General features: G+C 43.8%; 2 protein-coding genes across 5 annotated transcripts in view; both read right to left on the bottom strand.

Annotated features, from left to right (window-relative positions):
* Window positions 1–15,816: 15,816 nt before the first annotated feature.
* On the bottom strand, window positions 15,817–43,588 carry LOC306918676 (uncharacterized protein). Of its 4 annotated transcripts, none has more exons than XM_079531560.1 (6): window positions 43,358–43,588; window positions 39,002–39,061; window positions 24,328–24,430; window positions 17,800–17,935; window positions 16,343–16,602; window positions 15,817–15,834 (listed from the first exon to the last, which is right to left on the bottom strand). In XM_079531560.1, exons 1-5 carry the CDS (start codon window positions 43,571–43,573, stop codon window positions 16,377–16,379), a joined length of 741 nt encoding a protein of 246 aa, XP_079387686.1. In that variant the 5' UTR covers window positions 43,574–43,588; the 3' UTR covers window positions 15,817–15,834; window positions 16,343–16,376. The 4 variants fall into 4 exon arrangements, 2 of the variants coding, with proteins under 2 accessions (XP_079387686.1, XP_079387685.1); XM_079531559.1 differs by lacking the exon at window positions 15,817–15,834 and adding an exon at window positions 16,087–16,185; XR_013789370.1 differs by lacking the exon at window positions 15,817–15,834 and adding an exon at window positions 16,136–16,185 and having other exon boundaries at window positions 16,279–16,602.
* A 16,820-nt stretch (window positions 43,589–60,408) lies between these two features.
* Window positions 60,409–72,089, bottom strand: part of LOC306918675 (E3 ubiquitin-protein ligase BRE1A-like) — a gene marked incomplete at its 5' end in the record, with an annotated part of 33,104 nt that continues 21,423 nt past the window's right edge. The window contains one exon of the mRNA XM_079531558.1: window positions 60,409–62,317. Within this exon, the coding sequence (XP_079387684.1) occupies window positions 62,141–62,317 (177 nt within the window). The 3' untranslated portion in view covers window positions 60,409–62,140. The remainder of the gene's footprint in view (window positions 62,318–72,089) is intronic.

The raw sequence follows: 72,089 nt of genomic DNA on the forward strand, positions 1-72,089 counted from the left end.
AGTGGTAGGGGTAGTAGTAGGGGTAGTAGTAGTAGTAGGGGTAGTAGTAGTAGGGGTAGTAGTAGTAGTGGTAGTAGTAGGGGTAGTAGTAGTAGTAGTAGGGGTAGTAGTAGTAGGGGTAGTAGTAGGGGTAGTAGTAGTAGGGGTAGTAGTAGTAGTGGTAGGGGTAGTAGTAGTGGTAGTAGTAGTAGGGGTAGTAGTAGTAGTAGGGGTAGTAGTAGTAGTGGTAGTAGTAGGGGTAGTAGTAGTAGTGGTAGGGGTAGTAGTAGTAGTGGTAGTAGTAGGGGTAGGGGTAGTAGTAGTAGTAGTGGTAGTAGGGGTAGTAGTAGGGGTAGTAGTAGTAGTAGTGGTAGGGGTAGTAGTAGTAGTGGTAGTAGTAGGGGTAGTGGTAGTAGTAGTAGTGGTAGTAGTAGTAGTGGTAGTAGTAGTAGGGGTAGTAGTAGTAGGGGTAGTAGTAGTAGTAGTAGTAGTAGGGGTAGTAGTAGTAGGGGTAGTAGTAGTAGGGGTAGTAGTAGTAGTAGGGGTAGTAGTAGTAGTGGTAGGGGTAGTAGTAGTGGTAGTAGTAGTAGAGGTAGTAGTAGGGGTAGTAGTAGTAGTGGTAGTAGTAGGGGTAGTAGTAGTAGTAGTGGTAGGGGTAGTAGTAGTAGTGGTAGTAGTAGGGGTAGTAGTAGTAGTGGTAGTAGTAGTAGTGGTAGTAGTAGGGGTAGGGGTAGTAGTAGTAGTAGTAGTAGTGGTAGTAGGGGTAGTAGTAGGGGTAGTGGTAGTAGTAGTAGTAGTAGTAGTAGTAGTGGTAGTAGTAGGGGTAGTGGTAGTAGTAGTAGTGGTAGTAGTAGGGGTAGTGGTAGTAGTAGTAGTAGTAGTAGTGGTAGTAGTAGGGGTAGTAGTAGTAGGGGTAGTAGTAGTAGTGGTAGTAGTAGGGGTAGTGGTAGTAGTAGTAGTGGTAGTAGTAGTAGTGGTAGTAGTAGGGGTAGTGGTAGTAGTAGTAGTAGTAGTAGTGGTAGTAGTAGGGGTAGTAGTAGGGGTAGTAGTAGTAGGGGTAGTGGTAGTAGTAGTAGTAGTAGTAGGGGTAGTAGTAGTAGTAGTAGTAGGGGTAGTAGTAGTAGTAGGGGTAGTAGTAGTAGTAGGGGTAGTAGTAGTAGTAGTAGTAGTAGTAGTAGGGGTAGTAGTAGTAGTAGGGGTAGTAGTAGTAGTAGTAGGGGTAGTAGTAGTAGTGGTAGTAGTAGGGGTAGTAGTAGTAGGGGTAGTAGTAGTAGGGGTAGGGGTAGTAGTAGTAGGGGTAGGGGTAGTAGTAGGGGTAGTGGTAGTAGTAGGGGTAGTAGTAGTAGGGGTAGTAGTAGTAGGGGTAGTAGTAGGGGTAGTAGTAGTAGGGGTAGTAGTAGGGGTAGGGGTAGTAGTAGGGGTAGTAGTAGTGGTAGTAGTAGGGGTAGGGGTAGTAGTAGGGGTAGTGGAGTATATTTCCTAGACTATATCATTATTTACTTGGACCAAACAAACTATCGTTCAACAGCAGGGTTGTGGAGTAGTGGAGTAGTAGGGGTAGTAGTAGGGGTAGTAGTAGTAGTAGGGGTAGTAGTAGTAGGGGTAGTAGTAGGGGTAGGGGTAGTAGTAGGGGTGGTAGTAGTAGTAGTAGGGGTAGTGGTAGTAGTAGGGGTAGTGGTAGGGGTAGTAGTAGTAGTAGGGGTAGTAGTAGTAGTAGGGGTAGTAGTAGTAGTAGGGGTAGTGGTAGTAGTAGGGGTAGTAGTAGGGGTAGTAGTAGTAGTAGGGGTAGTAGTAGGGGTAGTGGTAGTAGTAGGGGTAGTAGTAGGGGTAGTAGTAGGGGTAGTGGTAGTAGTAGTAGTAGTAGTGGTAGTAGTAGTAGTAGGGGTAGTAGTAGTAGGGGTAGTAGTAGGGGTAGTAGTAGTAGTAGTAGTAGGGGTAGTGGTAGTAGTAGTAGTAGTAGTGGTAGTAGTAGTAGTAGGGGTAGTAGTAGGGGTAGTGGTAGTAGTAGGGGTAGTGGTAGTAGTAGGGGTAGTAGTAGGGGTAGTAGTAGTAGTAGGGGTAGTAGTAGGGGTAGTAGTAGGGGTAGTGGTAGTAGTAGTAGTAGTAGTGGTAGTAGTAGGGGTAGTAGTAGTAGTAGGGGTAGTAGTAGTAGGGGTAGTAGTAGGGGTAGTAGTAGTAGTAGTAGTAGGGGTAGTAGTAGTAGTAGGGGTAGTAGTAGTAGTAGTAGTAGGGGTAGTGGTAGTAGTAGGGGTAGTGGTAGTAGTAGGGGTAGTAGTAGTAGTAGTAGGGGTAGTAGTAGTAGTAGGGGTAGTAGTAGTAGTAGGGGTAGTGGTAGTAGTAGTAGTAGGGGTAGTAGTAGTAGTAGGGGTAGTAGGGGTAGTAGTAGTAGTAGGGGTAGTAGGGGTAGTAGTAGTAGTAGGGGTAGTAGTAGTAGTAGGGGTAGTAGGGGTAGTAGTAGTAGGGGTAGTAGAGTATATTTCCTAGACTATATCATTATTTTGGACCAAACAAACTATCGTTCTACAGCAGGGTTGTGGAGTAGTGGTAGTAGTAGGGGTAGTAGTAGTAGGGGTAGTGGTAGTAGTAGTAGGGGTAGTAGTAGTAGGGGTAGTAGTAGTAGGGGTAGTAGTAGGGGTAGTGGTAGTAGTAGTAGGGGTAGTAGTAGTAGGGGTAGTAGTAGTAGGGGTAGTAGTAGTAGTAGTAGTAGTAGTAGTAGGGGTAGTAGTAGTAGGGGTAGTAGTAGTAGGGGTAGTAGTAGTAGTAGGGGTAGTAGTAGGGGTAGTAGTAGTAGGGGTAGTAGTAGGGGTAGTAGTAGTAGTAGGGGTAGTAGTAGTAGGGGTAGTAGTAGGGGTAGTAGTAGTAGGGGTAGTGGTAGTAGTAGTAGGGGTAGTAGTAGTAGGGGTAGTAGTAGTAGGGGTAGTAGTAGGGGTAGTAGTAGTAGTAGTGGTAGTAGTAGGGGTAGTGGTAGTAGTAGTAGTGGTAGTAGTAGGGGTAGTGGTAGTAGTAGTAGTAGTAGTAGTGGTAGTAGTAGGGGTAGTAGTAGTAGGGGTAGTAGTAGTAGTGGTAGTAGTAGGGGTAGTGGTAGTAGTAGTAGTGGTAGTAGTAGTAGTGGTAGTAGTAGGGGTAGTGGTAGTAGTAGTAGTAGTAGTAGTGGTAGTAGTAGGGGTAGTAGTAGGGGTAGTAGTAGTAGGGGTAGTGGTAGTAGTAGTAGTAGTAGTAGGGGTAGTAGTAGTAGTAGTAGTAGTAGTAGGGGTAGTAGTAGTAGTAGGGGTAGTAGTAGTAGTAGTAGTAGTAGTAGTAGGGGTAGTAGTAGTAGTAGTAGGGGTAGTAGTAGTAGTAGTAGGGGTAGTAGTAGTAGTGGTAGTAGTAGGGGTAGTAGTAGTAGGGGTAGTAGTAGTAGGGGTAGGGGTAGTAGTAGTAGGGGTAGGGGTAGTAGTAGGGGTAGTGGTAGTAGTAGGGGTAGTAGTAGTAGGGGTAGTAGTAGTAGGGGTAGTAGTAGTAGGGGTAGTAGTAGGGGTAGTAGTAGTAGGGGTAGTAGTAGGGGTAGGGGTAGTAGTAGGGGTAGTAGTAGTGGTAGTAGTAGGGGTAGGGGTAGTAGTAGGGGTAGTGGAGTATATTTCCTAGACTATATCATTATTTACTTGGACCAAACAAACTATCGTTCAACAGCAGGGTTGTGGAGTAGTGGAGTAGTAGGGGTAGTAGTAGGGGTAGTAGTAGTAGTAGGGGTAGTAGTAGTAGGGGTAGTAGTAGGGGTAGGGGTAGTAGTAGGGGTGGTAGTAGTAGTAGTAGGGGTAGTGGTAGTAGTAGGGGTAGTGGTAGGGGTAGTAGTAGTAGTAGGGGTAGTAGTAGTAGTAGGGGTAGTAGTAGTAGTAGGGGTAGTGGTAGTAGTAGGGGTAGTAGTAGGGGTAGTAGTAGTAGTAGGGGTAGTAGTAGGGGTAGTGGTAGTAGTAGGGGTAGTAGTAGGGGTAGTAGTAGGGGTAGTGGTAGTAGTAGTAGTAGTAGTGGTAGTAGTAGGGGTAGTAGTAGTAGTAGGGGTAGTAGTAGGGGTAGTAGTAGTAGTAGTAGTAGGGGTAGTGGTAGTAGTAGTAGTGGCAGTAGTAGTAGTAGGGGTAGTAGTAGGGGTAGTGGTAGTAGTAGGGGTAGTAGTAGGGGTAGTGGTAGTAGTAGGGGTAGTAGTAGGGGTAGTAGTAGGGGTAGTAGTAGGGGTAGTAGTAGGGGTAGTGGTAGTAGTAGTAGTAGTAGTGGTAGTAGTAGGGGTAGTAGTAGTAGTAGGGGTAGTAGTAGTAGGGGTAGTAGTAGGGGTAGTAGTAGTAGTAGTAGTAGGGGTAGTAGTAGTAGTAGGGGTAGTAGTAGTAGTAGTAGTAGGGGTAGTGGTAGTAGTAGGGGTAGTGGTAGTAGTAGGGGTAGTAGTAGTAGTAGTAGGGGTAGTAGTAGTAGTAGGGGTAGTAGTAGTAGTAAGGGTAGTGGTAGTAGTAGTAGTAGGGGTAGTAGTAGTAGTAGGGGTAGTAGGGGTAGTAGTAGTAGTAGGGGTAGTAGGGGTAGTAGTAGTAGTAGGGGTAGTAGTAGTAGTAGGGGTAGTAGGGGTAGTAGTAGTAGGGGTAGTAGAGTATATTTCCTAGACTATATCATTATTTTGGACCAAACAAACTATCGTTCTACAGCAGGGTTGTGGAGTAGTGGTAGTAGTAGGGGTAGTAGTAGTAGGGGTAGTGGTAGTAGTAGTAGGGGTAGTAGTAGTAGGGGTAGTAGTAGTAGGGGTAGTAGTAGGGGTAGTGGTAGTAGTAGTAGGGGTAGTAGTAGTAGGGGTAGTAGTAGTAGTAGTAGTAGTAGGGGTAGTAGTAGTAGGGGTAGTAGTAGTAGGGGTAGTAGTAGTAGTAGGGGTAGTAGTAGTAGTAGGGGTAGTAGTAGTAGGGGTAGTAGTAGGGGTAGTAGTAGTAGTAGGGGTAGTAGTAGTAGGGGTAGTAGTAGGGGTAGTAGTAGTAGGGGTAGTGGTAGTAGTAGTAGGGGTAGTAGTAGTAGGGGTAGTAGTAGTAGGGGTAGTAGTAGGGGTAGTGGTAGTAGTAGTAGGGGTAGTAGTAGTAGGGGTAGTAGTAGTAGGGGTAGTAGTAGTAGTAGTAGTAGTAGTAGTAGGGGTAGTAGTAGTAGGGGTAGTAGTAGTAGGGGTAGTAGTAGTAGGGGTAGTAGTAGTAGTAGGGGTAGTAGTAGTAGTAGGGGTAGTAGTAGTAGGGGTAGTAGTAGGGGTAGTAGTAGTAGTAGGGGTAGTAGTAGTAGGGGTAGTAGTAGGGGTAGTAGTAGTAGGGGTAGTGGTAGTAGTAGGGGTAGTAGTAGTAGTAGGGGTAGTAGTAGTAGGGGTAGTAGTAGTAGGGGTAGTAGTAGTAGGGGTAGTAGTAGTAGTAGGGGTAGTAGTAGTAGGGGTAGTAGTAGGGGTAGTAGTAGGGGTAGTGGTAGTAGTAGTAGTAGGGGTAGTGGTAGTAGTAGGGGTAGTAGTAGGGGTAGTAGTAGGGGTAGTAGTAGTAGTAGGGGTAGTAGTAGTAGGGGTAGTAGTAGGGGTAGTAGTAGGGGTAGTAGTAGGGGTAGTAGTAGGGGTAGTAGTAGTAGTAGGGGTAGTAGTAGTAGGGGTAGTAGTAGGGGTAGTAGTAGGGGTAGTAGTAGGGGTAGTAGTAGGGGTAGTAGTAGTAGTAGTAGTAGTAGGGGTAGTAGTAGTAGTGGTAGTAGTAGGGGTAGTGGTAGTAGTAGGGGTAGTAGTAGTAGTGGTAGTAGTAGGGGTAGTAGTAGTAGTGGTAGTAGTAGTAGGGGTAGTGGTAGTAGTAGTAGTGGTAGTAGTAGGGGTAGTAGTAGTAGTGGTAGTAGTAGTAGGGGTAGTGGTAGTAGTAGTAGGGGTAGTGGTAGTAGTAGTAGGGGTAGTAGTAGTAGTAGGGGTAGTGGTAGTAGTAGTAGTAGGGGTAGTAGTAGTAGTAGTGGTAGTAGTAGGGGTAGTGGTAGTAGTAGGGGTAGTGGTAGTAGTAGTAGTAGGGGTAGTGGTAGTAGTGGTAGTGGTAGTAGTAGGGGTAGTAGTAGTAGTAGTAGGGGTAGTAGTAGTAGTAGTAGAGGTAGTGGTAGTAGTAGGGGTAGTGGTAGTAGGGGTAGTAGTAGTAGTAGTAGGGGTAGTAGTAGTAGTAGTAGAGGTAGTGGTAGTAGTAGGGGTAGTGGTAGTAGGGGTAGTAGTAGTAGTAGTAGGGGTAGTAGTAGTAGTAGTGGTAGTAGTAGTAGGGGTAGTAGTAGTAGTAGTAGAGGTAGTGGTAGTAGTAGGGGTAGTGGTAGTAGGGGTAGTAGTAGTAGTAGTAGAGGTAGTGGTAGTAGTAGTGGTAGTAGTAGTAGGGGTAGTAGTAGTAGTAGTAGAGGTAGTGGTAGTAGTAGGGGTAGTGGTAGTAGGGGTAGTGGTAGTAGGGGTAGTAGTAGTAGTAGTAGGGGTAGTAGTAGTAGTAGTGGTAGTAGTAGTAGGGGTAGTAGTAGTAGTAGTAGAGGTAGTGGTAGTAGTAGGGGTAGTGGTAGTAGGGGTAGTAGTAGTAGGGGTAGTAGTAGTAGTAGTAGAGGTAGTGGTAGTAGTAGTGGTAGTAGTAGTAGGGGTAGTAGTAGTAGTAGTAGAGGTAGTGGTAGTAGTAGGGGTAGTGGTAGTAGGGGTAGTAGTAGTAGTAGTAGGGGTAGTAGTAGTAGTAGTGGTAGTAGTAGTAGGGGTAGTAGTAGTAGTAGTAGAGGTAGTGGTAGTAGTAGGGGTAGTGGTAGTAGGGGTAGTAGTAGTAGGGGTAGTAGTAGTAGTAGTAGGGGTAGTAGTAGTAGTAGTGGTAGTAGTAGTAGGGGTAGTAGTAGTAGTAGTAGAGGTAGTGGTAGTAGTAGGGGTAGTGGTAGTAGGGGTAGTAGTAGTAGGGGTAGTAGTAGTAGGGGTAGTAGTAGTAGTAGGGGTAGTGGAGTATATTTCCTAGACTATATCATTATTTTGGACCAAACAAACTATCTACAAGCTCACAATGCGTAGCTTGTAGATCAGCCATTTTCAGCAAGTGTATAATCAGTCATTAGGACGGAATCAAGGCCGACCAAAATACATTTTAGTCGACTAAATAAACTAGATTTAGTCGACTAAAACTAAAAACATGTGACTAAAACTAAATGAACTATTCAAGAGACTATGAATGAAAGTAAAAATCTAAAATTGCTGCCCAAAACCATGGGAACGATGGTTCGTTTGTTTGTCCCCTTTTGGTGTTAGCGTTATGTTATGCTTTAGCTATTGAAAAATAGCAGACCTACAAGCTCGTAGCGCGCCACCGAGTGGCGCGCTATGAGCTTGTAGGTCTGCTATTTTTTGAAAAATCGAAGAACGACTGACATAGAAACATAGCTTTTTCAGAAAACTGTCAGGATTTAGAAGACATTTTTAGAATCTGATCACAGGTCAAAATGGGTTAAGTAGTTTCCTTCTCTATAAAAACGACAAAGATTGTTGTCCATTTTCCACCACAACAAACAACCAAAAGTCCTATAAAACACTATAAACAGATCAAACAAACAAACTCACCTTCCAGAAGCTCAGCCTCCAAACAAACAGCCTGCCGTGCTGTTACTGCGCATGCCCGTGCCTATTTAAATCTAAAGCCCCGCCCACTGGGTCCCGCGCTGCTTAACCACGTCACGTGAATGTCCGTTCGTCATTGGGTCAAATGTGGTCAGAGCTGAGAGAGAGAGAGAGAGAGAGAGCGAGAGAGAGAGAGAGAGGCGAGTGGTGGATCTTGGAAGTAGACCTGTATGCTGTACTCAAAAAGATTTATATTAAAATAAATTAATTATCATGAATACATTCTAAACGTTTTATTGATTAAAGAAACCCTAAAAGGAGCCTTTATTATAGTTAGAGACAGACAGACAGACAGACAGACAGACAGACAGACAGACAGACAGACAGACAGACAGACAGACAGACAGACTGCTTTGAGAAGCACTGATTTACAGCAGTCATAATATTCCGACGCATGCAGTGTCTGCTGGTGAACACTAGATGGAAGCAAAACGTTAGTTTTCCAGTCTGTGCATGATCAGACTCTGGCATATCTCTTCTAATGGGGGTCCCTGGCATATCTCTTCTAATGGGGGTCCCTGGCATATCTCTTCTAATGGGGGTCCCTGGCATATCTCTTCTAATGGGGGTCCCTGGCATATCTCTTCTAATGGGGGTCCCTGGCATATCTCTTCTAATGGGGTCCCTGGCATATCTCTTCTAATGGGGGTCCCTGGCATATCTCTTCTAATGGGGGTCCCTGGCATATCTCTTCTAATGGGGTCCCTGGCATATCTCTTCTAATGGGGGTCCCTGGCATATCTCTTCTAATGGGGGTCCCTGGCATATCTCTTCTAATGGGGGTCCCTGGCATATCTCTGCTAATGGGGGTCCCTGGCATATCTCTTCTAATGGGGGTCCCTGGCATATCTCTTCTAATGGGGGTCCCTGGCATATCTCTTCTAATGGGGGTCCCTGGCATATCTGTTCTAATGGGGGTCCCTGGCATATCTGTTCTAATGGGGGTCCCTGGCATATCTCTTCTAATGGGGGTCCCTGGCATATCTCTTCTAATGGGGGTCCCTGGCATATCTCTTCTAATGGGGGTCCCTGGCATAACTCTTCTAATGGGGTCCCTGGCATATCTCTTCTAATGGGGTCCCTGGCATATCTCTTCTAATGGGGGTCCCTGGCATATCTCTTCTAATGGGGGTCCCTGGCATATCTCTTCTAATGGGGGTCCCTGGCATATCTCTTCTAATGGGGGTCCCTGGCATAATCTCTTCTAATGGGGGTCCCTGGCATATCTCTTCTAATGGGGGTCCCTGGCATATCTCTTCTAATGGGGGTCCCTGGCATATCTCTTCTAATGGGGGTCCCTGGCATATCTCTTCTAATGGGGGTCCCTGGCATATCTCTTCTAATGGGGGTCCCTGGCATATCTCTTCTAATGGGGGTCCCTGGCATATCTCTTCTAATGGGGGTCCCTGGCATATCTCTTCTAATGGGGGTCCCTGGCATATCTCGTCTAATGGGGGTCCCTGGCATATCTCTTCTAATGGGGGTCCGCGGGGCAAATTTCTGTCCTTGACATGAAAAGGTTTGAGAACCACTGCTAACATGACAAAACAGCACGAGATACAGTCAGACATGTAAGGGTTAAAGGATAATACAAAAAATCAATCAATTTTCAATAGAAAAAAATCAATTAATCAAAAAACTTGCGTGTGTGCGTGCGTGTGCGAGCGCGTGTGTGTGTGTAGTTGCCAGGTCAGAGGAAGGCCAAAGACGTCGACATTTAGAAAATGTCTTCTAAATCCTGACAGTTTTCTGAAATACCTCATGTTTCTGTATCAGTGGTGCTCAATATTTCATGTCAAGGACCCCCAGAATTATCTGTATTTGGCCGCGGACCCCCATATGAAAATGTTTTTGATTTGAGTTAAAAACCCACCTGCCCCTGGCTTATACCTGCTGCCCCCTGGCTTATACCTGCTGCCCCCTGGCTTATACCTGCTGCCCCCTGGCTTATACCTGCTGCCCCCTGCCCCTGGTTTATAGCTGCTGCCCCCTGGTTTATATCTGCTGCCCCCTGCCCCTGGCTTATACCTGCTGCCCCCTGCCCCTGGTTTATAGCTGCTGCCCCCTGGTTTATATCTGCTGCCCCCTGCCCCTGGCTTATATCTGCTGCCCCCTGCCCCTGGCTTATACCTGCTGCCCCCTGCCCCTGGCTTGTATCTGCTGCCCCCTGGCTTATATCTGCTGCCCCCTGCCCCTGGCTTATATCTGCTGCCCCCTGCCCCTGGCTTATATCTGCTGCCCCCTGCCCCTGGCTTATATCTGCTGCCCCCTGCCCCTGGTTTATAGCTGCTGCCCCCTGGTTTATATCTGCTGCCCCCTGCCCCTGGCTTATATCTGCTGCCCCCTGCCCCTGGCTTATATCTGCTGCCCCCTGCCCCTGGTTTATAGCTGCTGCCCCCTGGTTTATATCTGCTGCCCCCTGCCCCTGGCTTATATCTGCTGCCCCCTGCCCCTGGCTTATATCTGCTGCCCCCTGCCCCTGGCTTATATCTGCTGCCCCCTGCCCCTGGCTTATATCTGCTGCCCCCTGGTTTATATCTGCTGTCCCTGCCCCTGGCTTATACCTGCTGCCCCCTGGCTTATATCTGCTGCCCCTTCCCCTGGCTTATATCTGCTGCCCCCTGCCCCTGGCTTATATCTGCTGCCCCCTGGTTTATATCTGCTGCCCCCTGCCCCTGGCTTATACCTGCTGCCCCCTGGCTTATATCTGCTGCCCCCTGCCCCTGGCTTATATCTGCTGCCCCCTGGTTTATATCTGCTGCCCCTGCCCCTGGCTTATACCTGCTGCCCCCTGGCTTATATCTGCTGTCCCTTCCCCTGGCTTATATCTGCTGCCCCCTGCCCCTGGCTTATATCTGCTGCCCCCTGCCCCTGGCTTATATCTGCTGCCCCTGCCCCTGGCTTATATCTGCTGCCCCTGCCCCTGGCTTATATCTGCTGCCCCCTGGTTTATATCTGCTGCCCCCTTCCCCTGGCTTATACCTGCTGTCCCCTGCCCCTGGTTTATATCTGCTGTCCCCTGCCCCTGGCTTATATCTGCTGTCCCCTGCCCCTGGCAGATATATAAACCCTTATACCTGCTGCCCCCTTAGAGTATATATGAATAGAGACGGCACCCGAGTTCTCCTCCCATCCACTTGCATTAAGTTGCTCAAAAGCGCATGAGGTGATTTCACTGTGCATTCTGGGTAGGAACAGAGTGCATTCTGGGATGGATTGGGCCCAAACACATGAACGCGCTGCCACTGACTATCATTGCAGGCATTCAGAGTTCACGTGTCATCGTGAACGTGCACAATGATAGTCAACGGACCAGCGCGTTCATGTGTTTGGGCCCACGCTGCAATATCAAATTCGGCCACTATGTCCATTTCACCTCAGGGTTTCATCCGGGTGCCGTCTCTATTCATATATACTCTCAGAGATGGGCAAAATACATTGAAAATGTATTTTGTTACAAAATACAAATACTGGGTCACAGAATGTATTTAAATACAAAATACAAATACTGGTCTGAGAAATGTATTTGAGATACAAATACGTAGCGGCCCGCATCCAGTTCAAAACCCTGGTGTTAGCCTATAGGGCAGTGAAAGGAACAGCTCCTTCCTACCTCCGGGCTATGGTCGATGCCTACACCCCTGCCCGACCACTTCGGTCTGCCACCTCGGGGCGACTGATTGCCTCGTCACTCAAGGGTCCTTCTGGCCGATCCACACGGTCACGACTCTTTTCTGTCCTGGCCCCACAGTGGTGGAATGAACTCCCCACTGATGTTAGGACAGCAGAGTCACTGCCCATATTTCGCCGCAGGTTGAAAACCCACCTCTTCAGGAAACACTACCCTTCCTCTCTGCCTGACCTACTTGTTGTTAACTAGTTGTACGAACGCTTGTTTTCTATTGTTGTATTGTTTATTGGATCTTGTTTAGTCGATACACGATTGTTTTAGCTCATGCTCATTTGATTTAGCTATTTTGTCTCATCTGTTTAAGGAAATAGGTAGCTGATATATTGCACTTTTACCTTAGCGCTAGGTATACTCTTGGTTGCTTGTTTTTGCAGAAAATGCACTAAAGACTTCTGGTGATTAGTAGTTTTTGTTCCCTACCTATGTTGAATACACTTATTGTAAGTCGCTTTGGATAAAAGCGTCTGCTAAATGACTGTAATGTAATGTAATGTAATGTAATGTATTTTGTATTTTGAAAATACATGAAAATACATTTTCATTAAAATGTATATAATGATAAGTAAATTCATAATTAATTGCCAAATATTAAATTAATGACCTGTCAGAATGTCTAATACATTGAAGGTTATTAAGAATGATACACTTTATATTTTAAGCAAATCAATGTGCTATAACTGTATCAAACAGGACCCACAAAGGAATGGATTGGCCATCTGATTCATCACTGTCACTCCTCTTTGACTTCTACCTCAAGAAAAATGTAGAAAGAGATTGATTGATTGATTGATTGATTGATTAGGCCTACCACCAATTTACATTTAAACCAACAATAAAAAACAAGATAAGTAAACAAGATACTAATGACTAAGATGAATAGATTATCAATTAAAGGAGCATTCAGTGATTTGGAAAACCCCCCGGTCTTCGCCGGTAACAAGATGTGCACATGCAGTGCCGATTCTGGCCTCCAAGGGGCCCTAAGCATGATTGTAGCAAGGGGGCCCCCCATGAAAAAATGGGGGGTTTTGAAACAGTTTAAAACAGTTTTAAGTAGACAAGCAGAGCAGAATAAGGTATAAACATTTATTGTCTGTCTGTCTGTCTGTCTGTCTGTCTGTCTGTCTGTCTGTCTGTGTATGACAGACTGACTGGTATAAACAGCACCCCCGGTGTAGAGGGATGGTATGACAGACTGGTATAAACAGCGCCCCCAGTGGGGAGGGATGGTATGACAGACTGGTATAAACAGCGCCCCCAGTGTAGAGGGATGGTATGACAGACTGGTATAAACAGCGCCCCCAGTGGGGAGGGATGGTATGACAGACTGGTATAAACAGCGCCCCCAGTGGGGAGGGATGGTATGACAGACTGGTATAAACAGTGCCCCCAGTGGGGAGGGATGGTATGACAGACTGACTGGTATAAACAGTGCCCCCAGTGGAGAGGGATGCTATGACAGAGAGACTGGTATAAACAGCGTCCCCAGTGGGGAGGGATGGTATAAACAGCACCCCCAGTGTAGAGGGATGGTATAAACAGCGCCCCCAGTGGGGAGAGATGGTATGACAGACTGACTGGTATACACAGTGCCCCCAAGGGGGCAGGCAGACTTTCCAACGTTGAAGCTCTGGGTCCTAGTGGTAGGAGGAGGGACTACAGGCGGACCCGTGGATTCATGACCGGGAAACCCCGTGCAGCTGGGCTTTAACGTTGAGCGCTCGGTTGCCGTACGTCACTCAGGACCTCAAAGTTGAGGTCCTGGGAGGGACTTCCGGCAGTCTTCCGGGTGCTTCAAAACGCCACTGAGCAACTTCCACTGACATGAATAGCTGGGGGGGCGGAGCTTCGCGCCAGTTCAGTCTCTATTATATATATACTCTATGAGTGCCCCCAGTGGAGAGGGATGCTATGACAGAGAGACTGGTATAAACAGCGTCCCCAGTGGAGAGGGATGGTATAAACAGCACCCCCAGTGTAGAGGGATGGTATAAACAGCGCCCCCAGTGGGGAGGGATGGTATGACAGACTGACTGGTATAAACAGCGCCCCCAGTGGGGAGGGATGGTATGACAGACTGACTGGTATAAACAGTGCCCCCAGTGGAGAGGGATGCTATGACAGAGAGACTGGTATAAACAGCGTCCCCAGTGGGGAGGGATGGTATAAACAGCACCCCCAGTGTAGAGGGATGGTATAAACAGCGCCCCCAGTGGGGAGGGATGGTATGACAGACTGACTGGTATAAACAGCGCCCCCAGTGGGGAGGGATGGTATGACAGAGAGACTGGTATAAACAGCGCCCCCAGTGGGGAGGGATGGTATGACAGACTGACTGGTATAAACAGTGCTCCCAGTGGGGAGGCTGTGTTGTGGCTTTAGTCACAAACTTAAGCATAGCCCCTGGAAATTATAGATACAAACACAAGGATAAAAAAAAACTCAATTGTATGTATATATATATATATATATATATATATATATATATATATATATATATACACACCCCCGCCGCCCCCCCACTTTGAAAGGGGGGCGTTTCCACGTGGTGGAAATGTCTACTACGATAGGCCTGTCCTTGATTCTGATCACTAAGGTACGCTGTTGGCGGAAGATTTCACCATTGAGCAGCGTTACACTCACTGCGCAAATAACGTAAAAAGCCCCCACGGCTCCGCCCGCCCTGTGCTCACCGTTCCTTGCCAGGCCTCAAACGGCCTGGCCAATCAGCAGCGGCTATCCCGCCTCTAGCTGCTGCTGATTGGCCAGGCCGTTTTGTGGCCGGGCATCAAGTCTGCCTGAGAGTTCCCAGATGGGAGCAGGAGGGGGGAACCCAGTGTACTCTCTGCTGCCCCATCTGGCGGAGTCAGGTTATGTGTTTTGCCCCTACAGTTTAAACCTGAGGCTGTGTAAAATGACATTAAAAAGTATTTTATGTATTTGAAATACAGAAAATACTAGATCTGAAAGTATCTAGATACAAAATACATCTCATTTCTTCCATCCCAGCAAAATACAAATTACAAAATACAAAAAAGTATTTCAAATACGTATTTCAAATACATGTATTTCAAATACTGCCCATCTCTGTATACTCTAAGGCACAACATCCTGTTAGTTTAAAGTACTGACACAACATCCTGTTAGTTTAAAGTACTGACACAACATCCTGTTAGTTTAAAGTACTGACACAACATCCTGTTAGTTTAAAGTACTGACACAACATCCTGTTAGTTTAAAGTACTGACACAACATCCTGTTAGTTTAAAGTACTGACAACATCCTGTGACGGACAGTGACTTTATTCATATTTTCCAGATCAAAGAGACACAGTGATGATGTCACAGTGATGTCATCACAGTATAGAAACAACATGTTCTACAAATGACCTTCAAAATGTCTCCAAGGTCACCGACACCCCCCCCCCCCCCCCCCCACCACACACACACACACACACACACACACACAGACACACACACAACCACCACAACCACCATCACCACGCATGCACGCACGCACGCACGCACGCACGCACGCACGCACGCACACACACACGCACTTGTCAAGAAAGCTCGTACCTCTGTAGTTTAACTAGAGATGCACAATATGAGTCGCTTTGGATAAAAGCGTCTGCTAAATGACTGTAATGTAATGTAATGATTAGCATATCGAAATCGACCATGAAAATAAAATGCCACATCGGTATCGAACCAATCTAAAAATAATACAGATTATTTTCACCCGATATTGATGACGAATGTCTGTCTGTCTGTCTGTCTGTCTGTCTGTCTGTCTGTCTCTTTTTATAACACGATTTTTGGAACCCATTTTTTTCCACCCATGTGTCAATTATCGTTAACAGGACAGCTCCCCCCGTTTCCGCGTCCCCGGGGAGGGGGGGGGGGGGGACAGCAAAAATAAAACCTTGGCGCAAAAACAGTAGCACAACACGAGGATGAAGGAAACATTCAGTCCAAAATGTCCAGTTTTATAATATTCAACAAAAACAACAACTACTGCTTTTGGTGCTCAAACTTTCAATTTCTCTACTTTCCTGGTGGGACCTGAGGACGATTCTACAGATGTCTTCTAAATCCTGACAGTTTTCTGAAAAACCTCATGTTTCTGTCAGTCGTTCTAAAACATGTTCATGTCAAGGACCCCCAAAAATTATATGTAATTGGCTGCCGACCCCCATTTGAAAATATGTCCCCCCCCCGCGCCCTATGAGCAAAGATTTGAGTTCAAAACGTTCTCTCCGAAAGATTATATATTCAAAGATTTGAGTTCAAAACGTTCTCTCCGAAAGATTATATATTCAAAGATTTGAGTTCAAAACGTTCTCTCCGAAAGATTATATATTCAAAGATTTGAGTTCAAAACGTTCTCTCCGAAAGATTATATATTCAAAGATTTTCGCGATTTAAAAAAAAAAATAGCAGACCTGCTATTTTTCAACAGCTAAAGTGTTACATAATGCGTATAAAACATCAAAAGGGGTTCCCGTCCCGCCATCAGCTGTCAGTCATCAGGGGGCGGGGCTTGCCATCTGCTTTCACCAGAAAAACAAAAAGAAATCTAATTTCGAATTGAATTTCAAACAAATACAATAATGATAATTAAATATCAAATAAACATATCGATATGTTTATTATGACCCTGCTAATGACGGGAGGTCAGATATCGCTCGTAATCTCAATATGGTGCATCTCTAGCATAAATTAAACTTTAATCTCAATATGGTGCATCTCTACCATAAATTAAACTTTTTAACTTTTTCTCATAAATTAAACTTCTTCCTACGAGAGAGAAAATAGCAGAACTTTAATGTTCTAAAGGGTTTAAACAAAAACAACTAAAAAGGGTATTTGGACGTAGGTTTCCACCAATCACAGTCGACCTCCTCTCTTCTCTCCACCAATGACAGACCTCCTCTCTCCTCTCCACCAATCAGAGACGACCTCCTCTCTTCTCTCCACCAATCACAGACGACCTCTTCTCTCCTCTCCACCAATCAGAGACGACCTCCTCTCTCCTCTCCACCAATCAGAGACGACCTCCTCTCTCCTCTCCACCAATGGGAGACGAGCCTCAGTCCATCTTGTGTTTCTCGACGACCTTCAGACGACCCTCGACGGCGCTCAGACGCGTCTCCACGGCGACCGCCTCCGAGGCCCCTCCCCCTCCCTGGGCCACGCCCAGGAGGACGCAGCCGAGGACCAATCCGGCGAGCCGAACCGCCGTGACGTCAGCAGGGGCGGAGCCGTCGCTGACGATCAGGCCGAACAGCCAGAGAACGGCGACGGTCTTCACCAACCTGGGGAGAACACGAACCAACCTTAATATATACACACCAACCTGGGGAGAACACCGAACCAACCTGTTATATACACCCCAACCTGGGGAGAGCACCGAACCAACCTTAATATATACACCAACCTGGGGAGAACACCGAACCAACCTTAATATATACACCAACCTGGGGAGAACACCGAACCAACCTGTTATATACACCCCGACCTGGGGAGAGCACCGAACCAACGTTAATATATACACCAACCTGGGGAGAACACAGAACCAACCTTAATATATACACCAACCTGTGGAGAACACCGAACCAACCTTAATATATACACCCCAACCTGGGGAGAGCACCGAACCAACCTGTTATATACACCCCAACCTGGGGAGAGCACCGAACCAACCTGTTATATACACCCCAACCTGGGGAGAACACGAACCAACCTGTTATATACACCCCAACCTGGGGAGAACACCGAACCAACCTTAATATATACACACCAACCTGGGGAGAACACCGAACCAACCTGTTATATACACCCCAACCTGGAGAGAACACCGAACCAACCTTAATATATACACCAACCTGGGGAGAACACCGAACCAACCGTAATATATACACCAACCTGGGGAGAACACCGAACCAACCTGTTATATACACCCCAACCTGGAGAGAACACCGAACCAACCTTAATATATACACCAACCTGGGGAGAACACCGAACCAACCTTAATATATACACCAACCTGGGGAGAACACCGAACCAACCTGTTATATACACCCCAACCTGGGGAGAGCAACGAACCAACCTTAATATATACACCAACCTGGGGAGAACACCGAACCAACCTTAATATATACACCAACCTGGGGAGAACACCGAACCAACCTTAATATATACACCCCAACCTGGGGAGAACACGAACCAACCTTAATATACACACCAACCTGGGGAGAACACAGAACCAACCTTAATATACACACCAAACTGGGGAGAACACCGAACCAACCTTAATATACACACCAACCTGGGGAGAACACCGAACCAACCTTAATATACACACCAACCTGGGGAGAGCACCGAACCAACCTGTCCCTCCCTAACATTTTAATGTAGTTTTTATGTGCTTATGAAATCATCTTTATCATTATTTAGTCTTGGTTTTAGTCATCAGAAGAAAAGAAAAATAGTCATAGTTTTAGTCGACCAACCAGAAGAGCCGCCTCAGCAGTCCAATGAGCAGGCGGAGCGTGACGGACAGCAGCCAGTAGCCAATCAGAGCCAGCAGACCCCACTGGGCCACAGAGGCCACGCCCTCTGGGGTGAAGTGAGGGAACGGCAGCGACACTGTAAAAAATAAAAAAATAACATGAATACACTGTAAAAAATAAATGAATAACATGAATACACTGTAAAAAATAAAAAAATAACATGAATACACTGTCAAAAATTAAAAAATAACATAATACACTGGAAATAATTATATATATATATATATATAAACCATTTACCATTTACCAATACACAAAATACATAGAAATAGAACAACACATGGCAATACGCAAAATACATAGAAATAGAACAACACATGGTAATACGCAAAATACATAGAAATAGTCTTTAGGATCATAAACAAACTATAGGACCTTACATCCGTCTAACAGTAGAATATCTATATATCTATATCTATATGAAACTATGAGTCTACACTATAGAGCATCTATAGATCTATAGATCTACACTATAGAACATCTATAGATCTACACTATAGAGCGTCGCAGCCCCAGGAAATAATTCCCCATTCATTTGAATAATTCCCCATTAATTTTAATAATTCCCTATTCATTTTAATAATTCCCCATTCATTTTAATAATTCCCCATTCATTTTAATAATTCCCCATTCATTTTAATAATTCCCCATTCATTTGAATAATTCCCCATTCATTTGAATAATTCCCCATTCATTTTAATAATTCCCCATTCATTTTAATAATTCCCCATAAATTTTTCCCATAGACCTTTCAAAAAGTATTAATTTAAAGACCTGTAAGCAACAAATCATGATAATAAACAAATGTTTTAGCCGAACAAATTAGAAAGAAGGTGAAAGGGGTGGGGCAGAGAATATGAAAGGGGCGGGGCAGAGAAGATGAAAGGGGCGGGGCAGATACGATGAAAGGGGCGGGGCATAGAAGATGAAAGGGGCGGGGTAGAGAAGATGAAAGGGGTGGGGTAGAGAAGATAGAAGAGGCGGGGCAGAGAAGATGAAAGGGGCGGGGCAGAGAAGATGAAAGGGGCGGGGCAGAGAAGATGAAAGGGGCGGGGCAGAGAAGATGAAAGGGGCGGGGCAGAGAAGATGAAAGGTGCGGGGCAGAGAAGATGAAAGGGGCAGGGCAGATACGATGAAAGGGGCGGGGCAGAAAAGATGAAAGGGGCGGGGTAGAGAAGGTGAAAGGGGCGGGGCAGAGAAGGTGAAAGGGGCGGGGCAGAGAAGGTGAAAGGGGCGGGGCAGAGAAGGTGAAAGGGGCGGGGCAGAGAAGATGAAAGAGGCGGGCAGAGAAGATGAAAGGGGCGGGGCAGAGAAGATGAAAGGGGCGGGGCAGAGAAGATGAAAGGGGCGGGGCAGATAAGATGAAAGGGGCGGGGCAGAGAAGATGAAAGGGGCGGGGCAGAGAAGATTGGTCTCATCTTGTATAATATAGCAATTGTTTTTGAGAGTTTGGTTCTTAAATTGTTTATGTGAGATTTCCAATTGAGTTTATTGTCAATTATGACACCTAGAAATGTAGTGTTCAGCACCTGTTCAATTTCAACATCGGCAAACTTGATTTTGATCCGTTTGTCTATTTTCCAAAAATTATGAATTTTGTTTTGCTTAAGTTTAGAGACAGTTTATTAATATCAAACCATTTTTTAAGTATTCTAAGCTCCTTCTCTACTGTATCCAGGAGCCGGTCGAGGCTCTCCCCTGAGCAATACAGACTTGTGTCATCCGCGAATAGGACACAACTTAGATCATTTAATATGTCACATATGTCATTAATGTACATTATGAATAGTTTGGGCCCAAGTACAGAGCCCTGTGGGACCCCATACATGATGTTTTGTTTGTCAGAATCAGCACTATTCACATGTACATATTGTTGTCTGTTACCAAGATAGATCCTTAACCATGCGTTTGCCGTTCCTCTGATACCGTACCTTTCCATTTTTTTTAAATGGAAAGGTTGACCATGATGTATGGTGTCAAATGGATCCAAACCAGTCCGGATTCAAAAAGGCCCACTCCACAGAAACTGCCCTGCTGGCAGTCACAGAAGCACTACATGCTGCCCAGGCTGCTTCCCACTCTGCTGTCCTGATTCTCCTAGACCTATCAGCAGCATTTGACACAGTGAACCACCAGCTGCTCCTAGACACCCTAGCGGATCTAGGCATCGGCGGGACGGCACTAAAGTGGTTCTCCTCTTACCTCACCGACCGGACCTACCAGGTCTCCTGGAAAGGTCTGTTATCATCCCCCCGAACCCTCCAAACTGGGGTCCCACAGGGATCTGTACTTGGTCCCCTCCTTTTCTCACTGTACACTAAATCCCTTGGCACTATCATCTCTGCTCACAATATATCCTATCACTGTTATGCCGATGACACACAACTGTTTCTATCCTTCCCCCCCTCTGCCACCCAGGTGGAAGAGCGCATCACTGCTTGCCTGGCTGACATCTCACAGTGGATGTCCTCCAACCACCTCAAGCTGAACCCAGACAAGACTGAGCTTCTCTTCTTCCCAGCTAAGTCCTGCCCGATGCGGGAGCTAACTATTTCCGTAGACAACGCCCTGGTAACGTCTGTCCCAACAGCCAGGAACCTTGGTGTTGTCCTGGACAGTCAGCTCTCGTTCAAAACCTCTCCTCATGAGTGAGAGGCTACAGGACCAACAGGCTAGACATTTAGGCACCACAGCTTAATTGCACCTATGCTAAATAGCAATAGGCCTACGCTGATAGCAGCACCTAGAACAGAGGGGTCTCCTGCTGTGCTTCCTGTGAGTGTGACCACACCTAGTGACCTGTGACAATTTGGTGACTGTCTGTTTCAAATGTGTATTGGGATTTGGGCTTGTATAAAGACTACTAAAATGCCTATCTGGGTTAGTCAGTGGCTCACACGCCGTGAGGCGGGTGGCCTAGGCCCATGGCTGTGAATGATGTCTTGTACTCTTTGAAATAAATGGAACTCCGGAGCAACTTTCATCTGCCTGTCTCTGCTGTTGACTTCATTCTCCGTCCTGAGTGTTTTTTAGCCTAAGTATTTTAGTAGTTTGTTCATGAGCTTTATAGAGAGAAAAAGCAGTCTCTCTTTGTAGTAAATATACTTCACTCACATCACAGCTGTCACTCGATCCTGTAGGTTCACACTCTATAACATACGACGAATTAGACCGTTCCTCACCCAGGAATCAGCCCAGCTCCTAATCCAGACAACAGTCCTGTCAAAACTTGACTATTGTAACTCTCTCCTTACTGGCCTACCGGCATGTGCACTGAAGCCTCTCCAACTGATCCAAAATGCCGCAGCTCGCTTGGTCTTCAACCAGCCATAATTCTCACATGTCTCCCCCCTGCTCCGCTCCCTGCACTGGCTCCCGGTCGCTGCCCGCACAGAATACAAAACTCTGATGCTGGCATTCAAAGCAACCAAAGGTATGGCTCCCCCATATCTTGCCAGCATGATTGAACCCTACAAACCCTCCCGCGCACTCAGATCAGCCAACGCAGGGAAGCTGGAAGTACCCTCACTAAAAACGCCGGGACAACGCTCCACACGTCCCAAACTCTTCTCCCTTCTGGCCCCAAAACTGTGGAATGCACTTCCTGTTGCAATCAGAACTGCAGCATCACTCCCGATCTTCCGCCGTAGTCTGAAGACCCACCTTTTCAGACTCCATCATGGCCCATAGCACTTACCCTACCCCCCTTAGACAGCACTTCTTAGACTTATATAGCATTTGAAACAGACTTATAGCATGTCATGTAGACAGCACAATAAGTGCATTGTATGTAGTCATAGCACTTCATAGTATATATGTACAGCATAGTATAGCATATATGTATAGTTTATATGTATAGTGTCATTATATAGATATGTTCTAGTTATAGTTTATATGTATAGTGTCATTATATATAGATATGTTCTAGTCACGTTCTTAGCTTACGCATGTTTCGCGATAAATGCATTTTACATATGTGATGTATTCCCATGCTTTTTGTTCTTGCTTAATGTAAGTCGCTCTGGATTAAGAGCGTCTGCTAAATGCCTAAATTGTAAATTGTAATTGTAAATGCCTTGCTCAAGTCAATAAAGACCCCGACAGTATATTCATTGTTATCAATTGCTGTAGATATATGTTCTACCAGTTCCGTGACTGCCATAGAGGTGGACCTGTTTGATCTGAAACCAAACTGATGGCTACTTAGTAGATTATGTTTTTCTATGAAATTATCAAGCCTTGAGACAAACAGTTTTTCTAGGATTTTTGAGAATTGTGAGAGTAGAGAGATTGGTCTGTAGTTTGTAAAGTTAGATTTATCTCCACTTTTAAAAATAGGAACAACTTTTGCAATCTTCATACTATTTGGGAAAATACCGGTCAAAAAGGATTGGTTACAGATGTATGAGAATGGTGTGACTATATAATCTATGATATCCTTAACCAGTGTCATATCTATGTCAGTACAGTCTGTTGATTTTTTGTTTTTGAACTGATGAACAATTTCCAGGATTTCACTTTCGTGAACATTCCTGATGAAAATTGAATTTGGATTCTGCCTGATTATTCTTTCATTTAGACCATCACAATCTCTCTGCTCTGGGATGTTATTTGCCAAATTGGGCCCAACATTTACAAAGAAGTTATTAAATTCATTAGCAATTTCCTTTGTTTTGTTTATAATTATGTATCTTTAATAAAAATGATTTGGATAATTTGTACTTATCTGACCTTTTTTAATTATACTATTTAATATCTTCCATGTCCCTTGGATGTTACTCCTATGCTGTTCCAGTTGTTTATGATAATATTCCTTATTTTTTTGTCTTAGAATACTCATTAGCTTATTTGTACATGTTTTATATCTACTTTCAGTCTCTTTGGTTCTATGTTTCATGTATAATGTATATAATAATAAGTTTTCAGACTACGGTGGAAGATTGGTAGTGAGTCTGTAGGATTGGGAGTGAGTCTGTAGTTCTGACTGTAATGGGAAGTTCATTCCATAGTTTAGATTGGGAGTGAGTCTGTAGTTCTGACTGTAATGGGAAGTTCATTCCATAGTTTAGATTGGGAGTGAGTCTGTAGTTCTGACTGCAATGGGAAGTTCATTCCATAGTTTAGATTGGGAGTGAGTCTGTAGTTCTGACTGCAATGGGAAGTTCATTCCATAGTTTAGATTGGGAGTGAGTCTGTAGTTCTGACTGTAATGGGAAGTTCATTCCATAGTTTAGATTGGGAGTGAGTCTGTAGTTCTGACTGTAATGGGAAGTTCATTCCATAGTTTAGATTGGCAGTGAGTCTGTAGTTCTGACTGCAATGGGAAGTTCATTCCATAGTTTAGATTGGGAGTGAGTCTGTAGTTCTGACTGCAATGGGAAGTTCATTCCATAGTTTAGATTGGGAGTGAGTCTGTAGTTCTAACTGCAATGGGAAGTTCATTCCATAGTTTAGATTGGGAGTGAGTCTGTAGTTCTGACTGCAATGGGAAGGTCATTCCATAGTTTAGATTGGCAGTGAGTCTGTAGTTCTGACTGCAATGGGAAGTTCATTCCATAGTTTAGATTGGGAGTGAGTCTGTAGTTCTGACTGCAATGGGAAGGTCATTCCATAGTTTAGATTGGGAGTGAGTCTGTAGTTCTAACTGCAATGGGAAGTTCATTCCATAGTTTAGATTGGGAGTGAGTCTGTAGTTCTGACTGCAATGGGAAGTTCATTTCATAGTTTAGATTGGGAGTGAGCCTGTAGTTCTGACTGCAATGGGAAGTTCATTCCATAGTTTAGATTGGGAGTGAGTCTGTAGTTCTGACTGCAATGGGAAGGTCATTCCATAGTTTAGATTGGGAGTGAGTCTGTAGTTCTGACTGCAATGGGAAGGTCATTCCATAGTTTAGATTGGGAGTGAGTCTGTAGTTCTGACTGCAATGGGAAGTTCATTCCATAGTTTAGATTGGGAGTGAGTCTGTAGTTCTGACTGCAATGGGAAGTTCATTCCATAGTTTAGATTGGGAGTGAGTCTGTAGTTCTAACTGCAATGGGAAGTTCATTCCATAGTTTAGATTGGGAGTGAGTCTGTAGTTCTGACTGCAATGGGAAGTTCATTTCATAGTTTAGATTGGGAGTGAGCCTGTAGTTCTGACTGCAATGGGAAGTTCATTCCATAGTTTAGATTGGGAGTGAGTCTGTAGTTCTGACTGCAATGGGAAGGTCATTCCATAGTTTAGATTGGGAGTGAGTCTGTAGTTCTGACTGCAATGGGAAGTTCATTCCATAGTTTAGATTGGGAGTGAGTCTGTAGTTCTGACTGTAATGGGAAGTTCATTCCATAGTTTAGATTGGGAGTGAGTCTGTAGTTCTGACTGCAATGGGAAGTTCATTGGTGCTTAAATCCTCGAACATGAACACAAGATTTCTCCAGGTTGGCATAGACTGTGTTAACAGACTGACTGATTGACAGCTGTCCCTCACCGTCCAGCCCTGTGACCCTGATGACCTCTGTGACGTAGACGGCGATGACGTTGAGGCCACTGGCCCCGCCCTCGGCCAGGAAGAGGATCACCATGGAAACCACCTGTAAACAAACACAGGTCAAAGGTCATTACCATGGAAACCACCTGTAAACACAGGTCAAAGGTCATCACCATGGAGACCACCTAAACACAGGTCAAAGGTCATCACCATGGAGACCACCTGTAAACACACAGGTCAAAGGTCATTACCATGGAAACCACCTGTAAACAAACACAGGTCAAAGGTCATTACCATGCAAACCACCTGTAAACACACAGGTCAAAGGTCATCATCATGGAGACCACCTAAACACAGGTCAAAGGTCATTACCATGGAGACCACCTGTAAACACACAGGTCAAATGTCATTACCATGGAGACCACCTAAACACACACAGGTCAAAGGTCATCACCATGGTAACCAACTGTAAACAAACACAAGTCTGTCACAAGACAGATTTTCACATATTTTCTGCAATTACTTTTGCACCAAAAACACTCCTTGGGCTAAAAACGGACACATAGCCACTTGCCCACATGTGCCCAAATAACCCAAAATGTGCTGACTTCTTTCATCACATTTGTGATGACGGCTATGGCAGTTTTTAGCCCAAGGAGTGTATTTTGTGCAAAACTATATATAATATAACTATACTATTAAACTAATGCTTGGAATGGATTCAGAATCATGAAAACCCCCTAGTTTGACATGTTATGGTTACATGCTACTTAAAGCATGATGACATTTAGACATTTTAGCATTTTGTATTATTTGTCTCTCTCTCTCTCTCTCTCTCCCCCCCCCCCCCCCCCCCCCTTAGGAGGAGAATCACTCTAATGCACTAATGTGCTGCAACGGCACTGTCCGCACGCACGCACGCACGCACGCACGCACGCACGCACACAGTCTTGTTGGCTCTCAGAGACACCTGTGACGTCATGAGGTCGACTCGGACATTCATGTCCTACTGAAGGACAGTGACAGCTGGGGTGGGGGGGGGGGGGGGGGGGGAAAGGAAAATTAAAGACGCATTCGGAATACACACACACGCAATCGGACACTCCTCCATCCTGTGATGACCCCCCCCCCCCCCCCGGGGTCTCATGAGGTCAAGGTTGGACACACAACTGTCCCTCTGAACCTGTTCACACACACACACACACACACACACACACACACACACACACACACACACACACACACACACACACACACACACACACACACACACACACACAAACACACACACAGCGGCTTCTGAATCTGGACAGCATAAACGTTCAACACACTGGATCCAAATGCTCTCATGCTGCGTTCACACTGGGAGATACAACACGTTGAAACCAGTTCACACTGGGAGATACAACACGTTGAAACCAGTTCACACTGGGAGATACAACACGTTGAAACCAGTTCACACTGGAAGATACAACACGTTGAAACCAGTTCACACTGGGAGATACAACACGTTGAAACCAGTTCACACTGGGAGATACAACACGTTGAAACCAGTTCACACTGGGAGATACAACACGTTGAAACCAGTTCACACTGGGAGATACAACACGTTGAAACCAGTTCACACTGGAAGATACAACACGTTGAAACCAGTTCACACTGGGAGATACAACACGTTGAAACCAGTTCACACTGGGAGATACAACACGTTGAAACCAGTTCACACTATGAGATACAACACGTTGAAACCAGTTCACACTGGGAGATACAACACGTTGAAACCAGTTCACACTGGGAGATACAACACGTTGAAACCAGTTCACACTGGGAGATACAACACGTTGAAACCAGTTCACACTAGGAGATACAACACGTTGAAACCAGTTCACACTGGAAGATACAACACGTTGAAACCAGTTCACACTGGGAGTTACAACACGTTGAAACCAGTTCACACTGGGAGATACAACACGTTGAAACCAGTTCACACTGGGGGATACAACACGTTGAAACCAGTTCACACTGGGAGATACAACACGTTGAAACCAGTTCACACTGGGAGATACAACACGTTGAAACCAGTTCACACTATGAGATACAACACGTTGAAACCAGTTCACACTGGGAGATACAACACGTTGAAACCAGTTTACACTATGAGATACAACACGTTGAAACCAGTTCACACTGGGAGATACAACACGTTGAAACCAGTTCACACTGGGAGATACAACACGTTGAAACCAGTTCACACTGGGAGATACAACACGTTGAAACCAGTTCACACTAGGAGATACAACACGTTGAAACCAGTTCACACTATGAGATACAACACGTTGAAACCAGTTCACACTGGGAGATACAACACGTTGAAACCAGTTCACACTATGAGATACAACACGTTGAAACCAGTTCACACTGGGAGATACAACACGTTGAAACCAGTTCACACTGGGAGATACAACACGTTGAAACCAGTTCACACTGGGAGATACAACACGTTGAAACCAGTTCACACTGGAAGATACAACACGTTGAAACCAGTTCACACTGGGAGATACAACACGTTGAAACCAGTTCACACTGGAAGATACAACACGTTGAAACCAGTTCACACTGGGAGATACAACATGTTGAAACCAGTTCACACTGGGGGATACAACACGTTGAAACCAGTTCACACTGGAAGATACAACACGTTGAAACCAGTTCACACTGGGAGATACAACATGTTGAAACCAGTTCACACTGGAAGATACAACACGTTGAAACCAGTTCACACTGGGAGATACAACATGTTGAAACCAGTTCACACTGGAAGATACAACACGTTGAAACCAGTTCACACTATGAGATACAACACGTTGAAACCAGTTCACACTGGGAGATACAACACGTTGAAACCAGTTCACACTGGGAGATACAACACGTTGAAACCAGTTCACACTGGGAGATACAACACGTTGAAACCAGTTCACACTGGGAGATACAACACGTTGAAACCAGTTCACACTGGGAGATACAACACGTTGAAACCAGTTCACACTGGAAGATACAACACGTTGAAACCAGTTCACACTGGGAGATACAACACGTTGAAACCAGTTCACACTGGGAGATACAACACGTTGAAACCAGTTCACACTGGGAGATACAACACGTTGAAACCAGTTCACACTGGGAGATACAACACGTTGAAACCAGTTCACACTGGGAGATACAACACGTTGAAACCAGTTCACACTGGGAGATACAACACGTTGAAACCAGTTCACACTGGGAGATACAACACGTTGAAACCAGTTCACACTGGGAGATACAACACGTTGAAACCAGTTCACACTGGGAGATACAACACGTTGAAACCAGTTCACACTGGAAGATACAACACGTTGAAACCAGTTCACACTGGGAGATACAACACGTTGAAACCAGTTCACACTATGAGATACAACACGTTGAAACCAGTTCACACTGGGAGATACAACACGTTGAAACCAGTTCACACTGGGAGATACAACACGTTGAAACCAGTTCACACTGGGAGATACAACACGTTGAAACCAGTTCACACTAGGAGATACAACACGTTGAAACCAGTTCACACTATGAGATACAACACGTTGAAACCAGTTCACACTGGGAGATACAACACGTTGAAACCAGTTCACACTATGAGATACAACACGTTGAAACCAGTTCACACTGGGAGATACAACACGTTGAAACCAGTTCACACTGGAAGATACAACACGTTGAAACCAGTTCACACTGGGAGATACAACACGTTGAAACCAGTTCACACTGGAAGATACAACACGTTGAAACCAGTTCACACTGGGAGATACAACATGTTGAAACCAGTTCACACTGGAAGATACAACACGTTGAAACCAGTTCACACTGGGAGATACAACATGTTGAAACCAGTTCACACTGGAAGATACAACACGTTGAAACCAGTTCACACTATGAGATACAACACGTTGAAACCAGTTCACACTGGGAGATACAACACGTTGAAACCAGTTCACACTGGGAGATACAACACGTTGAAACCAGTTCACACTGGGAGATACAACACGTTGAAACCAGTTCACACTGGGAGATACAACACGTTGAAACCAGTTCACACTGGGAGATACAACACGTTGAAACCAGTTCACACTGGAAGATACAACACGTTGAAACCAGTTCACACTGGGAGATACAACACGTTGAAACCAGTTCACACTGGGAGATACAACACGTTGAAACCAGTTCACACTGGAAGATACAACACGTTGAAACCAGTTCACACTGGGAGATACAACACGTTGAAACCAGTTCACACTGGAAGATACAACACGTTGAAACCAGTTCACACTGGGAGATACAACACGTTGAAACCAGTTCACACTGGGAGATACAACACGTTGAAACCAGTTCACACTGGGAGATACAACACGTTTAAACCAGTTCACACTGGGAGATACAACACGTTGAAACCAGTTCACACTGGGAGATACAACACGTTGAAACCAGTTCACACTGGGAGATACAACACGTTGAAACCAGTTCACAATGGGAGATACAACACGTTGAAACCAGTTCACACTGGGAGATACAACACTTTGAAACCAGTTCACACTGGGAGATACAACACGTTGAAACCAGTTCACACTGGGAGATACAACACGTTGAAACCAGTTCACACTGGAAGATACAACACGTTGAAACCAGTTCACACTGGGAGATACAACACGTTGAAACCAGTTCACACTGGGAGATACAACACGTTGAAACCAGTTCACACTGGGAGATACAACACGTTGAAACCAGTTCACACTGGAAGATACAACACGTTGAAACCAGTTCACACTGGGAGATACAACACGTTGAAACCAGTTCACACTGGAAGATACAACACGTTGAAACCAGTTCACACTGGGAGATACAACACGTTGAAATCAGTTCACACTGGGAGATACAACACGTTGAAACCAGTTCACACTGGGGGATACAACACGTTGAAACCAGTTCACACTGGAAGATACAACACGTTGAAACCAGTTCACACTGGGAGATACAACACGTTGAAACCAGTTCACACTGGGAGATACAACACGTTGAAACCAGTTCACACTGGGAGATACAACACGTTGAAACCAGTTCACACTGGGAGATACAACACGTTGAAACCAGTTCACACTGGGAGATACAACACGTTGAAACCAGTTCACACTGGGAGATACAACACGTTGAAACCAGTTCACACTGGGAGATACAACACGTTGAAACCAGTTCACACTGGGAGATACAACACGTTGAAACCAGTTCACACTGGGAGATACAACACGTTGAAACCAGTTCACACTGGGAGATTCAACTCTTTGTAACTACATTTGAAACCAGTTCAACTCTTTGTATCTAAAGTTGAAACCAGTTCAACTCTTTGTAACTAAAGTTGAAACCAGTTCAACTCTTTGTGTCTGAAGTTGAAACCAGTTCAACTCTTTCTATCTAAAGTTGAAACCAGTTCAACTCTTTGTAACTAAAGTTGAAACCAGTTCAACTCTTTGTGTCTGAAGTTGAAATCAGTTCAACTCTTTGTAACTAAAGTTGAAACCAGTTCAACTCTTTGTATCTGAAGTTGAAACCAGTTCAACTCTTTGTGTCTGAAGTTGAAACCAGTTCAACTCTTTTTATCTGAAGTTGAAACCAGTTCAACTCTTTGTATCTGAAGTTGAAACCAGTTCAACTCTTTGTGTTGAAACCAGATCAACTCTTTGTAACTAAAGTTGAAACCAGTTCAACTCTTTGTATCTGAAGTTGAAACCAGTTCAACTCTTTGTGTTGAAACCAGTTCAACTCTTTGTGTTGAAACCAGTTCAACTCTTTGTGTTGAAACCAGTTCAACTCTTTGTGTTGAAACCAGTTCAACTCTTTGTGTCTGAAGTTGAAACCAGTTCAACTCTTTGTGTCTGAAGTTGAAACCAGTTCAACTCTTTGTGTCTGAAGTTGAAACCAGTTCAACTCTTTGTGTCTGAAGTTGAAACCAGTTCAACTCTTTGTAACTGAAGTTGAAACCAGTTCAACTCTTTGTATCTGAAGTTGAAACCAGTTCAACTCTTTTTATCTGAAGTTGAAACCAGTTCAACTATTTGTGTCTGAAGTTGAAACCAGTTCAACTCTTTGTGTCTGAAGTTGAAACCAGTTCAACTCTTTGTGTCTGAAGTTGAACCCAGTTCAACTCTTTGTGTCTGAAGTTGAAACCAGTTCAACTCTTTGTAACTGAAGTTGAAACTAGTTCAACTCTTTGTATCTGAAGTTGAAACCAGTTCAACTCTTTTTATCTGAAGTTGAAACCAGTTCAACTATTTGTATCTGAAGTTGAAACCAGTTCAACTATTTGTGTTGAAACCAGTTCAACTCTTTGTATCTGAAGTTGAAACCAGTTCAACTCTTTGTGTCTGAAGTTGAAACCAGTTCAACTCTTTGTGTCTGAAGTTGAAACCAGTTCAACTATTTGTGTTGAAACCAGTTCAACTCTTTGTATCTGAAGTTGAAACCAGTTCAACTATTTGTGTTGAAACCAGTTCAACTCTTTGTATCTGAAGTTGAAACCAGTTCAACTATTTGTGTTGAAACCAGTTCAACTCTTTGTATCTGAAGTTGAAACCAGTTCAACTATTTGTGTTGAAAACAGTTCAACTCTTTGTATCTGAAGTTGAAACCAGTTCAACTCTTTGTATCTGAAGTTGAAACCAGTTCAACTATTTGTGTTGAAACCAGTTCAACTCTTTGTATCTGAAGTTGAAACCAGTTCAACTCTTTGTATCTGAAGTTGAAACCAGTTCAACTCTTTGTATCTGAAGTTGAAACCAGTTCAACTCTTTGTATCTGAAGTTGAAACCAGTTCAACTATTTGTATCTGAAGTTGAAACCAGTTCAACTATTTGTGTTGAAACCAGTTCAACTCTTTGTATCTGAAGTTGAAACGAGTTCAACTCTTTGTATCTGAAGTTGAAACCAGTTCAACTCTTTGTATCTGAAGTTGAAACCAGTTCAACTCTTTGCATCTGAAGTTGAAACCAGTTCAACTATTTGTATCTGAAGTTGAAACCAGTTCAACTCTTTGTATCTGAAGTTGAAACCAGTTCAACTCTTTGTATCTGAAGTTGAAACCAGTTCAAATCTTTGCATCTGAAGTTGAAACCAGTTAAACTATTTGTATCTGAAGTTGAAACCAGTTCAACTCTTTGTATCTGAAGTTGAAACCAGTTCAACTCTTTGTATCTGAAGTTGAAACCAGTTCAACTCTTTGTATCTGAAGTTGAAACCAGTTCAACTATTTGTATCTGAAGTTGAAACCAGTTCAACTCTTTGTATCTGAAGTTGAAACCAGTTCAACTCTTTGTATCTGAAGTTGAAACCAGTTCAACTCTTTGTGTTGAAACCAGTTCAACTCTTTTTATCTGAAGTTGAAACCAGTTCAACTCTTTGTGTTGAAACCAGTTCAACTCTTTGTATCTGAAGTTGAAACCAGTTCAACTCTTTGTAACTAAAGTTGAAACCAGTTCAACTCTTTGTATCTGAAGTTGAAACCAGTTCAACTCTTTGTGTTGAAACCAGTTCAACTCTTTGTGTTGAAACCAGTTCAACTCTTTGTAACTAAAGTTAGTTCAACTCTTTGTATCTGAAGTTGAAACCAGTTCAACTCTTTGTGTCTGAAGTTGAAACCAGTTCAACTCTTTGTGTTGAAACCAGTTCAACTCTTTGTGTTGAAACCAGTTCAACTCTTTGTGTTGAAACCAGTTCAACTCTTTGTGTTGAAACCAGTTCAACTCTTTGTGTTGAAACCAGTTCAACTCTTTGTGTTGAAACCAGTTCAACTGTTTGTGTTGAAACCAGTTCAACTCTTTGTGTTGAAACCAGTTCAACTCTTTGTGTTGAAACCAGTTCAACTCTTTGTATCTGAAGTTGAAACCAGTTCAACTCTTTGTAACTAAAGTTGAAACCAGTTCAACTCTTTGTATCTGAAGTTGAAACCAGTTCAACTCTTTGTATCTGAAGTTGAAACCAGTTCAACTCTTGGTATCTGAAGTTGAAACCAGTTCAACTCTTTGTATCTGAAGTTGAAATCAGTTCAACTCTTTGTATCTGAAGTTGAAACCAGTTCAACTCTTTGTATCTGAAGTTGAAACCAGTTCAACTCTTTGTATCTGAAGTTGAAACCAGTTCAACTCTTTGTATCTGAAGTTGAAACCAGTTCAACTCTTTGTATCTGAAGTTGAAACCAGTTCAACTCTTTGCATCTGAAGTTGGAACCAGTTCAACTAGTTGTATCTGAAGTTGAAACCAGTTCAACTCTTTGTATCTGAAGTTGAAACCAGTTCAACTCTTTGTGTCTGAAGTTGAAACCAGTTCAACTCTGTGTTGAAACCAGTTCAACTCTTTGTATCTGAAGTTGAAACCAGTTCAACTCTTTGTGTTGAAACCAGTTCAACTCTTTGTGTTGAAACCAGTTCAACTCTTTGTGTTGAAACCAGTTCAACTCTTTGTGTTGAAACCAGTTCAACTCTTTGTATCTGAAGTTGAAACCAGTTCAACTCTTTGTAACTAAAGTTGAAACCAGTTCAACTATTTGTATCTGAAGTTGAAACCAGTTCAACTCTTTGTAACTAAAGTTGAAACCAGTTCAACTCTTTGTAACTAAAGTTGAAACCAGTTCAACTCTTTGTAACTAAAGTTGAAACCAGTTCAACTCTTTGTATCTGAAGTTGAAACCAGTTCAACTCTTTGTAACTAAAGTTGAAACCAGTTCAACTCTTTGTATCTGAAGTTGAAACCAGTTCAACTCTTTGTGTTGAAACCAGTTCAACTCTTTGTGTTGAAACCAGTTCAACTCTTTGTATCTGAAGTTGAAACCAGTTCAACTCTTTGTAACTAAATTTGAAACTAATAGACAGGTATAGTAGTGTGTCAACGTTAGTTATAATAGACAGGTATAGTAGTGTGTCAACGTTAGTTATAATAGACAGGTATAGTAGTGTCAACGTTAGTTATAATAGACAGGTAGTAGTGTGTCAATGTTAGTTATAATAGACAGGTATAGTAGTGTCAACGTTAGTTATAATAGACAGGTATAGTAGTGTCAACGTTAGTTATAATAGACAGGTAGTAGTGTGTCAATGTTAGTTATAATAGACAGGTATAGTAGTGTGTCAACGTTAGTTGAAACCAGTTCAACTCTTTGTATCTGAAGTTGAAACCAGTTCAACTCTTGGTATCTGAAGTTGAAACCAGTTCAACTCTTTGTATCTGAAGTTGAAACCAGTTCAACTCTTTGTATCTGAAGTTGAAACCAGTTCAACTCTTTGTATCTGAAGTTGAAACCAGTTCAACTCTTTGTATCTGAAGTTGAAACCAGTTCAACTCTTTGTATCTGAAGTTGAAACCAGTTCAACTCTTTGCATCTGAAGTTGGAACCAGTTCAACTAGTTGTATCTGAAGTTGAAACCAGTTCAACTCTTTGTATCTGAAGTTGAAACCAGTTCAACTCTTTGTGTCTGAAGTTGAAACCAGTTCAACTCTTTGTATCTGAAGTTGAAACCAGTTCAACTCTTTGTATCTGAAGTTGAAACCAGTTCAACTATTTGTATCTGAAGTTGAAACCAGTTCAACTATTTGTATCTGAAGTTGAAACCAGTTCAACTCTTTGTATCTGAAGTTGAAACCAGTTCAACTCTTTGTATCTGAAGTTGAAACCAGTTCAACTCTTTGTGTTGAAACCAGTTCAACTCTTTTTATCTGAAGTTGAAACCAGTTCAACTCTTTGTGTTGAAACCAGTTCAACTCTTTGTATCTGAAGTTGAAACCAGTTCAACTCTTTGTAACTAAAGTTGAAACCAGTTCAACTCTTTGTATCTGAAGTTGAAACCAGTTCAACTCTTTGTGTTGAAACCAGTTCAACTCTTTGTGTTGAAACCAGTTCAACTCTTTGTAACTAAAGTTAGTTCAACTCTTTGTATCTGAAGTTGAAACCAGTTCAACTCTTTGTGTCTGAAGTTGAAACCAGTTCAACTCTTTGTGTTGAAACCAGTTCAACTCTTTGTGTTGAAACCAGTTCAACTCTCTGAAGTTGAAACCAGTTCAACTCTTTGTATCTGAAGTTGAAATCAGTTCAACTCTTTGTATCTGAAGTTGAAACCAGTTCAACTCTTTGTATCTGAAGTTGAAACCAGTTCAACTCTTTGTATCTGAAGTTGAAACCAGTTCAACTCTTTGTATCTGAAGTTGAAACCAGTTCAACTCTTTGTATCTTAAGTTGAAACCAGTTCAACTCTTTGCATCTGAAGTTGGAACCAGTTCAACTAGTTGTATCTGAAGTTGAAACCAGTTCAACTCTTTGTATCTGAAGTTGAAACCAGTTCAACTCTTTGTGTCTGAAGTTGAAACCAGTTCAACTCTGTGTTGAAACCAGTTCAACTCTTTGTATCTGAAGTTGAAACCAGTTCAACTCTTTGTGTTGAAACCAGTTCAACTCTTTGTGTTGAAACCAGTTCAACTCTTTGTGTTGAAACCAGTTCAACTCTTTGTGTTGAAACCAGTTCAACTCTTTGTATCTGAAGTTGAAACCAGTTCAACTCTTTGTAACTAAAGTTGAAACCAGTTCAACTCTTTGTATCTGAAGTTGAAACCAGTTCAACTCTTTGTAACTAAAGTTGAAACCAGTTCAACTCTTTGTAACTAAAGTTGAAACCAGTTCAACTCTTTGTAACTAAAGTTGAAACCAGTTCAACTCTTTGTATCTGAAGTTGAAACCAGTTCAACTCTTTGTAACTAAAGTTGAAACCAGTTCAACTCTTTGTATCTGAAGTTGAAACCAGTTCAACTCTTTGTGTTGAAACCAGTTCAACTCTTTGTGTTGAAACCAGTTCAACTCTTTGTATCTGAAGTTGAAACCAGTTCAACTCTTTGTAACTAAATTTGAAACTAATAGACAGGTATAGTAGTGTGTCAACGTTAGTTATAATAGACAGGTATAGTAGTGTGTCAACGTTAGTTATAATAGACAGGTATAGTAGTGTCAACGTTAGTTATAATAGACAGGTAGTAGTGTGTCAACGTTAGTTATAATAGACAGGTATAGTAGTGTCAACGTTAGTTATAATAGACAGGTAGTAGTGTGTCAATGTTAGTTATAATAGACAGGTATAGTAGTGTGTCAACGTTAGTTGAAACCAGTTAAACTCTTTGTATCTGAAGTTGAAACCAGTTCAACTCTTGGTATCTGAAGTTGAAACCAGTTCAACTCTTTGTATCTGAAGTTGAAATCAGTTCAACTCTTTGTATCTGAAGTTGAAACCAGTTCAACTCTTTGTATCTGAAGTTGAAACCAGTTCAACTCTTTGTATCTGAAGTTGAAACCAGTTCAACTCTTTGTATCTGAAGTTGAAACCAGTTCAACTCTTTGTATCTGAAGTTGAAACCAGTTCAACTCTTTGCATCTGAAGTTGGAACCAGTTCAACTAGTTGTATCTGAAGTTGAAACCAGTTCAACTCTTTGTATCTGAAGTTGAAACCAGTTCAACTCTTTGTGTCTGAAGTTGAAACCAGTTCAACTCTGTGTTGAAACCAGTTCAACTCTTTGTATCTGAAGTTGAAACCAGTTCAACTCTTTGTGTTGAAACCAGTTCAACTCTTTGTGTTGAAACCAGTTCAACTCTTTGTGTTGAAACCAGTTCAACTCTTTGTGTTGAAACCAGTTCAACTCTTTGTATCTGAAGTTGAAACCAGTTCAACTCTTTGTAACTAAAGTTGAAACCAGTTCAACTCTTTGTATCTGAAGTTGAAACCAGTTCAACTCTTTGTAACTAAAGTTGAAACCAGTTCAACTCTTTGTAACTAAAGTTGAAACCAGTTCAACTCTTTGTAACTAAAGTTGAAACCAGTTCAACTCTTTGTATCTGAAGTTGAAACCAGTTCAACTCTTTGTAACTAAAGTTGAAACCAGTTCAACTCTTTGTATCTGAAGTTGAAACCAGTTCAACTCTTTGTGTTGAAACCAGTTCAACTCTTTGTGTTGAAACCAGTTCAACTCTTTGTATCTGAAGTTGAAACCAGTTCAACTCTTTGTAACTAAATTTGAAACTAATAGACAGGTATAGTAGTGTGTCAACGTTAGTTATAATAGACAGGTATAGTAGTGTGTCAACGTTAGTTATAATAGACAGGTATAGTAGTGTCAACGTTAGTTATAATAGACAGGTAGTAGTGTGTCAATGTTAGTTATAATAGACAGGTATAGTAGTGTGTCAACGTTAGTTATAATAGACAGGTATAGTAGTGTGTCAACGTTAGTTATAATAGACAGGTAGTAGTGTGTTAACGTTAGTTATAATATACAGGTAGTAGTGTGTTAACGTTAGTTATAATAGACAGGTAGTAGTGTGTCAACGTTAGTTATAATAGACAGGTAGTAGTGTGTCAACGTTAGTTATAATAGACAGGTAGTAGTGTGTTAACGTTAGTTATAATAGACAGGTAGTAGTGTGTCAACGTTAGTTATAATAGACAGGTATAGTAGTGTCAACGTTAGTTATAATAGACAGGTAGTAGTGTGTCAACGTTAGTTATAATAGACATGTATAGTAGTGTCAACGTTAGTTATAATAGACAGGTAGTAGTGTGTCAATGTTAGTTATAATAGACAGGTAGTAGTGTGTCAATGTTAGTTATAATAGACAGGTAGTAGTGTGTCAACGTTAGTTATAATAGACAGGTAGTAGTGTGTTAACGTTAGTTATAATAGACAGGTAGTAGTGTGTCAATGTTAGTTATAATAGACAGGTAGTAGTGTGTTAACGTTAGTTATAATAGACAGGTAGTAGTGTGTCAATGTTAGTTATAATAGACAGGTAGTAGTGTGTCAACGTTAGTTATAATAGACAGGTAGTAGTGTGTTAACGTTAGTTATAATAGACAGGTAGTAGTGTGTCAACGTTAGTTATAATAGACAGGTATAGTAGTGTCAACGTTAGTTATAATAGACAGGTAGTAGTGTGTCAACGTTAGTTATAATAGACAGGTATAGTAGTGTCAACGTTAGTTATAATAGACAGGTAGTAGTGTGTCAATGTTAGTTATAATAGACAGGTAGTAGTGTGTCAACGTTAGTTATAATAGACAGGTAGTAGTGTGTTAACGTTAGTTATAATAGACAGGTAGTAGTGTGTCAACGTTAGTTATAATAGACAGGTATAGTAGTGTCAACGTTAGTTATAATAGACAGGTAGTAGTGTGTCAACGTTAGTTATAATAGACAGGTATAGTAGTGTCAACGTTAGTTATAATAGACAGGTAGTAGTGTGTTAACGTTAGTTATAATAGACAGGTAGTAGTGTGTCAACGTTAGTTATAATAGACAGGTAGTAGTGTGTTAACGTTAGTTATAATAGACAGGTAGTAGTGTGTCAACGTTAGTTATAATAGACAGGTATAGTAGTGTCAACGTTAGTTATAATAGACAGGTAGTAGTGTGTCAACGTTAGTTATAATAGACAGGTAGTAGTGTGTTAACGTTAGTTATAATAGACAGGTAGTAGTGTGTTAACGTTAGTTATAATAGACAGGTAGTAGTGTGTCAACGTTAGTTATAATAGACAGGTATAGTAGTGTCAACGTTAGTTATAATAGACAGGTAGTAGTGTGTCAACGTTAGTTATAATAGACAGGTAGTAGTGTGTTAACGTTAGTTATAATAGACAGGTAGTAGTGTGTCAACGTTAGTTATAATAGACAGGTATAGTAGTGTCAACGTTAGTTATAATAGACAGGTAGTAGTGTGTCAACGTTAGTTATAATAGACAGGTATAGTAGTGTCAACGTTAGTTATAATAGACAGGTAGTAGTGTGTCAATGTTAGTTATAATAGACAGGTAGTAGTGTGTCAATGTTAGTTATAATAGACAGGTATAGTAGTGTCAACGTTAGTTATAATAGACAGGTAGTAGTGTGTCAATGTTAGTTATAATAGACAGGTATAGTAGTGTCAACGTTAGTTATAATAGACAGGTATAGTAGTGTCAACGTTAGTTATAATAGACAGGTAGTAGTGTGTCAACGTTAGTTATAATAGACAGGTATAGTAGTGTCAACGTTAGTTATAATAGACAGGTAGTAGTGTGTCAACATTAGTTATAATAGACAGGTAGTAGTGTGTCAACGTTAGTTATAATAGACAGGTATAGTAGTGTCAACGTTAGTTATAATAGACAGGTAGTAGTGTGTCAACATTAGTTATAATAGACATGTATAGTAGTGTCAACGTTAGTTATAATAGACAGGTAGTAGTGTGTCAACATTAGTTATAATAGACAGGTAGTAGTGTGTCAACGTTAGTTATAATAGACAGGTATAGTAGTGTCAACGTTAGTTATAATAGACAGGTAGTAGTGTGTCAACATTAGTTATAATAGACAGGTAGTAGTGTGTCAACGTTAGTTATAATATACAGGTAGTAGTGTGTCAACGTTAGTTATAATAGACATGTAGTAGTGTGTCAACGTTAGTTATAATAGACAGGTAGTAGTGTGTCAACGTTAGAGGTTTAGTATCTCTAGGAACCATGAATGATGGACTATGGATGCAATCAGACATGAGCAGGACAGACCGACGTTTAGCTTCTTACCGTGGACACCTTATAGAAGTTCTCCTGACCAAGATACAACTCTAGAGACAACACTGCACTCTGGGAGACGGCCAGGGAGACACAGAGAGGACAGCAGCAGGGACGGACAGACAGAGACACCAATATAGAAGGACAGGGAGACACAGAGAGGACAGCAGCAGGGACGGACGGACAGACAGAGACACCAATATAGAAGGACAGGGAGACACAGAGAGAGGACAGCAGCAGGGACGGACGGACGGACGGACAGAGACACCAATATAGAAGGACAGGGAGACACAGAGAGGACAGCAGCAGGGACGGACGGACAGACAGAGACACCAATATAGAAGGACAGGGAGACACAGAGAGAGGACAGCAGCAGGGACGGACGGACGGACGGACAGACAGAGACACCAATATAGAAGGACAGGGAGACACAGAGAGGACAGCAGCAGGGACGGACGGACAGACAGAGACACCAATATAGAAGGACAGGGAGACACAGAGAGAGGACAGCAGCAGGGACGGACGGACGGACGGACAGAGACACCAATATAGAAGGACAGGGAGACACAGAGAGAGGACAGCAGCAGGGACGGACAGAGACACCAATATAGGAGGACAGGGAGACAGAAAGAGGACAGCAGCAGGGACGGACAGACAGAGACACATGTAAAGCAGACAGAGACACATGTAAAGCAGACAGAGATAGCAGGGTAAACACCAAAAGAGGAAAACATTAGTGTTTTATAGTTTTACTAATTTAAAACATTAGTGTTTTATAGTTTTACTAATTTAAAACATTAGTGTTTTATAGTTTTACTAATTTAAAACATTAGTGTTTTATAGTTTTACTAATTTGAAACATTAGTGTTTTATAGTTTTACTAATTTAAAACCTTAGTGTTTTATAGTTTTACTAATTTAAAACATTAGTGTTTTATAGTTTTACTAATTTAAAGTGTTTTAAAGGGAAACAGTTAAAAAACATCAGGAGGAAAAACACACTTTTAGAAGTTAGAGAAACAGAGACTGGTGAATATTAACCACAACCTTTTAGCAGATTAAAGGAAGGATAAATTCATATTAAAGAAAGAATGAATGGACATTAAAATAAAAGATATTAAAGAAAAAGGGTAAATAGACATCAAGGATGAAGCCAAACATAAGCAGCGTTAACAGTCCCTAGTGAACAGTCCCTAGGGAACAGTCCCTAGTGAACAGTCTCTAGTGAACAGTCCCTAGTGAACAGTCCCTAGTGAACAGTCTCTAGTGAACAGTCTCTAGTGAACAGTCCCTAGTGAACAGTCTCTAGTGAACAGTCGCTAGTGAACAGTCTCTAGTGAACAGTCCCTAGTGAACAGTCCCTAGTGAACAGTCTCTAGTGAACAGTCTCTAGTGAACAGACCCTAGTGAACAGTCCCTAGTGAACAGTATCTAGTGAACAGTCCCTAGTGAACAGTCCCTAGTGAACAGTCCCTAGTGAATAGTAAATAGTGAACAGTCCCTAGTGAACAGCAAATAGTGAACAGTCCCTAGTGAACAGTAAATATTGAACAGTCCCTAGTGAACAGTCTCTAGTGAACAGTAAATAGTGAACAGTCCCTAGTGAACAGTAAATAGTGAACAGTCCCTAGTGAACAGTCCCTAGTGAAGAGTCCCTAGTGAACCGTAAATAGTAAACAGTCCCTAGTGAACAGTAAAGAGTGAACAGTAAATAGTGAACAGTCGCTAGTGAACAGTAAATAGTGAACAGTCCCTAGTGAACAGCCCCTAGTGAACAGTCCCTAGTGAACAGTAAAGAGTGAACAGTCCTTAGTGAACAGTAAATAGTGAACTGTAAATAGTGAACAGTCCCTAGTGAACAGTCCCTAGTGAACAGTAAATAGTGAACAGTCCCTAGTGAACAGCCCCTAGTGAACAGTCCCTAGTGAACAGTAAAGAGTGAACAGTCCTTAGTGAACAGTAAATAGTGAACTGTAAATAGTGAACAGTCCCTAGTGAACAGTCGCTAGTGAACAGTAAATAGTGAACAGTCCCTAGTGAACAGCCCCTAGTGAACAGTCCCTAGTGAACAGTAAATAGTGAACAGTTTCTAGTGAACAGTCCCTAGTGAACAGACCCTAGTCTACAGTCCCTAGTGAACAGTATCTAGTGAACAGTCCCTAGTGAACAGTCCCTAGTGAATAGTAAATAGTGAACAGTCCCTAGTGAACAGCAAATAGTGAACAGTCCCTAGTGAACAGTAAATATTGAACAGTCCCTAGTGAACAGTCTCTAGTGAACAGTAAATAGTGAACAGTCCCTAGTGAACAGTAAATAGTGAACAGTCCCTAGTGAACAGTCCCTAGTGAAGAGTCCCTAGTGAACCGTAAATAGTAAACAGTCCCTAGTGAACAGTAAAGAGTGAACAGTAAATAGTGAACAGTCGCTAGTGAACAGTAAATAGTGAACAGTCCCTAGTGAACAGCCCCTAGTGAACAGTCCCTAGTGAACAGTAAAGAGTGAACAGTCCTTAGTGAACAGTAAATAGTGAACTGTAAATAGTGAACAGTCCCTAGTGAACAGTCCCTAGTGAACAGTAAATAGTGAACAGTCCCTAGTGAACAGCCCCTAGTGAACAGTCCCTAGTGAACAGTAAAGAGTGAACAGTCCTTAGTGAACAGTAAATAGTGAACTGTAAATAGTGAACAGTCCCTAGTGAACAGTCGCTAGTGAACAGTAAATAGTGAACAGTCCCTAGTGAACAGCCCCTAGTGAACAGTCCCTAGTGAACAGTAAATAGTGAACAGTTTCTAGTGAACAGTCCCTAGTGAACAGACCCTAGTCTACAGTCCCTAGTGAACAGTATCTAGTGAACAGTCCCTAGTGAACAGTCCCTAGTGAATAGTAAATAGTGAACAGTCCCTAGTGAACAGCAAATAGTGAACAGTCCCTAGTGAACAGTAAATATTGAACAGTCCCTAGTGAACAGTCCCTAGTGAACAGTCTCTAGTGAACAGTCCCTAGTGAACAGTAAATAGTGAACAGTCCCTAGTGAACAGTCCCTAGTGAAGAGTCCCTAGTGAACCGTAAATAGTAAACAGTCCCTAGTGAACAGTAAAGAGTGAACAGTAAATAGTGACAGTCGCTAGTGAACAGTAAATAGTGAACAGTCCCTAGTGAACAGCCCCTAGTGAACAGTCCCTAGTGAACAGTAAAGAGTGAACAGTCCTTAGTGAACAGTAAATAGTGAACTGTAAATAGTGAACAGTCCCTAGTGAACAGTAAATAGTGAACAGTCTCTAGTGAACAGTCCCTAGTGAACAGTAAATAGTGAACAGTCCCTAGTGAACATTCCCTAGTGAACAGTCCCTAGTGAACAGTAAAAAGTGAACAGTCCTTAGTGAACAGTAAATAGTGAACTGTAAATAGTGAACAGTCCCTAGTGAACAGTCCCTAGTGGACGGTAAATAGTGAACAGTCCCTAGTGAACAGTCTCTAGTGAACAGTCCCTAGTGAACAGTAAATAGTGAACAGTCCCTAGTGAACAGTAAATAGTGAACAGTCCCTAGTGAACAGTAAATAGTGAACAGTCCCTAGTGAACAGTAAATAGTGAACAGTCCCTAGTGAACTGTCCCTAGTGACCAGTCACTAGTGAACTTTCCCTAGTGAACAGTCCCTAGTGAACAGTAAAGAGTGAACAGTCCCTAGTGAACAGTAAATAGTGAACAGTCCCTAGTGAACAGTAAATAGTGAACAGTAAATAGTGAACAGTCCCTAGTGAACAGTAAATAGTGAACAGTCACTAGTGAACTTTCCCTAGTGAACAGTAAAGAGTGAACAGTCCCTAGTGAACAGTAAATAGTGAACAGTCCCTAGTGAACTGTAAATAGTGAACAGTCCCTAGTGAACAGTACATAGTGAACAGTCCCTAGTGAACAGTCCCTAGTGAACAGTCTCTAGTGAACAGTAAATAGTGAACATTCCCTAGTGAACAGTCCCTAGTGAACAGTAAATAGTGAACAGTCCCTAGTGAACAGTCCCTAGTGAACAGTCCCTAGTGAACAGTAAATAGTGAACAGTCCCTAGTGAACAGTCCCTAGTGAGCAGTAAATACTGAACAGTCCCTAGTGAACATTCCCTAGTGAACAGTCCCTATTGAACAGTAAATAGTGAACAGTCTCTAGTGAACAGTCCCTAGTGAACAGTATATTCATTACAACTTTATCCACAATTTATTAGGATGGATAGAAGGACCTTTGGCCTCTGTCCTTGAAATTAAAGTTCTGCTGATTGCAGCTTTAATTAATGACACTTAATGACGCACGCACGCACACACACACGCGCGCGCGCGCGCACACACACGCACACACACGGGGGCACGGTGCTTACCTCAGCGGTAGACTGCACCACGTGTCTCCCCAGGACAGACTCCAGGTACCGCTGGATGTCTTCGCAGGTTCCGAGGACCAGGGAGCGGAGGCTGACGCGAGGAGTGTCCGCCTCGGGGCTGCCCTGGCCGGGCATGCTGCTGGCCTGATGACCGCTGATCAGAGCCAGCAGCAGGAGGAGGGATACAGACACACACACACCGCTGCTGGTCCGCATCGCTCCGATGTGGTTTATAGAATTATATATATTCAAAAAAGACCAAATGTTCTATAGTTGATTTTCAAACTATTACAGCGAAAATAATAGATGCTCAGTGGAGGTGCAAGAAGTAAAAAATATATACGGTTGGTGTTTCAATTAAAGATCAAAGGGAATAAATAAATATTGCCTAAAGAAGACAGAAGAGGCGATCTGTTGCGAGAACTCAACAAAGGTTTGTTTTAAAAAAGGAGAGATATTCGAGTTGATAAAGCTATAGTTCATATAGATTTATTAGACTGTTATAAAGTATAGCCTATACTGTCTGACTGGACTTCACAAACTATAGATACATGTGATTCCTGTCTGTCTGTCTGTCTGTCTGTCTGTCTGTCTGTCTGTCTGTCTGCCTGCCTGCCTGCCTGCCTGCCTGCCTGCCTGCCTGTCTGTCTGTCTGTCTGTCTGTCTGTCTGCCTGCCTGCCTGCCTGCCTGTCTAGTGAGGATCTATAAATCAGTTATAAGTGGGTCGGTGTTGACAGCATGCAGTTAGACTAACATAAAGTGTGTTAGAGTTTAAACACACAGGATCAGATCTCCTGAAGAACAACCAACATTACATTAGGCTCATGTAGAAAACTGATCTCAACTTAAGGCTAGAATTATAACTTCTTCAAGACGCCAATAAATCAATAATAAATAGATAGATCTCTCTGTCTGTACAGGATGTGTGACTATATTTGGTCATAAAACGTGACAGGCCATCAGGCACACAACACGATCCGACGCCACGGTTCGTGTTTACACTAAAAACGGTTTAAAAACGGTTTAAAAAACAAACAATGTCCAAAAACACTGCAGGTCCAACTTATTGTTCTTTCTTTTTTTTACGTAGCTTTGCGCGTAAAAAGCCAAAACGCGATGACGTGGATGTTGCAGCAGCGCAGGGGTTAAAATCCTCCCGGTTAGGATGAGATGAGATGACGTGTAGATTAATTAATCCTTAATTAGTCATTAATAAGTCCTTTAATGAGGAGGTTCTTCAAAGTTAAAACTTCCTCAGATCAAAAACAGATCCTGTTTCTCCTCCTGTCTGCGGCCGTGCACGCGATGCGCGCTCCCGTCTCCCTCTATTTTTACAGTCTGCTGCTAAACCAACTGAACCGGTCCATGGGGGGGGGGGGGGGGGGGGGGCGCAATGCATGCCGGGAGTTGTGGTCCGTTGATTTTTATGTCAATGTTCTTTTGGGGTTTTATTTTTTTTAGAAGTGGCTATTGAGTCAATCAGGGGTCCTTGAGGGGGGTCCAGGTGGTCCCCGCCCCCCCCCCCTCAGGGGTCCTTGAGGGGGGTCCAGGTGGTCTCCCCCCCCCCCCCCTCAGCTAAATGATGGAGTTTGTATAGGCTACTCATTGACACTATAATTAGCCCCCCATTAGAAGAGATATGCCAGGGACCCCCATTAGAAGAGATATGCCAGGGACCCCCATTAGAAGAGATATGCCAGGGACCCCATTAGAAGAGATATGCCAGGGACCCCCATTAGAAGAGATAAGCCAGGGACCCCCATTAGAAGAGATATGCCAGGGACCCACATTAGAAGAGATATGCCAGGGACCCCCATTAGAAGAGATATGCCAGGGACCCCCATTAGAAGAGATATGCTTACGCATGTTTCATGATAAATGCATTTTATATATGTGATGTATTCCCATGCTTTTTTGTTCTTGCCTAATGTAAATCGCTCTGGATTAAGAGCGTCTGATAAATGCCTACATTGTAAAATTGAAAATTGTTTCATGACATGAAGTGTGCTTTACAGAGCAATGGAGAAAAAATAAAATAAAAGCAAGACATAAACATTAAAAATAATAGCAGTAATGCAATACAGTGAGGACATGAATAACAAAAAAAATAAAAGATCAATTAAAAGCAAGAGTATAGAAGTGGGTCTTGAGCTGCACTTTAAAAATGTCTACAGAGGCTGCCTGTCGAAGGTACAGTGGGAGGTTGTTACAATTTACAATTTAGGCATTTAGCAGACACTCTTAATCCAGAGCGATTTACATTAGGCAGGAACAAAAGTATGGGAATACATCACATATATAAAATGCATTTATCAAGAAACATGCGTAAGCTAAGAACGTAACTAGAACATATCTATATAATGACACTATACATATTAACTATACATATATACTATACTATGCTATACATATGTACTATGATGTGATATGACTACATACAATGCAATTATTGTGCTGTCTACATGACATGCTATAAGTCTGTTTCAAATGCTATCTAAGTCTAAAAAGTGCTATCTAAGGGGGTAGGATAAGTGCTATGGGCCATGATGGAGTCTGAAAAGGTGGGTCTTCAGACTACGGCGGAAGATTGGGAGTGATGCTGCAGTTCTGACTGCAACGGGGAGTGCATTCCACAGTTTTGGGGCCAGAAGGGAGAAGAGTTTGGGACGTGTGGAGCGTTGTCCCGGCGTTTTTAGTGAGGGTACTTCCAGCTTTCCTGCGTTGGCTGATCTGAGTGCGCGGGAGGGTTTGTAGGGTTCAATCATGCTTGCAAGATATGGGGGAGCCATACCTTTGGTTGCTTTGAATGCCAGCATCAGAGTTTTGTATTCTGTGCGGGCAGCGACTGGGAGCCAGTGCAGGGAGCGGAGCAGGGGGGAGACATGTGAGAATTTTGGCTGGTTGAAGACCAGACGAGCTGCGGCATTTTGGATCATTTGGAGAGGCTTAAGTGCACATGCCGGTAGGCCAGTAAGGAGCGAATTACAATAGTCAAGTTTTGACAAGACTGTTGTCTGGATTAGGAGCTGGGCTGATTCCTGGGTTGTTAAACTACAGAGGCTGCCTGTGGAAGGTACAGTGGGAGGTTGTTAAACTACAGAGGCTGCCTGTAGACGGTACAGTGGGAGGTTGTTAAACTACAGAGGCTGCCTGTGGAAGGTACAGTGGGAGGTTGTTAAACTACAGAGGCTGCCTGTGGAAGGTACAGTGGGAGGTTGTTAAACTACAGAGGCTGCCTGTCGAAGGTACAGTGGGAGGTTGTTAAACTACAGAGGCTGCCTGTGGAAGGTACAGTGGGAGTTTGTTAAACTACAGAGGCTGCCTGTGGAAGGTACAGTGGGAGGTTGTTAAACAACAGAGGCTGCCTGTGGAAGGTACAGTGGGAGGTTGTTACACTACAGAGGCTGCCTGTGGAAGGTACAGTGTTGTTAAACTACAGAGGCTGCCTGTGGAAGGTACAGTGGGAGTTTGTTCCACGCCGTCGGCCCGTAGAAGCAAAAAGCTGCTTCCCCGTATTTTTTAGTTGCCATTTTTTTAGGCAAAGCGAGCAGGGCAGCAGTGGAAGACCTTAGGGGGCAGTTTGGGACATATTTAGGCAGGCAGTCATGTAGGTAGGAAGGTTTGGGACATATTTAGGCAGGCAGTCATGTAGGTAGGAAGGTTTGGGACATATTTAGACAGTCATGTAGGTAGGAAGGTTTGGGACATATTTAGACAGACAGTCATGTAGGTAGGAATGTTTGGGACATATTTAGACAGGCAGTCATGTAGGTAGGAAGGTTTGGGACATATTTAGACAGTCATGTAGGTAGGAAGGTTTGGGACATATTTAGACAGTCATGTAGGTAGGAAGGTTTGGGACATATTTAGACAGACAGTCATGTAGGTAGGAAGGTTTGGGACATATTTAGACAGACAGTCATGTAGGTAGGAAGGTTTGGGACATATTTAGGCAGGCAGTCATGTAGGTAGGAAGGTTTGGGACATATTTAGGCAGGCAGTCATGTATGTAGGAAGGTTTGGGACATATTTAGGCAGGCAGTCATGTAGGTAGGAAGGTTTGGGACATATTTAGACAGGCCGTCATGTAGGTAGGAAGGTTTGGGACATATTTAGGCAGGCAGTCATGTAGGTAGGAAGGTTTGGGACATATTTAGACAGTCATGTAGGTAGGAAGGTTTGGGACATATTTAGACAGACAGTCATGTAGGTAGGAATGTTTGGGACATATTTAGACAGGCAGTCATGTAGGTAGGAAGGTTTGGGACATATTTAGACAGACAGTCATGTAGGTAGGAAGGTTTGGGACATATTTAGGCAGGCAGTCATGTAGGTAGGAAGGTTTGGGACATATTTAGGCAGGCAGTCATGTAGGTAGGAAGGTTTGGGACATATTTAGGCAGGCAGTCATGTAGGTAGGAAGGTTTGGGACATATTTAGACAGGCCGTCATGTAGGTAGGAAGGTTTGGGACATATTTAGACGGTACAGTGGGAGGTTGTTAAACTACAGAGGCTGCCTGTGGAAGGTACAGTGGGAGGTTGTTAAACTACAGAGGCTGCCTGTGGAAGGTACAGTGGGAGGTTGTTAAACTACAGAGGCTGCCTGTCGAAGGTACAGTGGGAGGTTGTTAAACTACAGAGGCTGCCTGTGGAAGGTACAGTGGGAGTTTGTTAAACTACAGAGGCTGCCTGTGGAAGGTACAGTGGGAGGTTGTTAAACAACAGAGGCTGCCTGTGGAAGGTACAGTGGGAGGTTGTTACACTACAGAGGCTGCCTGTGGAAGGTACAGTGTTGTTAAACTACAGAGGCTGCCTGTGGAAGGTACAGTGGGAGTTTGTTCCACGCCGTCGGCCCGTAGAAGCAAAAAGCTGCTTCCCCGTATTTTTTAGTTGCCATTTTTTTAGGCAAAGCGAGCAGGGCAGCAGTGGAAGACCTTAGGGGGCAGTTTGGGACATATTTAGGCAGGCAGTCATGTAGGTAGGAAGGTTTGGGACATATTTAGGCAGGCAGTCATGTAGGTAGGAAGGTTTGGGACATATTTAGACAGTCATGTAGGTAGGAAGGTTTGGGACATATTTAGACAGACAGTCATGTAGGTAGGAATGTTTGGGACATATTTAGACAGGCAGTCATGTAGGTAGGAAGGTTTGGGACATATTTAGACAGTCATGTAGGTAGGAAGGTTTGGGACATATTTAGACAGTCATGTAGGTAGGAAGGTTTGGGACATATTTAGACAGACAGTCATGTAGGTAGGAAGGTTTGGGACATATTTAGACAGACAGTCATGTAGGTAGGAAGGTTTGGGACATATTTAGGCAGGCAGTCATGTAGGTAGGAAGGTTTGGGACATATTTAGGCAGGCAGTCATGTATGTAGGAAGGTTTGGGACATATTTAGGCAGGCAGTCATGTAGGTAGGAAGGTTTGGGACATATTTAGACAGGCCGTCATGTAGGTAGGAAGGTTTGGGACATATTTAGGCAGGCAGTCATGTAGGTAGGAAGGTTTGGGACATATTTAGACAGTCATGTAGGTAGGAAGGTTTGGGACATATTTAGACAGACAGTCATGTAGGTAGGAATGTTTGGGACATATTTAGACAGGCAGTCATGTAGGTAGGAAGGTTTGGGACATATTTAGACAGACAGTCATGTAGGTAGGAAGGTTTGGGACATATTTAGGCAGGCAGTCATGTAGGTAGGAAGGTTTGGGACATATTTAGGCAGGCAGTCATGTAGGTAGGAAGGTTTGGGACATATTTAGGCAGGCAGTCATGTAGGTAGGAAGGTTTGGGACATATTTAGACAGGCCGTCATGTAGGTAGGAAGGTTTGGGACATATTTAGACAGACAGTCATGTAGGTAGGAAGGTGCGAGACCATTGAGAGCTTTATAAACAAGTAAAATAATTTTAAAATCAATCCTAAAAACAACCAGAAGCCAGTGCAGTGAAGCTAAAACTGGAGTAATGTGTTCTCTCATCTTAGTTCTAGTTAAAACTCTGGCTGCTGCATTTTGGACAAGTTGTAATCTGTCAGTTGTTTTCTTAGGCAGACCAGAAAAAAGTGCATTGCAGTAATCAAGCCGAGAAAAAACAAAGGTGTGGATTCGTTTTTGCATCGTCCAATGACAAATAGGCTCTGATTCGTGCAATATTTCTAAGGTGAAAAAAAGGCATTTTAAAAAAAATTATGTTAATTTAACTCTGTTGTTAAATTGTTGACAAAATTGTCAGTATATTTAGTCTCAGTTTTAGTCATCATAGCTTAGTTTTCATTTAGTTTACATGTACTTTGTCAGTGAAAAAAGGTAGTCGACGAAAATTCTTCGTCTTAGTTTTAGTCGACAAAAACAACAGTGTTCTGCAGCAGAATAGCCCGAATGTGAGAAAGGTGGAAGTGACTGAATCCAGCACTGTTGTTTTCGTCGACTAAAACTAAGACGAAAAATATTCGTCGACTACCTTTTTTCACTGGGGGGGGGGGGGGGGGGGGCGTGTGCACGTCACGAGCACACAGGGGGGGCGTGTGCACGTCACGAGCACACAGGGGGGGGGGGGGGGGGGGGCGTGTGCACGTCACGAGCACACAGGGGGGCGTGTGCACGTCACGAGCACACAGGGGGGCGTGTGCACGTCACGAGCACACAGGGGGGCGTGTGCACGTCACGAGCACACAGGGGGGCGTGTGCACGTCACGAGCACACAGGGGGGCGTGTGCACGTCACGAGCACACAGGGGGGGCGTGTGCACGTCACGAGCACACAGGGGGGCGTGTGCACGTCACGAGCACACAGGGGGGCGTGTGCACGTCACGAGCACACAGGGGGGCGTGTGCACGTCACAAGCACACAGGGGGGGGGGGGGGGGGTGTGCACGTCACGAGCACACAGGGGGGCGTGTGCACGTCACGAGCACACAGGGGGGCGTGTGCACGTCACGAGCACACAGGGGGGGGGGGGGGGGGGGTGTGCACGTCACGAGCACACAGGGGGGCGTGTGCACGTCACGAGCACACAGGGGGCGTGTGCACGTCACAAGCACACAGGGGGCGTGTGCACGTCACAAGCACACAGGGGGCGTGTGCACGTCACAAGCACACAGGGGGCGTGTGCACGTCACGAGCACACAGGGGGCGTGTGCACGTCACGAGCACACAGGGGGGCGTGTGCACGTCACGAGCACACAGGGGGGCGTGTGCACGTCACGAGCACACAGGGGGGGCGTGTGCACGTCACGAGCACACAGGGGGGCGTGTGCACGTCACGAGCACACAGGGGGGGCGTGTGCACGTCACGAGCACACAGGGGGGCGTGTGCACGTCACAAGCACACAGGGGGGGGGGGGGGGGGGTGTGCACGTCACGAGCACACAGGGGGGCGTGTGCACGTCACGAGCACACAGGGGGGCGTGTGCACGTCACGAGCACACAGGGGGGCGTGTGCACGTCACGAGCAACGCGCGCAACAAATTCACGGGAACGCGCTCACGTAAATACGCTTGCGTTGTCGCACCGCGACTCCTCCGAGCAAAAACGCAGGTCTCGTTGAAAATTAAACTATAGGCGCATTTTATCGCTCCACGTTTGAAAGGACATGAACACTGGACCTTAAAGGACCTGAACACTGGACCTTAAAGGACCTGAACACTGGACCTTAAAGGACCTGAACACTGGACCTTAAAGGACCTGAACACTGGACCTTAAAGGACCTTAAAGGACCTGAACACTGGACCTTAAAGGACCTGAACACTGGACCTTAAAGGACCTGAACACTGGACCTTAAAGGACCTGAACACTGGACCTTAAAGGACCTGAACACTGGACCTTAAAGGACCTTAAAGGACCTGAACACTGGACCTTAAAGGACCTGAACACTGGACCTTAAAGGACCTGAACACTGGACCTTAAAGGACCTTAAAGGACCTGAACACTGGACCTTAAAGGACCTGAACACTGGACCTTAAAGGACCTGAACACTGGACCTTAAAGGACCTGAACACTGGACCTTAAAGGACCTGAACACTGGACCTTAAAGGACCTTAAAGGACCTGAACACTGGACCTTAAAGGACCTGAACACTGGACCTTAAAGGACCTTAAAGGACCTGAACACTGGACCTTAAAGGACCTGAACACTGGACCTTAAAGGACCTTAAAGGACCTGAACACTGGACCTTAAAGGACCTTAAAGGACCTGAACACTGAACCTTAAAGGACCTTAAAGGACCTGAACACTGAACCTTAAAGGACCTTAAAGGACCTGAACACTGAACCTTAAAGGACCTGAACACTGAACCTTAAAGGACCTTAAAGGACCTGAACACTGAACCTTAAAGGACCTTAAAGGACCTGAACACTGGACCTTACAGGACCTGAACACTGGACCTTAAAGGACCTTAAAGGACCTGAACACTGAACCTTAAAGGACCTTAAAGGACCTGAACACTGGACCTTAAAGGACCTTAAAGGACCTGAACACTGGACCTTAAAGGACCTTAAAGGACCTGAACACTGGACCTTAAAGGACCTTAAAGGACCTGAACACTGGACCTTAAAGGACCTTAAAGGACCTGAACACTGGACCTTAAAGGACCTGAACACTGGACCTTAAAGGACCTGAACACTGGACCTTAAAGGACCTGAACACTGGACCTTAAAGGACCTGAACACTGGACCTTAAAGGACCTTAAAGGACCTGAACACTGGACCTTAAAGGACCTTAAAGGACCTGAACACTGGACCTTAAAGGACCTTAAAGGACCTGAACACTGGACCTTAAAGGACCTGAACACTGGACCTTAAAGGACCTTAAAGGACCTGAACACTGGACCTTAAAGGACCTTAAAGGACCTGAACACTGGACCTTACAGGACCTTAAAGGACCTGAACACTGGACCTTAAAGGACCTGAACACAGGACCTTAAAGGACCTTAAAGGACCTGAACACTGGACCTTAAAGGACCTTAAAGGACCTGAACACTGGACCTTAAAGGACCTGAACACTGGACCTTAAAGGATCTTAAAGGACCTGAACACTGGACCTTAAAGGACCTGAACACTGGACCTTAAAGGACCTGAACACTGAACCTTAAAGGACCTGAACACTGGACCTTAAAGGACCTTAAAGGACCTGAACACTGGACCTTAAAGGACCTGAACACTGGACCTTAAAGGACCTGAACACTGAACCTTAAAGGACCTTAAAGGACCTGAACACTGGACCTTAAAGGACCTGAACACTGGACCTTAAAGGACCTTAAAGGACCTGAACACTGGACCTTAAAGGACCTGAACACTGAACCTTAAAGGACCTTAAAGGACCTGAACACTGGACCTTAAAGGACCTTAAAGGACCTGAACACTGGACCTTAAAGGACCTTAAAGGACCTGAACACTGGACCTTAAAGGACCTGCACACTGGACCTTAAAGGACCTTAAAGGACCTGAACACTGGACCTTAAAGGACCTGAACACTGGACCTTAAAGGACCTGAACACTGGACCTTAAAGGACCTGAACACTGGACCTTAAAGGACCTGAACACTGGACCTTAAAGGACCTTAAAGGACCTGAACACTGGACCTTAAAGGACCTTAAAGGACCTGAACACTGGACCTTAAAGGACCTTAAAGGACCTGAACACTGAACCTTAAAGGACCTTAAAGGACCTGAACACTGAACCTTAAAGGACCTGAACACTGGACCTTAAAGGACCTGAACACTGGACCTTAAAGGACCTTAAAGGACCTGAACACTGGACCTTAAAGGACCTTAAAGGACCTGAACACTGGACCTTAAAGGACCTGAACACTGGACCTTAAAGGACCTTAAAGGACCTGAACACTGGACCTTAAAGGACCTTAAAGGACCTGAACACTGGACCTTAAAGGACCTGAACACTGGACCTTAAAGGACCTGAACACTGGACCTTAAAGGACCTTAAAGGACCTGAACACTGGACCTTAAAGGACCTGAACACTGGACCTTAAAGGACCTGAACACTGGACCTTAAAGGACCTGAACACTGGACCTTAAAGGACCTTAAAGAACCTGAACACTGGACCTTAAAGGACCTGAACACTGGACCTTAAAGGACCTTAAAGGACCTGAACACTGGACCTTAAAGGACCTGAACACTGAACCTTAAAGGACCTGAACACTGAACCTTAAAGGACCTGAACACTGGACCTTAAAGGACCTGAACACTGGACCTTAAAGGACCTGAACACTGGACCTTAAAGGACCTTAAAGGACCTGAACACTGGACCTTAAAGGACCTGAACACTGGACCTTAAAGGACCTGAACACTGGACCTTAAAGGACCTGAACACTGGACCTTAAAGGACCTTAAAGGACCTGAACACTGAACCTTAAAGGACCTTAAAGGACCTGAACACTGGACCTTAAAGGACCTTAAAGGACCTGAACACTGGACCTTAAAGGACCTTAAAGGACCTGAACACTGGACCTTAAAGGACCTTAAAGGACCTGAACACTGAACCTTAAAGGACCTTAAAGGACCTGAACACTGGACCTTAAAGGACCTGAACACTGGACCTTAAAGGACCTTAAAGGACCTGAACACTGGACCTTAAAGGACCTGCACACTGGACCTTAAAGGACCTTAAAGGACCTGAACACTGGACCTTAAAGGACCTGAACACTGGACCTTAAAGGACCTGAACACTGGACCTTAAAGGACCTTAAAGGACCTGAACACTGGACCTTAAAGGACCTTAAAGGACCTGAACACTGGACCTTAAAGGACCTTAAAGGACCTGAACACTGGACCTTAAAGGACCTTAAAGGACCTGAACACTGAACCTTAAAGGACCTTAAAGGACCTGAACACTGAACCTTAAAGGACCTGAACACTGGACCTTAAAGGACCTGAACACTGGACCTTAAAGGACCTTAAAGGACCTGAACACTGGACCTTAAAGGACCTTAAAGGACCTGAACACTGGGCCTTAAAGGACCTGAACACTGGACCTTAAAGGACCTTAAAGGACCTGAACACTGGACCTTAAAGGACCTTAAAGGACCTGAACACTGGACCTTAAAGGACCTGAACACTGGACCTTAAAGGACCTGAACACTGGACCTTAAAGGACCTTAAAGGACCTGAACACTGGACCTTAAAGGACCTGAACACTGGACCTTAAAGGACCTGAACACTGGACCTTAAAGGACCTGAACACTGGACCTTAAAGAACCTGAACACTGGACCTTAAAGGACCTGAACACTGGACCTTAAAGGACGTTAAAGGACCTGAACACTGGACCTTAAAGGACCTGAACACTGAACCTTAAAGGACCTGAACACTGAACCTTAAAGGACCTGAACACTGGACCTTAAAGGACCTGAACACTGGACCTTAAAGGACCTGAACACTGGACCTTAAAGGACCTTAAAGGACCTTAAAGGACCTTAAAGGACCTGAACACTGGACCTTAAAGGACCTGAACACTGGACCTTAAAGGACCTGAACACTGGACCTTAAAGGACCTTAAAGGAACTTAAAGGACCTGAACACTGGACCTTAAAGGACCTGAACACTGGACCTTAAAGGACCTGAACACTGGACCTTAAAGGACCTTAAAGGACCTGAACACTGGACCTTAAAGGACCTGAACACTGGACCTTAAAGGACCTGAACACTGGACCTTAAAGGACCTTAAAGGACCTGAACACTGGACCTTAAAGGACCTGAACACTGGACCTTAAAGGACCTGAACACTGGACCTTAAAGGACCTTAAAGGACCTGAACACTGGACCTTAAAGGACCTGAACACTGGACCTTAAAGGACCTTAAAGGACCTGAACACTGGACCTTAAAGGACCTGAACACTGGACCTTAAAGGACCTGAACACTGAACCTTAAAGGACCTTAAAGGACCTGAACACTGGACCTTAAAGGACCTTAAAGGACCTGAACACTGGACCTTAAAGGACCTGAACACTGGACCTTAAAGGACCTGAACACTGGACCTTAAAGGACCTGAACACTGGACCTTAAAGGACCTTAAAGGACCTGAACACTGAACCTTAAAGGACCTGAACACTGGACCTTAAAGGACCTGAACACTGGACCTTAAAGGACCTTAAAGGACCTGAACACTGGACCTTAAAGGACCTTAAAGGACCTGAACACTGGACCTTAAAGGACCTGAACACTGGACCTTAAAGGACCTTAAAGGACCTGAACACTGGACCTTAAAGGACCTGAACACTGGACCTTAAAGGACCTTAAAGGACCTGAACACTGGACCTTAAAGGACCTGAACACTGGACCTTAAAGGACCTGAACACTGGACCTTACAGGACCTTAAAGGACCTGAACACTGGACCTTAAAGGACCTTAAAGGACCTGAACACTGGACCTTAAAGGACCTGAACACTGGACCTTAAAGGACCTGAACACTGGACCTTAAAGGACCTTAAAGGACCTGAACACTGGACCTTAAAGGACCTTAAAGGACCTGAACACTGGACCTTAAAGGACCTTAAAGGACCTGAACACTGGACCTTAAAGGACCTTAAAGGACCTGAACACTGGACCTTAAAGGACCTTAAAGGACCTGAACACTGGACCTTAAAGGACCTTAAAGGACCTGAACACTGGACCTTAAAGGACCTTAAAGGACCTGAACACTGGACCTTAAAGGACCTTAAAGGACCTGAACACTGGACCTTAAAGGACCTTAAAGGACCTGAACACTGGACCTTAAAGGACCTGAACACTGGACCTTAAAGGACCTTAAAGGACCTGAACACTGGACCTTAAAGGACCTGAACACTGGACTTTAAAGGACCTTAAAGGACCTGAACACTGGACCTTAAAGGACCTGAACACTGGACCTTAAAGGACCTTAAAGGACCTGAACACTGGACCTTAAAGGACCTGAACACTGGACCTTAAAGGACCTTAAAGGACCTGAACACTGGACCTTAAAGGACCTGAACACTGGACCTTAAAGGACCTGAACACTGGACCTTAAAGGACCTGAACACTGGACCTTAAAGGACCTTAAAGGACCTGAACACTGGACCTTAAAGGACCTTAAAGGACCTGAACACTGGACCTTAAAGGACCTTAAAGGACCTGAACACTGGACCTTAAAGGACCTGAACACTGGACCTTAAAGGACCTTAAAGGACCTGAACACTGGACCTTAAAGGACCTGAACACTGGACCTTAAAGGACCTTAAAGGACCTGAACACTGGACCTTAAAGGACCTGAACACTGGACCTTAAAGGACCTGAACACTGGACCTTAAAGGACCTTAAAGGACCTGAACACTGGACCTTAAAGGACCTTAAAGGACCTGAACACTGGACCTTAAAGGACCTTAAAGGACCTGAACACTGGACCTTAAAGGACCTGAACACTGGACCTTAAAGGACCTTAAAGGACCTGAACACTGGACCTTAAAGGACCTGAACACTGGACCTTAAAGGACCTTAAAGGACCTGAACACTGGACCTTAAAGGACCTTAAATGACCTGAACACTGGACTTTAAAGGACCTTAAAGGACCTTAAAGGACCTGAACACTGGACCTTAAAGGACCTTAAAGGACCTGAACACTGGACCTTAAAGGACCTGAACACTGGACCTTAAAGGACCTTAAAGGACCTGAACACTGGACCTTAAAGGACCTTAAAGGACCTGAACACTGGACCTTAAAGGACCTTAAAGGACCTGAACACTGGACCTTAAAGGACCTTAAAGGACCTGAACACTGGACCTTAAAGGACCTTAAAGGACCTGAACACTGGACCTTAAAGGACCTTAAATGACCTGAACACTGGACTTTAAAGGACCTTAAAGGACCTTAAAGGACCTGAACACTGGACCTTAAAGGACCTGCACACTGGACCTTAAAGGACCTTAAAGGACCTGAACACTGGACCTTAAAGGACCTGAACACTGGACCTTAAAGGACCTGAACACTGGACCTTAAAGGACCTTAACACTGGACCTTAAAGGACCTTAAAGGACCTGAACACTGGACCTTAAAGGACCTGAACACTGGACCTTAAAGGACCTTAAAGGACCTGAACACTGGACCTTAAAGGACCTGAACACTGGACCTTAAAGGACCTTAAAGGACCTGAACACTGGACCTTAAAGGACCTGAACACTGGACCTTAAAGGACCTGAACACTGGACCTTAAAGGACCTTAAATGACCTGAACACTGGACTTTAAAGGACCTTAAAGGACCTGAACACTGGACCTTAAAGGACCTGAACACTGGACCTTAAAGGACCTGAACACTGGACCTTAAAGGACCTGAACACTGGACCTTAAAGGACCTTAAATGACCTGAACACTGGACCTTAAAGGACCTTAAAGGACCTTAAAGGACCTGAACACTGGACCTTAAAGGACATGAACACTGGACCTTAAAGGACCTTAAAGGACCTGAACACTGGACCTTAAAGGACCTGAACACTGGACCTTAAAGGACCTGAACACTGGACCTTAAAGGACCTTAAAGGACCTGAACACTGGACCTTAAAGGACCTTAAAGGACCTGAACACTGGACCTTAAAGGACCTTAAAGGACCTGAACACTGGGCCTTAAAGGACCTTAAAGGACCTGAACACTGGACCTTAAAGGACCTGAACACTGGACCTTAAAGGACCTGAACACTGGACCTTAAAGGACCTTAAAGGACCTGAACACTGGACCTTAAAGGACCTTAAAGGACCTGAACACTGGACCTTAAAGGACCTTAACACTGGACCTTAAAGGACCTTAAAGGACCTGAACACTGGACCTTAAAGGACCTGAACACTGGACCTTAAAGGACCTTAAAGGACCTGAACACTGGACCTTAAAGGACCTTAAAGGACCTGAACACTGGACCTGGACCTGAACACTGGACCTTAAAGGACCTGAACACTGGACCTTAAAGGACCTGAACACTGGACCTTAAAGGACCTTAAAGGACCTGAACACTGGACCTTAAAGGACCTTAAAGGACCTTAACAAACACTCCCAGTAAGTAAAACATTTAAGACACTGACGAACACGGATGGACAAGAAGCAGTCAGGTTTCTACCACACTTTAATACAGCATCAATTCAACCATGATGTCATCCATGATGTCACCATGATGTCACCATGATGTCATCCATGTCACCATGATGTCACCATGATGTCACCATGTATGTCCAAAACTGTTACTTTTCAAAGAAATGTAAAGAAAAAAAATGACTGTGTTCCAAAGGATCTGATGTAGTTATTAATAATCCATCAATGCTTTAGTACATACATTAGTGAATAGGAGATAATCTACCCGGCGACAGGTGACCATGTTCTTTAACACAATACTGAATAAACTAACATTATTATAAAAACACAACCATAAGGAGTAATAAAAACAGACACGTTAGATTAGAACAGAATTATTGTAACATAAATGTTTAACCCAATCTGGGCGGGGGGGGAAACCCTTGTGGTGTTTTAATTAAGCATTATGTTATACTTTAGCTGTTGGAAAAATATCAGATCTACAAGCTCGTAGCGCGGCACCGAGTGGCGCGCTACGAGCTTGTAGGTCTGCTATTTTTGAAAAATCGTGAAAATGTGGCGCAAATCTTTGAATATATATTTTCTTTCAGAGTGAACGTTTTTAGCTCAAATCTTTGCTTCTGGGGGGGTTCCAGGGGGGGTCCCTGGAACTACATATTTTCAGATGGGGGTCGGCGGCCCAATTACAGATAATTCTGGGGGTCCTTGACATGAAAATGTGTGAGAACCACTGACGTAGAAACACGAGGGTTTTTCAGAAAACTGTCAGGATTCAGAAGACATTCTTTTAGAATCTGGCCTCGTGTCTAAACAGGATAAACTACGGAGTCGTTCCACCTCGTCCTAGAGACGATCTGACCTCTGACCTCGTCCTAGAGACGATCTGACCTCTGACCTCGTCTTACAGACGATCTGACCTCTGACCTCGTCCTAGAGACGATCTGAGACCAGAAATATAACTCTTCAAATGTCGCCTTTAGCGGGCAATGATTTAACTCTGGCGGGCGATGAGTTAATTTAACATCAGCGTTACGGCCCGAGCTACACCGCCCGCGCGTGCGCGTAATACGCGAGCCGCGCATACGCAGACGTCAAAACAGGATCTAATAAAGGCGTGTGTGTGTGTGTGTGCGTGTGCACACGCGCTTTGAAAAGCCTGGTGTAGCTCGGCCTTGAAACTGCTCTCAATTCTGAGTTACCTCCATGTCTCACAATACAGATGGGGAGGGGAGGGGGTCCACAAGGGGTCCCCGGGGGGTCCACAGGGGGTCCACAGGGGGTCCACAGGGGGTCCCCCCCGGGGGGTCCTCAGGGGGTCCCTGGGGGGTCCACAGGGGGTCCCCGGGGGGTCCACAGGGGGGTCCTCAGGGGGTCCCCGGGGGGTCCTCAGGGGGTCCCCGGGGGGTCCACAGGGGGTCCCCGGGGGGTCCACAGGGGGGTCCTCAGGGGGTCCCCGGGGGGTCCTCAGGGGGTCCCCCGGGGCATCACACTCATTGAAACCACGACATCTCTTGCTATTTAAACTAGATGTATACAAGCTATTTAAACTAGATGTATACAAGCTATTTAAACTAGATGTATACAAGCTATTTAAACTAGATGTATACAAGCTATTTAAACTAGATGTATACAAGCTATTTAAACTAGATGTATACAAGCTATTTAAACTAGATGTATACAAGCTATTTAAACTAGATGTATACAAGCTATTTAAACTAGATGTATACAAGCTCGTACATCTGATATTTAAACTAGATGTATACAAGCTATATAACTATAGATAACTAGATGTATACAAGCTATTTAAACTAGATGTATACAAGCTATTTAAACTAGATGTATACAAGCTATATAACTATAGATAACTAGATGTATACAAGCTATTTAAACTAGATGTATACAAGCTATTTAAACTAGATGTATACAAGCTATTTAAACTAGATGTATACAAGCTCGTACATCTGATATTTAAACTAGATGTATACAAGCTATATAACTATAGATAACTAGATGTATACAAGCTCGTACATATGATATTTTTTTGAATTTTTTGGAATCATTTTGAACAGAAATTGAACACAGATCTATTTTCTCTGCCGGGGGTCCCTGGCTAACATGTTCAGACAGGGGGTCCCTGGGGGTCCCTGGCTAACATGTTCAGACAGGGGGTCCCTGGGGGTCCCTGGCTAACATGTTCAGACAGGGGGTCCCTGGGTGTCCCTGGCCAACATGTTCAGACAGGGGGTCCCTGGCCAACATGTTCAGACAGGGGGTCCCTGGAGGTCCCTGGCTAACATGTTCAGACAGGGGGTCACTGGGGGTCCCTGGCTAACATGTTCAGACAGGGGGTCCCTGGCTAACATGTTCTATCCGATGTAGATGTGGTGGTGTCTCCACCTTGTGGCGAGGAGGTCTCTATCCGATGTAGATGTGGTGGTGTCTCCCATAGATATATATAAACACTAGATAGCTCACCCGCGCTGTTGGCCAATGGAGAGCGACGTCGTTACGTGGCGGCCATCTTACCTCGGGACACATAACATTGTGTCTATGGGGCATGTACTCTTAAATGACCATAACTTGCTCAATTTTCAACCGATTTTCAAACGGTTTGGTTTGTTATAAACGTCAGAGACGTCCGCATACTTATATGCTTTTATACGACGTTCATATAAAAAACATAAATTAAGCAGATAAGCGTCCTGAATCATAGCCACGTTGACAACGTTTGTAATAAACCAACCCGTTTGTAAATCCGTCAAGATTTGAGCGAGTTATGACTGTTTCTGTTTGAGCTGCCATTGAACATACTGTACTGTATCCCCGAAGTAAGATGGCTGCCGGGTGAACGACGTCAGAAACTCCGCCTTGAGCCATCTAGTGTTTATATATATCTATGGTGTCTCCACCTTGTGGCGAGGAGGTCTCTATCCGATGTAGATGTGGTGGTGTCTCCCCCTTGTGGGGAGGAGGTCTCTATCCGATGTAGATGTGGTGGTGTCTCCACCTTGTGGCGAGGAGGTCTCTATCCGATGTAGATGTGGTGGTGTCTCCACCTTGTGGCGAGGAGGTCTCTATCCGATGTAGATGTGGTGGTGTCTCCCCCTTGTGGGGAGGAGGTCTCTATCCGATGTAGATGTGGTGGAAGTGGTGGTGTCTCCCCCTTGTGGCGAGGAGGTCTCTAACCGATGTAGATGTGGTGGTGTCTCCCCCTTGTGGCGAGGAGTTCTCTAACCGATGTAGATGTGATAGAAGTGGTGGTGTCTCCCCCTTGTGGCGAGGAGGTCTCTATCCGATGTAGATGTGGTGGAAGTGGTGGTGTCTCCACCTTGTGGCGAGGAGGTCTCTATCCGGTGTAGATGTGATAGAAGTGGTGGTGTCTCCCCCTTGTGGCGAGGAGGTCTCTATCCGATGTAGATGTGATAGAAGTGGTGGTGTCTCCACCTTGTGGCGAGGAGGTCTCTATCCGATGTAGATGTGATAGAAGTGGTGGTGTCTCCACCTTGTGGCGAGGAGGTCTCTATCCGATGTAGATGTGGTGGTGTCTCCACCTTGTGGCGAGGAGGTCTCTATCCGATGTAGATGCGGTGGAAGTGGTGGTGTCTCCACCTTGTGGCGAGGAGGTCTCTATCCGATGTAGATGTGGTGGTGTCTCCACCTTGTGGCGAGGAGGTCTCTATCCGATGTAGATGTGATAGAAGTGGTGGTGTCTCCCCCTTGTGGCGAGGAGGTCTCTATCCGATGTAGATGCGGTGGAAGTCGTTGGCTCCGAAGGCGGCGTTGCATTTGGGACACTTCCTCTGGCGCGTGTCGTAACGCGTCTTCACGCACTCGAAGCAGAACACGTGGAAACACTTGGTGAGAACGGCGTCCTTGACCCGAGAGTTACAGCAGGGGCAGGTGAGACGGGCCTGGGGGAGGGGGAGGGGCAGGCACACACACACACACACACACACACACACACACACACACACACACACACACACACACACACACACACACACACACACACACACACACACACACACACACACACACACACACACACACACACACACACACACACACACACACACACACGATTAGAGACCAAACAATGCCAGATTCTTCATGGCCCATGTCTTTTTATGTGTGACTGTGTGTGTGTGTGTGTGTGTGTGTGTGTGTGTGTGTGTGTGTGTGTGTGTGTGTGTGTGTGTGTGAATGTGTGTGTGTGTGTGTGTGTGTGTGAATGGGTGAATGTAATGCACAATCTATGTAAAGGTGTGTGAATGTGTGTGTGTGTGTGTGTGTGTGTGTGTGTGTGTGAATGTGTGTGTGTGTGTGTGTGTGAATGGGTGAATGTAATGCAATCTATGTAAAGGTGTGTGAATGTGTGTGTGAATGGGTTTGATGAGGGCAGGGGGCATGTTGAGAACTAGAGTTTAAATGGACCGGTATCAGTCAACAGGCCCATCTAGAGTTTAAATGGACAGGTGTCAGTCAACAGGCCCGTCTAGAGTTTAAATGGACAGGTGTCAGTCAACAGGCCCGTCTAGAGTTTAAATGGACAGGTATCAGTCAACAGGCCCGTCTAGAGTTTAAATGGACAGGTATCAGTCAACAGGCCCGTCTAGAGTTTAAATGGACAGGTGTCAGTCAACAGGCCCGTCTAGAGTTTAAATGGACCGGTATCAGTCAACAGGCCCGTCTAGAGTTTAAATGGACCGGTATCAGTCAACAGGCCCGTCTAGAGTTTAAATGGACCGGTATCAGTCAACAGGCCCGTCTAGAGTTTAAATGGACAGGTATCAGTCAACAGGCCCGTCTAGAGTTTAAATGGACAGGTATCAGTCAACAGGCCCGTCTAGAGTTTAAATGGACCGGTATCAGTCAACAGGCCCGTCTAGAGTTTAAATGGACAGGTGTCAGTCAACAGGCCTGTCTAGAGTTTAAATGGACAGGTATCAGTCAACAGGCCCGTCTAGAGTTTAAATGGACAGGTATCAGTCAACAGGCCCGTCTAGAGTTTAAATGGACAGGTATCCGTCAACAGGCCCGTCTAGAGTTTAAATGGACAGGTATCAGTCAACAGGCCCGTCTAGAGTTTAAATGGACCGGTATCAGTCAACAGGCCGTCTAGAGTTTAAATGGACCGGTATCAGTCAACAGGCCCGTCTAGAGTTTAAATGGACCGGTATCAGTCAACAGGCCCGTCTAGAGTTTAAATGGACAGGTATCAGTCAACAGGCCCGTCTAGAGTTTAAATGGACAGGTATCAGTCAACAGGCCCGTCTAGAGTTTAAATGGACAGGTATCAGTCAACAGGCCCGTCTAGAGTTTAAATGGACCGGTATCAGTCAACAGGCCCGTCTAGAGTTTAAATGGACAGGTGTCAGTCAACAGGCCCGTCTAGAGTTTAAATGGACAGGTATCAGTCAACAGGGAGAGGAAGAGGAAGGATGGACCGGTATCAGTCAACAGGGAGAGGAAGAGGAAGGATGGACCGGTATCAGTCAACAGGGAGAGGAAGAGAAAGGATGGACCGGTATCAGTCAACAGGGAGAGGAAGAGGAAGGATGGACCGGTATCAGTCAACAGGGAGAGGAAGAGGAAGGATGGACAGGTATCAGTCAACAGGGAGAGGAAGAGGAAGGATGGACAGGTATCAGTCAACAGGGAGAGGAAGAGGAAGGATGGACCGGTATCAGTCAACAGGGAGAGGAAGAGGAAGGATGGACCGGTATCAGTCAACAGGGAGAGGAAGAGGAAGGATGGACCGGTATCAGTCAACAGGGAGAGGAAGAGGAAGGATGGACCGGTATCAGTCAACAGGGAGAGGAAGAGGAAGGATGGACCGGTATCAGTCAACAGGGAGAGGAAGAGGAAGGATGGACCGGTATCAGTCAACAGGGAGAGGAAGAGGAAGGATGGACCGGTATCAGTCAACAGGGAGAGGAAGAGGAAGGATGGACCGGTATCAGTCAACAGGGAGACATGGAAGAGGAAGGATGGACCGGTATCAGTCAACAGGGAGACATGGAAGAGGAAGGATGGACCGGTATCAGTCAACAGGGAGAGGAAGAGGAAGGATGGACCGGTATCAGTCAACAGGGAGACATGGAAGAGGAAGGATGGACCGGTATCAGTCAACAGGGAGACATGGAAGAGGAAGGATGGACCGGTATCAGTCAACAGGGAGAGGAAGAGGAAGGATGGACCGGTATCAGTCAACAGGGAGAGGAAGAGGAAGGATGGACCGGTATCAGTCAACAGGGAGAGGAAGAGGAAGGATGGACCGGTATCAGTCAACAGGGAGAGGAAGAGGAAGGATGGACAGGTATCAGTCAACAGGGAGAGGAAGAGGAAGGATGGACCGGTATCAGTCAACAGGGAGAGGAAGAGGAAGGATGGACAGGTATCAGTCAACAGGGAGAGGAAGAGAAAGGATGGACCGGTATCAGTCAACAGGGAGAGGAAGAGGAAGGATGGACAGGTATCAGTCAACAGGGAGAGGAAGAGGAAGGATGGACCGGTATCAGTCAACAGGGAGAGGAAGAGGAAGGATGGACCGGTATCAGTCAACAGGGAGAGGAAGAGGAAGGATGGACCGGTATCAGTCAACAGGGAGAGGAAGAGGAAGGATGGACCGGTATCAGTCAACAGGGAGAGGAAGAGGAAGGATGGACCGGTATCAGTCAACAGGGAGAGGAAGAGGAAGGATGGACCGGTATCAGTCAACAGGGAGAGGAAGAGGAAGGATGGACCGGTATCAGTCAACAGGGAGAGGAAGAGGAAGGATGGACAGGTATCAGTCAACAGGGAGAGGAAGAGGAAGGATGGACCGGTATCAGTCAACAGGGAGAGGAAGAGGAAGGATGGACAGGTATCAGTCAACAGGGAGAGGAAGAGGAAGGATGGACCGGTATCAGTCAACAGGGAGAGGAAGAGGAAGGATGGACAGGTATCAGTCAACAGGGAGAGGAAGAGGAAGGATGGACCGGTATCAGTCAACAGGGAGAGGAAGAGGAAGGATGGACAGGTATCAGTCAACAGGGAGAGGAAGAGGAAGGATGGACAGGTATCAGTCAACAGGGAGAGGAAGAGGAAGGATGGACCGGTATCAGTCAACAGGGAGAGGAAGAGGAAGGATGGACCGGTATCAGTCAACAGGGAGAGGAAGAGGAAGGATGGACAGGTATCAGTCAACAGGGAGAGGAAGAGGAAGGATGGACCGGTATCAGTCAACAGGGAGAGGAAGAGGAAGGATGGACCGGTATCGGTCAACAGGGAGACATGGAAGAGGAAGGATGGACCGGTATCAGTCAACAGGGAGACATGGAAGAGGAAGGATGGACCGGTATCAGTCAACAGGGAGAGGAAGAGGAAGGATGGACCGGTATCAGTCAACAGGGAGACATGGAAGAGGAAGGATGGACCGGTATCAGTCAACAGGGAGACATGGAAGAGGAAGGATGGACCGGTATCAGTCAACAGGGAGAGGAAGAGGAAGGATGGACCGGTATCAGTCAACAGGGAGAGGAAGAGGAAGGATGGACGGGGAAAGACTTGTACTGGTTAATTAACACTGTGCAAAAAGCATGGAATACGGATGTGTATATTTACAGGAAACTCCCGTTTAAACTTTCCAACAAACTCCGGTAAACTCCTGAATTGTACCATCACACCTGTATATTACCCTATATTAACTGTATATGTACCATCACACCTGTATATTACCCTATATTAACTGTATATGTACCATCACACCTGTATATTACCGTCTATTAACTGTATATTACCGTATATTAACTGTATATTACTGTATATTAACTGTATATGTACCATCACACCTGTATATTACCGTCTATTAACTGTATATTACCGTATATTAACTGTATATTACTGTATATTAACTGTATATGTACCATCACACCTGTATATTACCGTATATTAACTGTATATTACCGTATATTAACTGTATATGTACCATCACACCTGTATATTACTGTATATTAACTGTATATGTACCATCACACCTGTATATTACTGTATATTAACTGTATATGTACCATCACACCTGTATATTACCGTATATTAACTGTATATGTACCATCACACCTGTATATTACTGTATATTAACTGTATATGTACCATCACACCTGTATATTACCGTATATTAACTGTATATGTACCATCACACCTGTATATTACCGTATATTAACTGTATATGTACCATCACACCTGTATATTACCCTATATTAACTGTATATTACCGTATATTAACTGTATATTACCGTATATTAACTGTATATGTACCATCACACCTGTATATTACCCTATATTAACTGTATATTACCGTATATTAACTGTATATTACCGTATATTAACTGTATATGTACCATCACACCTGTATATTACCGTATATTAACTGTATATGTACCATCACACCTGTATATTACCGTATATTAACTGTATATGTACCATCACACCTGTATATTACCGTATATTAACTGTATATTACCGCATATTAACTGTATATGTACCATCACACCTGTATATTACCGTATATTAACTGTATATGTACCATCACACCTGTATATTACTGTATATTAACTGTATATGTACCATCACACCTGTATATTACCGTATATTAACTGTATATGTACCATCACACCTGTATATTACCGTAAATTAACTGTATATTACCGCATATTAACTGTATATGTACCATCACACCTGTATATTACCGTATATTAACTGTATATGTACCATCACACCTGTATATTACCGTATATTAACTGTATATGTACCATCACACCTGTATATTACCGTATATTAACTGTATATGTACCATCACACCTGTATATTACCGTCTATATACTGTATATGTACCATCACACCTGTATATTACCGTATATTAACTGTATATGTACCATCACACCTGTATATTACTGTATATTAACTGTATATGTACCATCACACCTGTATGTTACCCTATATTAACTGTATATGTACCATCACACCTGTATATTACCGTATATTAACTGTATATGTACCATCACACCTGTATATTACCGTATATTAACTGTATATGTACCATCACACCTGTATATTACCGTCTATATACTGTATATGTACCATCACACCTGTATATTACCGTATATTAACTGTATATGTACCATCACACCTGTATATTACCGTCTATATACTGTATATGTACCATCACACCTGTATATTACTGTATATTAACTGTATATGTACCATCACACCTGTATGTTACCCTATATTAACTGTATATGTACCATCACACCTGTATATTACCGTATATTAACTGTATATGTACCATCACACCTGTATGTTACCCTATATTAACTGTATATGTACCATCACACCTGTATATTACTGTATATTAACTGTATATGTACCATCACACCTGTATGTTACCCTATATTAACTGTATATGTACCATCACACCTGTATATTACTGTATATTAACTGTATATGTACCATCACACCTGTATGTTACCCTATATTAACTGTATATGTACCATCACACCTGTATATTACCCTATATTAACTGTATATGTACCATCACACCTGTATGTTACCCTATATTAACTGTATATGTACCATCACACCTGTATATTACCCTATATTAACTGTATATGTACCATCACACCTGTATATTACTGTATATTAACTGTATATGTACCATCACACCTGTATATTACCGTATATTAACTGTATATGTACCATCACACCTGTATATTACCGTATATTAACTGTATATTACTGTATATTAACTGTATATGTACCATCACACCTGTATATTACCATATATTAACTGTATATGTACCATCACACCTGTATATTACCGTATATTAACTGTATATTAACTGTATATGTACCATCACACCTGTATATTACCGTATATTAACTGTATATGTACCATCACACCTGTATATTACCGTATATTAACTGTATATGTACCATCACACCTGTATATTACCGTATATTAACTGTATATGTACCATCACACCTGTATATTACCGTATATTAACTGTATATGTACCATCACACCTGTATATTACTGTATATTAACTGTATATTTACCATCACACCTGTATATTACCGTATATTAACTGTATATGTACCATCACACCTGTATATTACCGTATATTAACTGTATATGTACCATCACACCTGTATATTACCCTATATTAACTGTATATGTACCATCACACCTGTATATTACCGTATATTAACTGTATATGTACCATCACACCTGTACCTTCTACCACACCAAAATCCAATCCTGCACTTCTAACCCAAGGAAACTCTTCTCCACCTTCTCCTCCCTCCTTAAACCCCCTCCCCCCACTCAACCCTCATCCCTCACCGCGGAGGCCTTTGCCACCTACTTCGAAAAGAAGGTTGATGATATCAGTAGCTCCTTTACCCTCCTCCCCCATAAAGAAGCACTCGACTCAACCAATGCTAACCATAACATACCATGCATGTCCTCCTTCTCTCCTCTATTCCCAGACGAGGTCCTGAAACTAGTCACATCCACTAGACCTACCACCTGTCCTCTCGACCCCGCCCCGTCTCCAATCTTCCAGACCATCGCACCTGACCTGCTCCCCTTCATCACCTCCATTATCAACACCTCATTAACCTCAGGCTGTGTCCCATCTGCCTTCAAGTCAGCCAGGGTATCACCACTCCTCAAAAAACCAACTCTTGACCCCTCAGATGTCAAGAACTACAGACCGGTATCACTCCTTTCCTTTCTTTCCAAAACCCTTGAACGTGTTGTCTCCAACCAGCTTTCTCTCCATCTCTCACAGAACAACCTGCTGGATCCCAACCAGTCAGGATTCAAGAAGGCACACTCCACGGAAACTGCACTCCTCGCAGTCACAGAAGCACTACATGCTGCCCAGGCTGCTTCCCACTCTGCAGTCCTGATTCTCCTAGACCTATCGGCGGCATTTGACACAGTGAACCACCAGCTGCTCCTAGGCACCCTAGCTGATCTAGGCATCGGCGGGACGGCGCTGAAGTGGTTGTCCTCCTACCTCTCTGACCGGACTTACCAGGTTTCTTGGAAAGGTTTGCTATCATTCCCCCGCACCCTCCAAACTGGGGTCCCACAGGGATCTGTACTTGGTCCCCTCCTCTTCTCACTGTACACTAAATCCCTTGGCACCATCATCTCTGCTCACAATATATCCTATCACTGCTATGCCGATGACACACAACTGTTTCTATCCTTCCCCCCCTCTGCCACCCAGGTAGAAGAACGCATCACTGAATGCCTGGCTGACATCTCACAGTGGATGTCTTCCAACCACCTCAAGCTGAACCCAGACAAGACTGAGCTTCTGTTCTTCCCAGCTAAGTCCTGCCCTACGCGGGAGCTAACTATCTCCGTAGACAACGCCCTGGTAAAGTCTGTCCCGACAGCCAGGAACCTTGGTGTTGTCCTGGACAGTCAGCTCTCGTTCAAAACACACATCACAGCCGTCACTAGATCCTGTAGGTTTACACTCTACAACATACGACGAATTAGACCGTTCCTCACCCAGGAGTCAGCCCAGCTCCTAATCCAGACAACAGTCTTGTCAAAACTTGACTATTGTAACTCCCTCCTTACTGGCCTACCGGCATGTGCACTTAAGCCCCTCCAAATGATCCAAAATGCCGCAGCCCGCTTGGTCTTCAACCAGCCAAAATTCTCACATGTCACCCCCCTTCTCCGCTCCCTCCATTGGCTCCCGGTCGCTGCCCGCACAGAATACAAAACTCTGATGCTGGCATTCAAAGCAACCAAAGGCATGGCCCCCCCATATCTCACAAGTATGATCGTACCCTACAAACCCTCCCGCGCACTCAGATCAGCCAACGCAGGGAAGCTGGAGGTACCTTCACTAAAAACGCCGGGACAACGCTCCACATGTCCCAAACTCTTCTCCCTTCTGGCTCCAAAACTATGGAATGCACTTCCCATCACAGTCAGAACTGCAGCCTCACTCCCAATCTTCCGCCGTAGTCTGAAAACCCACCTCTTCAGACTCCACCATGGCCCGTAGCACTTGCCCTAGCCTAGCCCCTTAGATAGCACATTATGTAGACTTAGATAGTATTTTAAACAGACTTATAGCTTGTTACGTAGACAGCTCTAGAATTGCACTTTATGTAGTCATAGCACTTTATAGTACACATGTATAATATATTATATAGTATAGTATGTATAGTTTACATAGATACTCCACTGTTACGTTCTTAGTCTAGGCATGATTCATGATAACTACTTTTTATATATGTGATGTATGCCATGCTTTTGTTATTGCTTAATGTAAGTCGCTCTGGATTAAGAGCGTCTGCTAAATGCCTAAATTGTAAATTGTAAATTGTATGTTACCGTATATTAACTGTATATGTACCATCACACCTGTATGTTACCGTATATTAACTGTATATGTACCATCACACCTGTATATTACCGTATATTAACTGTATATGTACCATCACACCTGTATATTACCGTATATTAACTGTATATGTACCATCACACCTGTATATTACCCTATATTAACTGTATATGTACCATCACACCTGTATATTACCGTATATTAACTGTATATGTACCATCACACCTGTATGTTACCGTATATTAACTGTATATGTACCATCACACCTGTATATTACCGTATATTAACTGTATATGTACCATCACACCTGTATGTTACCGTATATTAACTGTATATGTACCATCACACCTGTATGTTACCCTATATTAACTGTATATGTACCATCACACCTGTATATTACCGTATATTAACTGTATATGTACCATCACACCTGTATGTTACCCTATATTAACTGTATATGTACCATCACACCTGTATATTACCGTATATTAACTGTATATTACTGTATATTAACTGTATATGTACCATCACACCTGTATATTACCGTATATTAACTGTATATGTACCATCACACCTGTATATTACCGTATATTAACTGTATATTAATGTATATTAACTGTATATGTACCACCACACCTGTATATTACCGTATATTAACTGTATATTACTGTATATTATCTGTATATTACCGTATATTACTGTATATTAACTGTATATTACTGTATATTAACTGTATATTACCGTATATTAACTGTATATGAACCGTATATTAACTGTATATTAACTGTATATTACTGTATATTAACTGTATATGAACCGTATATTAACTGTATATTACCGTATATTAACTGTATATTACCGTATATTACTGTATATTAACTGTATATTACTGTATATTAACTGTATATTACCATATATTACTGTATATTAACTGTATATTACTGTATATTAACTGTATATTACTGTATATTACCGTATATTAACTGTATATTACTGTATATTAACTGTATATTAACTGTATATTAACTGTATATTAACTGTATATGAACCGTATATTAACTGTATATTACTGTATATTAACTGTATATTTACTGTATATTAACTGTATATTACCGTATATTACCTGTATATTACCGTATATTACTGTATATTAACTGTATATTAACTGTATATTAACTGTATATGAACCGTATATTAACTGTATATTACTGTATATTAACTGTATATTTACTGTATATTTACTGTATATGAACCGTATATTAAC

Source organism: Electrona antarctica, assembly GCF_951216825.1.
Source record: "Electrona antarctica genome assembly, contig: scaffold_457, whole genome shotgun sequence".
NCBI lineage: Eukaryota > Metazoa > Chordata > Actinopteri > Myctophiformes > Myctophidae > Electrona > Electrona antarctica.

Excerpts from the sequence above, each read along its gene's own strand:
- LOC306918676 (XM_079531560.1), bottom strand. The coding sequence starts at position 43,573 with ATGCGGACCAGCAGCGGTGTGTGTGTGTCTGTATCCCTCCTCCTGCTG. Across the intron at positions 39,062-43,357 it reads TGGTGCAGTCTACCGCTGAG|AGTGCAGTGTTGTCTCTAGA; the intron begins GTAAGCACCGTG and ends GCCGTCTCCCAG. Across the intron at positions 17,936-24,327 it reads CAGGGTCACAGGGCTGGACG|TGTCGCTGCCGTTCCCTCAC; the intron begins GTGAGGGACAGC and ends TATTTTTTACAG.